Below are 72,089 nucleotides of genomic sequence, written 5' to 3'. Positions count from 1 at the left end.
TTGAATTTGGAGAATGTGAAGAGACATTAAATAATAGTTTTTTAATTACATTTTTTCTCTCTATTTTTTTTTATTACAAATTTTATCTTTTTTTTAACTATTCACAACCGTTTTACTATTAACAACCGGTATTATTCACCCAACAACTATTCACTTGGCTGACACTATTCATCAGCCATTATTAACTAACCGACACTATTCATCGGATGACACTATCCATCGCCCACTATTCACTAGCCAAAACTATTCATCAGTCACTATTCACCAGCTGACACTATTCACACAAGCACTATTCATTCGGCTAGTGACACTATTCACCAGTTGTTTTCCCTATTCACCTGACTATTTTTGTCGAACCGGCCATTAGGTTAGTTGTTTCACCCGTTAAAGTTTCCTTATCGACCATTGTGGCCGTAATGTTTTTGTATTCGGTCATAAGAACTTTCTTATATTTAGCCAAGGTGGTCTTAATGATTCTTCATTCAACCATTGTGGTTTGCTTGGATATGTTCATATGTTTGTTGCATAGATCTTGTAATAGTGTCGTTGATATAGCACATGCTTAAATGGCTCGTCTCTTGGTAGGTTATCTTCTTGAGGAAACAGTTTTAGATGCAGACGATGCAACCGTGTCGGATCATCACTTGGCTTGTTTGGATAACTATGTTGGTCAGTCGCATAAACTTTTTGTTAGCATCGTTCATATGTTATATGACTTGGCAGTATATCTTTTAGTGTATCTTCTTCACAAGGGATCAGTTTCCATCTTTAGCTCTTAGGTGTCTCTGGACTTGGCCGTTTTCTTCGTTCGTTTCTTTGGAATGCCATTCTTAAGATGTTGAGCGACTATTTGTTATCTTCGGCCATTCTAATTTTTCTGGGGCGGCCACGTTTGTTGAAGATCTAGTAACATTTAGTCATGAGATTAACAAGTCACCTTTTCTGTCTGTCATGGTTATGTTATGAGTGGCGGACTTGGAGCCATTGTCTTCATGACTGGTGGGTGTGAGGCATGAAAGGTTGGCCCTCGGGTGGATCGACCCTTACATATTTTTGTTGGCATGAAAGGTTGAGGATCTAGAAATATACAACCTTGCTGTGTCCCATAGGACATAGCCAAAATATTGTTGTGTTAATTCAATCAAACATGAGGCCACACATGTGATCGAGGGCTAGTATTTGAATTCCATGTGAATGTGTGTGTGTGTGTGTGTGTGTGTGTGTGTGTGTGTGTGTATGATGCACAGGCATGCCAGAGTCTACTCGACTTAATGTTTGATTGAACCACTAATGTACCCCATGTTAAGTCAGACTTATTAGAGACTAGACGCAGTGATCCAGTTATCCTCTCAACCACCGGTTGTGATAGTGATCAAGCGATTTGTGAAATGGTAGGGGTTAACCCTTCCAAATGGATTTTCTTTTACCTTGTGTCAATGGACTTAAGGACTTGTTCTTTTACTAATACTTTAACTTAATATTTTTTAAAGGAATAGAGATAAGCTAGTAAATAAAAGAAGGCTAATCAATGCTAATTTTATTATTATTTTAATTAATGTTTGGCCCATTATAATTGATAAAGTATCGAACAACCAGTGAAATAAAATAAATGAGAGATAAATATCTGATTCATCTATTGAAATAAACGATCGAGGCAGATGGTCAGCAGGATGTGATTGGATTGGTATGACCATGTAAATTGGAACTCAGTGGATCATAATCCAATAACTTAAGTTGCAGATATTTAATCTACTCCTATGGTACTGTAGTGAAAGCTGCTAAGCAATAGCGACCTATGCTAGAACCAAGCTGGGCTATGCTAAGATAGGTAAATTGAAAAGTAAATAAATGTATTTGGCATAGGGCCTTAAGCTCTTCATCGTTTGCTCTTTTTATAAGCCAATAGGAGGTGGTGGCCTTACATAGTCTTCAACATCGTGAAGGATTTGAATGATCAGCTGTGAAAATCTCCTTCATTCTCTTAGATCAGTGTAGCCAATCACATACAGGCACGTGTACAAGAGAGACTTTCACTCCTTTGGATCATGCATTGACTGGAGACTTCCATCATTGGACTCCTACATATGAAAGTTTTTAAAGTTCTTATGTCACTTGACTTTGGCATCCGTAGAGAGCACTTTTGGCATGACTCTAGCATTTAATTCTAGATAAAGATATGCTTTGATAAGATTTTGGAGAATGTTGAGAGAGAAATAGACTTACTTTAATGAGACTCTTACTTTTGCATAGAGTACGTTTGATAGAACTCTAGCATTTAATATTCTTTCATGTGCATGTCTCTAACTCATCTTAAAGTCATCTACACCACATATGGCATACTTACCAAATGACGTCTTTTGGATTGTTTGATCAAGGCGCCTTGGGTTAGATGTATATAATATTCTCGGTACATGAGTAGTACTTTACCTATCATGTAGCGAATAGTGCCAACACGTGGCGTCATCTTATTAGTCCATGTAAGTGAGCCAAAATGGGTATAAACAATGCCACCACATATCTTTGCATTCTACGAATATATTTAGAGAATGTGAAGAGACATTGAATAATAATTTTTTGTCATTTTCTTCTCCTTCTTTAAACTATTTACAGCCATTTTACTATTAACAGTCAATACTATTCACTCGGCTAACACTATTCATCAATCAGTATTAACTGGTTAACACTATTCATTGGCTGGCACAATACATTAGTACTATTCACCAGCCGACACTATTTACCTATACACTATTCATCCAGCCAGTGACACTATTCACTCGGGCACTATTCATCTGTCCAATGACACTATTCACCCGCCCATTTTCACTATTAACCTAGCCGTTTTCATCAAATTGGCCATTAGGTTAGTCATTTCACTTGCTGAAGTTTTCTTATCGGCCATTATGGTCATGATGTTTTTATATTCGGTAGTGAGAAATTTCTTGTATTTAGCCAGGGTGGCCTTGATGATTCTCTATGCAACCATTGTGGTTTTCTTGGAGATGTGTGTATGTCTACTGCATAAATCTTATAACAGCATCATCGATATATCACATACTTAGGTAGAACGTCTCTTGGCAGGTTATCTTCATGAGGAACCAGCTTTAGATGCGGCCATGGTGATTCATCCCTTGGCTTGTCTAAAGCACTATGTCCACCAGTCGCATAAACTTTTTGGCAACATCAATCACATGTTATATGCCTTGGCAGCATATCTTTTGGCGAATCTTCTTCACTAGGGATCAATTTTCGTCTTTGGCCCTTGGGTGTCCTTGGACTCGATTTGTCTGTTTTCTTCGATCATTTCTTGGAATACCGTTCTTGAGATTTCGAGCGACTACTTGTTGTCTTTAGCCATTCCCGTTGAAGATTTATTAAACACTCTATTATGAGATTGACGAGTCATCTTTTTCATCTGTCATGATTGTGTTGTGAGTGGTGAACTTCAAGTCGTTGTCTTCACAATTACTGGGGTACGAGGCATTGGATGCTACCCTTAGGTGGATCAACCCTCATATATTTTTGTGGTTTTGTTAACAATGTTGGTAGTTGCCCCATGGGCTAATTAGTGCACACGTGGAGTTCCCCCAAGCATATGGATGCTTTGGGAGTCTTCATCTTATTAGTTGTAGGAACAACCATTTATTCTCACAACTACTTATTCTCACGACTACCTAAGGTGGTGGATGACGACCTTGTGGTTTAATTGTAGAAGTGTCATATTTTTCATAGAGAATTGTGAACTCTGGGAACCTTAATCATTTGGGAAACTTGTAGTTTTGGCCGACCCACTCAAGGTACTATTTTGTGTACATCGGCCAAGTAACCTGTCGGCCATTTGGTTGTACTCCGTACTCTTGGATGAGCCCAATAATATCATCCCAACCGAGCAACTATTGCGGGCTCGGCAGATTTTCTTCGTCGGAGTATTTATACAGTTGCTCAGGGTTTGAATCTTATGCCGCACAAGGAACTGTCGTGAGAAAGGTGCGGCCAAAGGTTGGCCTCCGGATGCCTTTACCCTTTGGTAGCAGTTTTGGACGAGAGGTGTGGCCGACAGTTGTCCCCTGAGCATCTCAATCATGTGGCGTCCCTGGTAGAATGGAGGCACTGTTGTTAGTGGTCTTCCGAGCGCTTCTATACAGTGGTGTCCCTGATAGATGGTTGATATTGCTTGGGGTTGCCCCCTAGGTACTCGGTCCTCTAGGTTCCATTATGGCTGACCGAGACGTTTAGAGGTTGCCCTCCAATCAATTTAGCTATGTGGCAATAAGATAATTGCTACCCCCGAGTTAGTCACACTAGTCGGGGATTAACTCTCGAAAGGGTAATAATTTTGTCAGTCGGGGTATTCCTATTGATTATAAAACTGACTGTCTCGATTGTTCCTTGTCGATAGTGTATACAGTGAAGGCCAACTTACAGTTTGATCTAATTGGCTCTGGTTGGAAGCTCAGTACTGTAACACCCTGGTTTTCGTAACTCGAGTTTGGTACTCATTTTTCGAAAACCTAAGTGTTAACCTTTAAAGATAGCCCAATTTCTCACACACACACACACACACACACACATCTTTTTCAGAGTAAGCAGTTCTGTGAAATTGAAACAAATCAAATATAAAGAAAAATTTGCATACACATTCTAGATATACGAGTGGCTGCCCGTAGGGCTTATATGAACTAATGTCTTAATGATTCAAGAAATAAACAATTTATCATATAAAGAGAATAAAATGAAGTCAAACTTGAGCTGCAAGATCACACAGCTTCTCTTGGACAGATATAGCCACACATTCCTAATATGTGTACTATGTTCCTCATCAATCTGAAAATGAGTATCATTCAAAGAACCTAAACCAACTGAACGGTTATATATTCACTAGGCAGACACTATTTCAATGTGTCAACCGTAGACAATATATTAATTACAAAGAATTGAACGTGAAAATGGATATTGTTTACTTATACAATGCATCTGGTAAAGGAGCATCACCGCAAAAATGCAAAAAACAAACTTGATTTTGATAAATGCGCCACTCATTAATTTTTATTTCCCAAGCCATATTTTGGTAAATCCTATCTCCTCAAGTTGAACTCTAATATAACTTATAAGTGCATATATACACTCATCTTTATTCGTTTTCATTAATATATATATATATATATATATATATATATATATATATATATATATATATAATATCAATTGTCGTTCTTACCATTTCATTGTCTGTTCCGTTGCAACGCATAGGCATACCGTGAACTTCCACCCCGGCGTTTTCTCCTGTGGAGTCGCATCTATTCGACATGTGGGACAACAAGCATTGCAATCTGTACCGTCCAAGATGTCGACCACTGTAGATGGATAATAGCACAAAATTCACACTGGTTAATTAATATTAACTATCTGATTTTGCTTCTTAATATTAGAGAGTCAACCATATTTATGTTGAAGCGTCCATCTGATGATTATTTTCTGAGTATGCTCAATTTCAAAAATGTCCTACGATTTAGACGGTTTGGATGTTTTGGATCAAAGGTACATGCATGCCACAAGTAATAGAGGTTGAGACACCACAACTTAAAAGAAATGAAAAGGAGGCGGTGAACTAACAGGGCGAGAGTATCTGGGATGAAATATAGAAATAAACGGCTTATGAAACGTGTTTCACCCTCTTTATTAAAAATAAATTAAAAAAAGCAAGAAATGTCTAAAGATGGGAGTCAATTCCGAGAGAGAGAGATTTCTTGTCTAAAGATGGGAGTCAATTCCGAGAGAGAGAGAGAGAGAGAGAGAGAGAGAGAGAGACCTATCTAAGCATACGGATGTCTTTTTTCATTGTTTTCTTCGCCATCTTTTAAAAGTTACGCGGCGGTGAATAGACCACAATAGATGGGTTGGATGCATCGATGATAGCCAATCCAAACCTATATGAAATCCAGACCATTTGATGGTAGGCATGGAACGGAATCGCCTAAGCCTGCCTACATGGTGGCCCACTCGGACATTAGTTCCAGTTGATATGCCACGTGTAAGGTGGAGGAGAGAGGAAGTAGCAGCATTGGCAGGGTCATCCATGTTGTTGAGGTGAAAAACTGGGTCGACCTCTTCGTGTAATTCGACCTGCAACACAATGAGGAAGAAAGAGAGAACCTGGCTTGAGCCAGGGATCCTCCGATGCTTAAGTTAGTAAGGGCTCAGGAAGAGGAGTCTCTTAGGGTTTTCTTGCGTACCTTTAATCCTGGAGAGCCCTCTTTTTATAGGAGTGGGAGGTCTCAGCGCAAGAGGATTCTCTCCTGATTTTCCAGGAGATCTGATTTAGGTGATATTTTGTTTACGGGTACTTCCCGATCCCGAGATTTCCGGGATCGGGAATCCTTTTACAAGATTCTCGGGATGGTGTTTAAGAATACACCATCTCTCCTTTGTTTGGCTCGGCCTCAATAGATTCGTAATCTCGGCTGGCTTACAGATGAGACTTTTTACCTACTGTCGGACGATACCGAGTCGGGTCAGGACTGATGTTTTTCTTCTATCCGATAGTCGATACCACAACCAACCCTACATAGGTATGTTTCATGATCGGTCAGGTGGCTTTCCGATTTAGGGCCTTCAATAGGTCATTTTAGACATTATTGCCTCGTTAACCGAGTCAACTTGATGTGTCTTATACTTACCTAAGGCTCTCGACTCTCTCAACTTCGGTCGGGATTCATTTCCTACAAATCCGAGCAAGTCTCTCCTTTAGGCTTTATCTTATCTCGGTCTGAACCATTGGCTCAGATCCCTCGGATAGTTTCAGTAGAGTTGGTCCATTCCATAACTGAGTCTCCGGACTTATCATATTTTTTCCCAATAGTAAGCCCCCTACTCCTTGTGTCAGTTATATCGGCACTAAGGAGTAATGCATTGCAGACCGAGGTTATGATGGGGCATTTATTGCTTCTTATGTCGTTCTTGACGTGCGACGGATCGTTACTCGAGGTCGCACGAGCAGACAGCCGTCAAGTCATTTCGTCCGCTTATGAGCGTCGGACACATGGCGAAGACGCTACTTGCGTCAGTCGGCGTGCGCCACGTGTCGGGCGAGGGAGTTGAAGCAGGCGTCTATTCGACTCCTCCTTAAATGTTACTGCCACGTGGCTCACTATAAAAGGAGGAGCGGGATAGACTTTCGCACTTTATTCTGCTCACTTGATTTCCTTTTCTTCCGTTCTCTCTTCTTTCTTCTTTATTGTGTTTGCGATTTGTCATTCTTCTCCGTCCTTGCTTTCTTCCTTCCTCCTCAACCATGTGTTTTTCGTCTTTCCGGTGAGTCTTCTCTTCCTCCATTTTCTTTTCGACGTTCAGTGACAATGCACCCTTCAAGTCCCCGGGAGGGGATTTCCGGTGATGAGGGCGAAATAGAGCATTTTTGAAATGTTTCGAAATCGCCTTCCTTACTGGCGGAGATGGCAATGAGCGCCAATGAGGCTTTCCAGCTCATCACTAGGATGTCTAGTGGGATTCCAGCAGGACGCCCTGCTCCCGAGGGTCCCCATGTCTTGAGACATGCCCCAGGCAGGCCTACGCCTTTTTTCCCTGGGGATGACTTAGAAGAAGAGGAAGAAGAATTAGGAACCTCTGAGTCAGTTCTTCATAAGAGACTAGTGAGGACCAAGTTTGGGGGAACCACTGAGTTGGTTCCCCTACAGAGATCGGCTTGGTTTGCTTAGTCGGCAGCTAAAAAAGGAGAGGCTGCCGAGAGTGAGGAGGTTGGAGACGAGCAGAAGGGGTCGGTTCCCTCAGTTCTAACTGAGACGGATTTGGATAGGATCCGAGTAGGGTATCATTTTCTCGACTCAGTAATTCTTCAACTTCCTCTTCCGAATAAATTGTCCGACCATCCTAGGATGGTTGTAAGTTTTCAAGTTGCCATGTAATGTGGCTTGCATCTGCCCTTACAACCCATTGTTCGGAATTTTCTTTCCCGGCTCAGAATTACTCCTGGGCAGATAGTCCCGAATGGGTGGAGGAACTTGTTTCGATGTGCAGTGTTGTGGGCTGAGGCAGAGCAACCCCCACTGACCACGGACGAGTTCCTCTATCTATACCAAGTTCGGCCGAACACTTCGTAGCCCGACTGGTATTTTTTGAGCGCTTGGCGGAACAAGGGTGGCTCTTTGATAACCGATCCTTCTACCTCTAACAAGCACTGGAGAGAGAGGTGGTTCTGGGTATGCGACCGCTGGGAAACTACATAGCTTAAGCTGTTCGAACCTCTCGTTCCCCGGGTGTTCTCTAAAGCAGGTGACTCGGCACGCCTTTTCCCTTGTTTTGTCTTGATAAAACCTCTTGAGTCTGACTGAATGTATTCTGCAGTTATTTTCAAGAAAAAACCGAAGCTAGGAGCCAACGTTTTATCTCGGATTAGAGACCTATGGACATTGAGCTCGGAAGATAGGTCTTGGAAGTCTCTTTTACAACCGGAGCGTCTTCTTCTTTCGGGCCTGGATTCATCCGTGACAGGTATCCTTGAATTATTCAAGCACATCATTTCTTGAATTTTTCTGACTCTGCGTTTTATCAGACACAGAAATGGCTGAAGCTCGACCCCTTCTGAGGCCATAGTCGAAGTTGAAGGCTCCTCCTAGGTCAATGCTTCTGTCGGAACCTCGACCTCCAAAGAAGGTGAAAACTGCTCCCTCGATCGCGGAGCCTTCCGCCCCAGTCGCCACTACTTCGGCCGTCCCGACCGTCGTCGATCTTTCTAACCCCGAAGAGAGGGCGGAGGACGTTCCGGTCGAGTCTCAGGCAACTCTTGAGCCAGGACCTGTTGCAGAACGGGTCTCAGGGCGAAGAGAAGAGCAGAGAGGAGAGAGTTCAAGGGAGGAGTCGGCTCCACAGGAGCAATCATCCTTCTGTCAGGCCGTGGTAGACATAGTTCCTTGGGTTGTTTCTGCCGGGAGTGAAAAGGAATTCACTTCCATCTTCGAAGCTTCCGGAAGTCGGATACTCTCCCATGCTGCGAAAGTCTTGCTTCAGGTAGGATTTCGAATTTATCCTTTAGCTCCTTGCCTCTTTCGGTTTTAATCGGACTTCATTTTTTTTTATGTGCAGCTCGCTCCTTGCCTGCTGAAAGCCAGCGTAGATTTGACCGAGGTTGAGAAGGCCCAGAAACATGTGGCGGACGTCGAAGCGGCTCGAAAACGGGCAGCAGAGGCAGAAGCTCAACTTGAATGACCTCAACTCGGGTCGGCCATTTGACTGGCGAGTTGAGCTTGGCTCAGAAGGCGACTGAAGATGCTAGAGCTGAATGTGCTTGGATGGCTCAGCTGTTGAAGGGAGCCCTTGATGAGAGTCGGCAACTCCGCCTGGCTCGTGACGCCTCTGAGGAGAAGCTGGCTCGGCTGAAGGCCAATACAAAAGCAGCGCTCGAGGTGTCCAAGAAAGAGGCAAGAGAGAAGGCCGTAAAAGACTTCCTTGAATCTCTGGAGTTTGAAGATGAGAGGGATCGCTTATACACGAGCGGGTACAAAGCTTGCATCCAAGTGGTGAAGTAGTTTTTTCCCGACCTTGATCTCTCGAGATTTGAGGAAGGGCCTCCCAAGGATCCGGCAACTGAAGCGGCTGAGTCTAATGATGCTGCGGGTGGTACCGAGGCCGAGTCTGAAGCGGCTCAGGCTCCAAAATTCATTCCAAATGACCCTTGATAGTCTCGGAGCTTGGTTTTTGGTACCATCATCGGCTCCATTTTTGGCACTCACACCAGCCCCGGGCAAGCTCGAGAATAGTATTAACCGAAGAAGAGATTTGCACGTTGTGGCCGATCTTTCTTTTGCCCTTAACCCTTTTTAGTCTAACAATGTAATGCTGAAGTAAGATATAACTCGATGTAACATACTGATAAATGAATATGCTCAGTTTCATTTTATTCATTTTTGACTTAGTTTACATGCCTATTATTTTCAAGCCTTTTTCATTGCTTTATCATGCCGACTTTAGGGGTAATAGATTTTTAGATGCTCGGCATTCCACGGATGAGGTAGTAGTCGCTCGGTTACGTCTTCCAACCGATACGTCCCCAGTCGAATGGTGGCTGAGATGATATAAGGTCCTTCCCAGTTGGGTCCCAGTGTACCTGATCCAACTTCCTTTGTATTGAGGAACTTCTTTCGAAGAACCATGTCTCCAACTTGAAAACATCTGATCTTGACTCAGGCGTTATAGAACCGAGTTACCTGCTGTTGCCGAGCTCTTTCTCTTTGTTCGTCCACAAGATCGAGTCCAAGTGCTAAGAGCTGTTCATTATCCTCTTCGTAAAACGAACTGACTCGAGCTGAAAGCAACCCGATCTCGACCGGAGTGATGGCTTCCGAGCCATAAGCAAGGGAGAAAGGAGTTTCTCATGTGGCGGTTCAAGCTGTAGTTTGATATGCCCATAATATTTTCAGGAGTTCTTCAGCCCATGCTCCTTTGGCTCATTCGAGCTTGGTCCGGAGATGTTATTTGATGATCTTGTTGACTGCCTCAACCTATCCATTCTTCTGAGGATGGTGGGGCGATGAGTACACATTTCTGATCTCGAGGTTGTCACACATTTCACGAAAGCTCTTATTGTCGAACTGCTTTCCATTGTCGGTAACAATGGTCCGGGGTACTCCAAACCGATAGATAATGTTCTTCCACACAAAATCAGTGATCTTCTGTTCGGTTATTTTTGCCAGTGGCTCAGTCTTGACCCATTTCGTGAAGTAATCCACAGCTACGACAACGAACTTGGTCTGACGTCTTCCCATAGGGAGTGGCCCTATGCTGTCGATTCCCCATTGTGCGAAGGGCCAAGGACCAGTTATAGGTGTCAGCACTTCGGGAGGTTGTCTCGGGATAACCGTGAATCTTTGACATCTGTCGCATCTCTGAGCGAGCTTACGAGCATCGTGTTGGATAGTCGACCAGTAGTATCCCTGACATAATATTTTATGCGCGAGTGACCGTCCTCCTGAATAGTTTCCACAGATCCCTTCGTGGATTTATCGTAACACATAGTCTGCTTCACTGGGGTTTAGGCATCGCAGCAGTGGAGCATAATAACCTTTCTTATATAAAGTCCCGTTGAGTATGGTATAACGGGAGGCTCGGATCTTTAATCGTCGGGCCTCGGCACGGTCTTCAGGCAACTCACCCTTGTCGAGATATCAGACGATCGGATCAATTCAAGAAGGTTCCGAGTCAATCATGTGTATGGCCAAGCTAAGTGGTTCATCAATACTCGGTTTAGCAACGTACTCGACTAAAACAGACCTGGGTATATCGTCTTCGTCGGCAGAGGCGAGTTTTGCTAATAGGTCGGCTTTGGCATTCTCTGTCCGAGGGATCCGAGTGACGACATAACACTGAAAGCCGCTGATCAGTTCTTTAGCTTTCTCCATGTACGCTTTTAATTGCTCTTTTCGTCTTTGATATACACCGGTAACTTGGTTAACAACCAGCTGAGAATCACTGAAAGCATTTAGATGCGTAACACCCAAGCTGACCGTGAGTCGAAGGCCGAGCAACAACGCTTTATATTCTCTTGTATTGTTCGAAGCTTGAAATCCAAGTCAAGGCATACTGCATGTAGGTTTGATCTGAAATTTTCAGAACTACTCCTGCCCTACTTGCCTTAGAGTTGGAGGAACCGTCGACATATACCTTCTAGGGTATTGGGTCGAGCGATGACGCGGGAGAAGCAGTATTCGATTCTTCAACAGGCTCGGTCGTATGCTCAATCATCGGGTTGGTTTGTGGTGTTACTTTAGCAATAAAGTCGGCCACAGCTTGCCCTTTGATTGCTACTCTCGGCTTATATTAAATGTCGAATTCGCTGAGTTCGATCGCCTATTTCATAAGTCGGCTGGATGCATCCGGTTTCTGTGGTTTCTGCAGTGGGAGATCGGTCAAAATGACAATGGTATGAGCTTGGAAATATGGCCGAAGTCGGTATGAGGAGACTACTAGAACTATGGCCACTTTTTCCAAGAGTGGGTATCTCGTCTCTGCCGGTAATAGTTCTTTGCTGACATAGAAAACCGGCAGCTGCTTTTCTTCGTGCTCACATATCAGGGCCGAGCTAACTGTTGCCTTGGACACCGCTAGGTACAGCAGCAGAGCTTCTCCTGGTTCAGGTTCGATAAGAGTGGTGGAGATCCGAGATAAGACTTTAATTGCTGGAACGTTGCTTCGTGCTCTTCCGTCCAATCCATCGTTTGTCGCCCCTTCAATTGTTTGAAGAACGAGAGACATTTATCCGTGGCTTTGGATAGGAAACGATTAAGTGCCGCTACTCGTCCAGTCAGTCTTTGTATATCTTTAATCATTTTTGGAGATTCCATGTCAAGCAAGGCTTTTATCTTTTCCGGGTTTGCTTCTATTCCTTGCTGACTGACCAAGAAACCAAGGAACTTTCTCGAGCTTACTCCAAAGGCACACTTACTCGGGTTCAGTTTCATTCGGAACTTGCGTAAGATAAGGAACATTTCTTCTAGGTTGACTATATGGTTGGCCGCATGTACACTTTTGACGAGCGTGTCGTCAATGTACACTTCCATGGTTCGGCCGATCAGCCGAGTAAAGATTTTGTTCACCAATCTTTAATAAGTCGCACCAGCATTTTTCAAACCAAATGACATCACATGGTAATAATAAAGGCCTTTGTCAGTGACAAAGGTAGTTTTAAATTTATCAGACTGATCCATTACAATTTGATTATACCCTGAATACGCATCCATAAAGCTAAGAAGTTCATGCCCCATAGTACTATCTACCAACCGGTCTATCTTTAGAAGAGGAAAGCTATCCTTTGGGCAGGCTTTATTTAGGTCGGTATAGTCAATACAGACTCGCCACTTCCCATTGGCTTTCTTCACAAATACGACATTAGCTACCCATTCTGGGTAGTATATCTCTTCTATGAATTTTGCCTTAAGGAGCTTGCTAATCTCTTCTTCAATGTCAACATACCTTTTGGGGCCGAGTGGTCATTGCTTCTGTCGGATTGGTTAGTAGGTTGGATCAATATTGAGTCGGCGAGTGATCACTGACGAGTCGATTCCCTGCATATCTTCATGGTTCCACACAAATACGTCAGCATATCGTCGGAGCAGGGCTATCAAATTATCTTTCAAGGGTGATCGCAGAGACGATTCAATTTGCACTGTTTTAGATCCGTCTGTCTCGACCAAAGGCACCGAGATAAGATCTTCAACTGGTTGCCCTCGTTCATGCGTTTCGACCCGAGGGTCCAGCGACTCAATCATCGATACTTCAGTTGGAGCTTTCTAGGTGGAATTTTTACAGCTGTCACGTAGCAATGTCTCGCGTCCTACTGATTTCCTTTGATGACTCCTACTCCCGACTCAGTCGGGAATTTCATGGAGAGGTGGTATGTAGATACCACGGCCTGAAGGAGACTCAGAGAGGATTGAGCGAGTATAGCGTTGTACACGGACAATTGGTCGACTATCAGAAAATCAACTAATGTCATCGCTTGGTGCGAAGGGTTCCCGATTGTGAGTGGCAGTGAGATGATCCCTTCTGGGAGTATCTGTCCCCCCGAGAATCCGACCAATGAGGTATGAACCGGTCGTAATATCGATCGTTCAACACCCATCTTGTCGAACGCCTGAGTGAACAATACGTCAGCCGATGACCCTGTGTCGACAAGTATGTGGAACACCCTTCGGTTTGTGCTGGTGAGAGTAACGACCAATGCGTTGTCATGTGGATGATGGATGCCTCGGGCATCTTTATCAGTGAACGAGATATAGTATTTTTCTTTCTTCTTTTCTTTTGAAGGCCGAGCTATAATCAGAATTTCAAACTTAGGTCGGCTGAGGCTTCTAGCGTGGTTTTTCTGGGCATTATTTGAGTCGCCTCCGCACGGGAGTCCTCTGACTATCGTCCGGATTTCTTTCGTAGATCGGTTGTCGCTCGATCGTTCTTCCGTTGCTCTTATTTTCTCGACATGTTCTTTGAGCCGACCTTCTCGGATAAGCCTTTCGATCTCCTCCTTCAAGTGATAGCAATCACTTATACTATGGCCATGATCGCGATGGTAGTGACAGTACTTATCCTTATTTCATCTGCTCGGATTACTTCGAAGCTTATTCGGCCGACTTACGAATCCTTCACTTTTGATTTTCATCAACACCTGTTCTCGAGATTTGTTAAGCGGGGTGTATGTAGAAAATATTCGGTCAGGTCACTTGCCTAACTTGTGTTCGTCGAGCGCTCGGTCGTCCTTATGCTTTTTTCCTCCGGCCGAGTCAACTTCCTTTTTGGCTAACTCTTTGGCCGTGGTTTTTGCGTTCTGGACAGCCTCACGTAAGTTACGCATTTCTTCGGCGTTTGCGTACTCGTCTGACCGAGTTATGAACTCCGCCAAAGTTTTGGGCGGATTCTTGTCCAGGGACGCCAGAAACGAGTTATCCCTCACACCTTACATGATGGAGTTGAGTGCTGTCTCCTTCGAATATTTTCGAACTTGGAGCGATTCGAAGTTGAATCGTTTGATGTAATCTTTCAGCAACTCTCCCTCCTTCTGAAATATGTTGTTCAGATGCGCTGGGGGCTTCAACTTCTTCTTCCCGCCAATAAAATTGGTAAGGAAGGCATCACTAAGTTTTGCGAAGGTTCGGATGGATTTCGGTTTCAACTGTTTGAACCAAAGTCGGGCTATGTCAGCTAAGGTGAGGGAGAAAGCCCGGCACATCACGGCGTCTAAGGCATCATGTAGTTCCATATATGTCTGGAAGCATTCGATGTGCTCAGTCAGGTCAGTTTTACCAGTGAAAGGTGCAATTTGCGGAAGACGGAACCGTTCCGGTAGCCGAGCCTGCATTACTTCCTCCACAAACGGGGACGCTTTTGTTTTCGGGTCGATTCTGAAGCAAATCCTGACCCTGTTTCATGTCCTCGATCTCTTCCCGCACTTCCCTCCTGAAATCTTAAAGGTTGGCTTTCCAAGATTCGTCACTTTCGGCCATTCCCTCGACCAGAGGCCGACTGCGCCTTCGCCGATTGATTTCATGTCAGAGATCAGTGGGGGGCAGTACGACAATAGTGGAATGAGCGGGCGCTGGCTCGGACGGACCTTGGGGCTGACTTCGCTGAGGGAATGTTGGTTGTGGGGCGATAAGCTTGGGATCAGCAACTTGTTGCGGGACGTTAGTCGTCTGAACACCCGATGGAACTTGCTGCCAGTGTATTTGTTCTAACAGCCGTTTCACGACATTTATGTCGGATCTGAGTTCCTGGACTTCTTTATCCAGTCGCCCATTACATCAGTTCCGCTGGGTGTTTCTCGTCGGAGTGGAGGTCGCTGGACGAGCAGCGGAATTCTGACCTTGATTCTCTCGGACAGCATTCACATCCGATGGTTTAACGGCAGAGGCCTCATTCGGATCTTCTTGGACCGTTTTTCTAGTAATCACCATTAAAGCACATTTTACGGCCTCTGGATAGAGCGTAGGAAACGAATTTTCGTATCGTTCCCACAGACGGCGCCAAACTGTTGAGGCAAAAAACTAGGTCGACCTCTTCCTGTACTTCGACCTGCAACACAATGAGGAAGAAAGAGAGACCCTGGCTTGAGCCGGGGATCCTCCGATGCTTAAGTTAGTAAGGGCTTAGGAAGAGGAGTCTCTTAGGGTTTCTCTTGCTTACCTTTAATCCTGGAGAGCCCACTTTTTATAGGAGTGAGAGGTCCCAGTGTAAGGGGATTCTCTCCTGATTTTCCGGGAGATTTGATTTAGGTAATATTTTGTTTACAGATACTTCCCGATCCCAAGATTTTCGGGATCGGGAATCCTTTTACAAGATTCTCGGGACGGTGTTTAAGATTACACCGTCTCTCCTTTGTTTGGCTCGGTCTCAATAGATTTGTAATCTCGGCTGGCTTACAGAGAAGGCTTTTTGCCTACTGTCGGATGAAATCGAGTCGGTTCAGGACCGATGTTTTTCTTCTATCCGATAGTCGATACTACAACCAACCCTAAATAGGTCAGTTTCATGATCGATCAGGTGACTTTCTGATTTAGGGCCTTTAATAAGTCCCTTTAGACATTGCTGCCTCGTTAACCGAGTCAACTTGATGTGTCTTATACTTGCCTAAGGCTCTCGACTCTCTCAGCTTCGGTTGGGATCCATTTCCTACAAATCCGAGCAAGTCTCTCCTTTAGGCTTTATCTTATCTCGGTCCGAACTATTGGTTCGGATCCCTCGGACAATTTCAGTAGAGTTGGTCCAGTCCATAACCGAGTCTCCGGACTTGTCATATTTTTCCCCAACACATGTCATAGCCAATAATCTGTCCAGATTGTCTATCTTCGATAGGTATAGCATTTGTTGTTTCTAACTAAATAAATTAATAATAACACATTCTGCATATGGAATATCCAATCCATGAGCTGTATATTATTTTATTATTATTATTATTTTAAAAAAAAAAAAAAAAAAAAACTTTTCATGTTTCATTCGAATTTTGGGTACGAGGCTGATCGGGTCTGTTCCATTTTCCATTGGATACTTGCGAGTACAAGAAATGGAATTGGATTTCAGATCCAGACCCGACTGGGGAAAAACATTAGCATGATAGGATTCGGTAGTGAGGGATCGATCATATGACATAAAAATCAATAATGGGTGAGAATCAGAAAACACAACTGCTACGTTACGTCTCTAACATTCTACCACACTAAAAATAGACGCCTTACCCAAAATAGACGCCTTACCCACTCTCTCTCTCTCTCTCTCTCATCTCTTTATGCTGTTGCTAATAATAATAACAATAGATATTCCTTCCAACCTACACATCCATGGACGCGGATTGCGTCCTACCCCGGAGCAGGGCTCTGTGGGGCCCACCGTCTTGTATGTGTTTTATCCACGCCGTTCAACGCTTTTCTCATATCATTTTAAGATATGAAACTAAAAACGAGGGGATTGAACGTCCACCATTAAAAACTTTTTGGGATCTGGAGAAGTTTCAGATCAAGCTGATATTTGTGTTTTCACTTCATCCACGTCTACATGACCTTACGAGTAGGTTGGATGGTAAACAAAACATCACGTTAGCCCTCATAAAGGTTTCAACGGTGAGTGTCATCATCAGTGCATATTCCTTTGGTGTGGTCCACTGGAGCTGTAGAACTGCCTCATTTTTATGACCATACCTTAAAATAATATGAGAAATGCGGTGAGCGGCGTAGATAAAAACACTTACATCACGGTGGGCTCCACAGAGCCCTGCCCGGACGGATTACAGTCCGGGCGGGGGTAGGACGCAATCCGCGTCCGACATCCATCCATTTTACAGGTTGTGTACAACGTCTGCGCATCTACAACCGACGATCTCATTCTATCTTCAACCTACTACTCGGATTCTTAAGTGGGGCCATGCTCAATGTTCCACGACTATTCATCTCTCATCAAGGACCATCCCAGTTGAATGTAGATGGCTCGGTATCCAACCTTCGCCCTTTCAATTTTGGGACAGATGACCAAACTGCCCCTGATTAACTCTGAAAACTATGATAGCGCTATTGATGATCTGATTCTATAATCCCATCTAATGGTTCCTACCATACATGGAACGGGCCTCAAGTGGGTCAATCCAAACCTTTGATCAGTGTGTGGCCTTTAATTATATACCTTACAATAAATTTAAAAGGCAATGGCCTACATTTGATTGGATGATATATATATATATATATATATATATATATATATATATATATATATATATATATCAGTCAGAATCTTGCGACAAGTTGACCTATCAAATGAACTGGATCACTACCCATATTAATCCTCTTTCTTCATTTTGATGGATACGACGGAAGGACATGACAAATAATCACTCTTATTGGACCGTTAATCCCTAAACCAGCAAGTGAAGGACTATTGGGATATTATAACGTGTAAGTAAGATTTTTTATTTATTTATCATCAACATCATCATGATCATGCGGTGGACCGTCCTGATCATCAAACATGTGGTCCATATACCTGCATATGTACAATTGAGATTAGGCCCAAATAACACAATCGCAGTGGGTCGACGGGAGCCGCTTTAAAATAAAAAAATAATAAATAAAATAAATAAAAAACGGAAGAAAATTGCGATTGATTGTGAGAGTACCATATCTGAGTTTGACACGTTTTAAATAGATAAACTCTCTCAACCCTTGAGGAAGCGTTATTAACTATGTAACAAAGCACACAAAAAGTCGCAAGGAGATATCCGCTCCACCCATCAACGGTACTCTCCTCTTTCAGTTTGTGTAAGTACAGAACATTATTGAGTGATCCAAGCCATTGGTCTATTATAGTTGAATCTTGTTAACTTCTTTTTACTCATTTTCCTTGACATCATTCTAACCGTCCAATTGGGAATACTTTTGGGGGCAGGAACCTGAGATGTCAAATGGTCTGGATATCTAAAGCCATGGTTCCCACTTATGTAAACATCCTCACCTTCTTAAAATTACCCCAAAAGCTAACAAGTCGGATTTTTGCAGTGAGTAGGGACCCCTCCACTAACAAAGCTGTGTGGAGCCAACCATGATGTATGTGTTTTATCCACATTATCCATCTATTTTGCCATCTCATTTTAGGGTATAAGCAAATCCAAAACTCAAGTGAACCACACACCACAGTAAACAGTGGGGATTGAACGCCTACCGTTGAGAAAACTTGTTGGATCAAGATGATATTTGTGTTTGTTGGATCAAGATGATATTTGTGTTTCCCCTTCCATCCCCATTGTTTCCTGTGGTGTTGTTGTCCACTCTAGCTTTCCATCTTCCTCATTTTTTGCTCATGAGCTGGGATAAATGGATAAAACACATAAATCATGGTGGACCCCACAGCTTTTCCACCACCGCCTTCAGGTAGTGGAGGGGGTCACTGCCCAATCCGAGCTCGCCTTAAATCTTTTTCTCCTTACCTTAGATATTTTTCTTTATATATATAATAAAATCATTTTCATACAAGCTACGTACCACCTAATGCAGATGGGTTATACCACCTACCATAGATAGAGAGAGCTGACCGGGGAATGGGATCCGACGATAACATCGTTCTCCTATTTATTTATTTTTAGCTCCTTTCCTTTTCTTGGTTAGTACATACAAACGGCATTAAAGCTTGGGAAGTAGTGTATATTGACAAAGCCATTTTTCACCCCCTCCACGGTAAACGAAAAGAAAGAGAAGCCGAACACGAGTCCAATTTGATTCCCATATATATAATAAGAGGCTATAATGATGTTATGTGATACTTCACCCACCTCTAAATACATGCCATACACACATATAGAATCATCCAGGCCATCCAAATCATGTGCATGGGAGTTGAACATCACACTGATTTGATGGGCTCAACCTTCAGTCATTATCATTGAATTTGGGCCGTAGATCTTTTCTTTTTTTCTTCACCTTCCATGAAAAGATAAGAAAAGATAAGAAAAAGAAAAAGGATTTTTGGGATAGCCCCCATCGATGGTGAGGCCCACAATTTGGACAGACCATCGTGAATGCAACAAATATGGGACCGTGGATGAGTGAAAAATCAGCATCTTGAAAATGGTGGAAAAAAGCCACAACAGTAGTCATTTTGACATTTTGACATTGTATACATGCGTGTACTGAAAGAATGATATGGGGTGTAGGGGGTTCTTTCCATGTTGGTTTAACAAATAGGGAGAGTCAAAAGACAAGAAGGAAAAAGACTACAACAACCATCCATACATCCATTGATAAGACCAATGCTCAAACAACTCCGCTCTTTTAACTTGTTTGTTTCGTAGGTGACCCATCATCAATCATTCTTCTAAACCACCACAACCCACATAATAGAAGAAGTAAATGCTAGTTACAACCAGAACAAATAATAATAATAATAATATAAATAAATAAATTGCTTTCTCTCTCCTCCTCCCCTTCCATAATCCATATAACCACCCTCTCTCACTACTCCACCCCATTTCCCACACGCCCCCAAATCCCTCATCAATCAAAGAAGCCCAATGGAGAAACCAACCAAGATCATCAGAAAGTCCATCCACACCTTCCTCAGAAACTACCACCATTTCACTTCAATAGCCACCTTCCTCGTATTCCCCGTCTCTGCTTCTATCCTCCTCTCCCAAGCCCTCCCTTCCTCTTTACCTCTCCTCCAATCCACACATTCCCGCCTCCAATCTCTCTTTGACACTGCTGGTTTCCCACCTTCTTCCCAATTCTTCTCCCTACTCAACATCAAGCTCTCACAAACCATATTTTCCTCCATCTTCACACTACCCTTCACCCTCTCCTTCCTCCTCTTAGCCAAAGCATCCATCATTCAAGTTCTGTGTTGTGGCCCATCATCTCCGTGTCGTCACCTTTCCTTTTATTCTCTCTTACATGTGTACCACCCTCTCCTCATTACCCATGTCTGCAACTGCCTCGTAATTCTCTCTGCCAATGCATCCGCCTTCTCTCTTCTGTTCCTCACCTTCAATTCCCTTGACGTCATCGGCCTCTCCTCCCCCAATATCCTCCTCTTCCTCTCCACAGCCAGCGCAGTCCTGTACTCGGTCGTCCTCGCCAACACCCTCGTTATCTGCAACTTGGCCATTGTTGTGGCTGGTATGGAGAACTGCAGTGGGTACATGGCAATCCTCAAGGCCTGTGTATTGATGAGGGGCAGGGCCGCAACTGCCCTCTCACTGGCTCTCTCCACCAATCTGGGATTCGCCGCAGTTGAAGCATTGTTTATGTACCGGGTGGTGAGGGCTTATCGGCAATTTCATAAATTCAGTGCATCTGTTGCTTGGGAGGCAGTGTTGATTACTTACATATACTCCATCTTCATCGTCCTCGACACTGTCGTGGGTTGCATATTTTACAGGAGCTGCAAATCAGGTTGCCCATTGGACCAGGAGAGTAGATTTGAGAGCCAAATCAAGCTCGTCGAAGAGGATGATTTCACAAACTCAAAGATTATACAACTTCCATGACCCACCCACTTCATGGCTGCCAAAAATCCCAACATATGCATCACCTCTGCCAATTCACCATTATCAGTCGGGTGGCCAACCCTGATGCCACTCTGGTACATTATGGAAATGACTCTCAATGTGTATCGTCCATGACTCTGTAACAGGAGCCAAACTATTTACGCACAGCCCAATTGATATTCGTTCCCTTCTCTTTCTACATCTGGTAATTAAATAGTACCAAGTTGTACAAAGAATAGAAAGGAAAGGGTGCCACTATCAATCAGGGTGGGTGCAGATATCAATTTCCCATGGTAAGTCAGCCTCTGATGCAGATGCAAGGAAACAAAAAGTTCTTCAAGTCATACCAAGGTCCTCGGCAAAGTAAGCTCAAGGGGTGAAAGAATTCAGACATCTTCCTTCAATGTAGCTTTTTATACACCATTTCTAGTTTGAGTGTAGAGTTACAGTTCATGTGGTGGTGTGTTATTGTATAGAACAAAGTCGTCAAGGTTTTTCTTTCTCCAAAACTGTTTGAAAAGAAAATGAAGAACTTAAAATAAAAAAAATTAAAAAAAAATAAAAAAAGGGTGGTTATGGATGATATCAGACATGTTATATCTATTGCAAATATAGCAATATCTGTCAGTAAGATTGCCTCTAAAAAAATAATCTATTGCAAGATAAATCAGACCCCACTCACCTTGTCAAATACCCACTCTGGTTGAGCATGATGTTGTGATGTAGTAAAACAGTGCAGCATGGGAACTTTAATGTCAGCAATTGAAGCACCTACTGTTGCAATTGCAGGATGCAGAACCAACCTGAAATTAATCAATAATACCAAATAGCATACAATAGACATGAGACTCTTGAGAGTTGAAGGCAACCAAAGGAAATCCAAAATACCCATCTCAACTAACATACAAGTAACCTGGAAGATAAAATGAAATTTTTAGAGAAAACCATGTATGAGCAAATTCCATTTCTAACAGAAACCAACAAATAGGCAATGAAGTTTGTGAACAATGCAATGCAGCAGTAGAGACAAAACGTGAGAGAGAGAGAGAGAGAGAGAGAGAGAGAATCAAAGGTACAAAGGCAATTTCTTTCTGGTCAGTTCAGTCTTGGAACAAAGAAGCAGGCCCTGAAACCTGTCACAAGCTGAAGCAATATAACACGTCCTCTCAGAGAAACCCACAGTCGACTTTCATGTACAATCTCCATCGTCTTCCCATCAAGAGGAGGAAGCAATCTCCCAATAACCGTTTTTAGCAGTACATTTTAGATTGATTTACGTGGAGCAATGTGAGGTTGATTGAATCCTTGGCATGAAGAATCATCTGAATCTGCAACCTACTCTAAGAACCAAATATCTAACCATCCAAGTCCCAGCAATAGGCAGATCAAAGCTTCCTGTTGTTAGTGTGGCCAGAAGATGACGAATGCTTTGATTTAGCAGCTTTTTCAACATGACCAGAGCTGAAGTGTGAGCTACTCCAGTTTGATGACCTATTCACAGTTCTAGATGGAACTGTGTCAGTGTCTTCACCTCCAGATGCTTCATACCCATCACTGGTGGACCTTGAGAGCTGAATACCCTTCTGGGCACCAGCAGGTGCAAGACCTGTGGACCCTAGTGCCTCCAAGGCATGACATGGATGGAGATCAGGTGAGTCCAGACTGCTGTCAGGAGAAGATGCAAGATTCCCAGTTGAAGACATGGCTCTGCTCGTGCGGAAAGCACTCCTTGCTTCAAGCTGCAGGGGAGCCAAACTGGTTGATGTTTCTGCACCAACATCACTTCTATTGGTGGCTTTTGTTGATATCTTTGCAACTGGTTCATGAGGGAGGTCTCCCATGAGCCTACCTCGCTTGTTAGCAGCTCTCCTACGGTTCTCAGGCCTTGGAATCATTTCACCTCTACTGCTGCCGAAGCTGCTGTCTCCTTCCCCCAATGGAACCTCCTGTCTCACCACTGGCTGCAAGATTCTGGATTTCTTCCTTGCCTCTGCAGCCACTTTCGAGACATCTTCTGCATTCAACCGTGACAAGGTCCAAGGACTTATCTTTACAGTTCCTGTGCTTCTTTTCCTCGTTGGTTCCTCTACCACCATCCGCTTAACTGATGAATTTACAGAAATGCCAGTATCTGGAGGAACCACATCGAACTGGAATAAACAAAAACATTGGTATCAGGGCTCTGACCCAATAGCAGCTCTAATGCAACAACAGAATTAAAGCAACTTACTTCAATAATCTATGGAAACAGGTACCAGTGAGTTGCCTAAGGCTACATTTGGATGCGCACTGCTAATCGATTTGCAATAATTACATCAATAAAAGAAAATTTGTAGTTGACCTTCTTTTGTGTATTAGCACTCAAACGGCAGTTGGATTGCTTTAAAGTCCAACTTAAAGTAACACAACAGGAATTTGGTATGCAACCATGTTATCGCTACTGCAATTAGGTCATTTCCACTTTATTCAATTATTTATTGTCATTTATTAAATAGTGCATCCTAACATGTCGAGGCAAATACTAGTTAAGACAGCTAAGAAACACCTGCAGAATTTCTTGAAGAAGCTAGCTTATTTTCTTCACGAGGCAGATTTTGATATTAATTGGGCAATTTTTAATAGTATAGAGGACACTTTCAAGACCAATAACTTGAATTTTTTAGAGAGAGAGAGAGAGAGTGTGTGTAACGTCTCCGAAAAATCCGTACAAAGACCCAAGTTTCACCTCAGGCAGAAATCACTCAGGACCAAATCCTTTAGAAATTAGGCGAGAATTAGCTAGTGCTAAACTAGAGTACCTGTGAAATTAGCACTAATCACTTTAAATATGATCTGCAAGACCCAAAATGTGTAGAATTATTACCGCTACATTACCATAAAACTTAGGATCAATCTCTAATCCCAATTGCTCTTGGGAGCACACCGAAACTCCATATTGGACCTAGACCGCGCGTCGAAAGTCCGATTACGACGAAACCATACGGTTATAACTGCATTGCTGGACCTGACTGCCACCTCAGAAATCAAGTCCTAATAGTATCCAAAAACATACAACTTAAGCTTGGAGCAAAGTGTGTGAGAAACGCGAATACCTTTAGAAAGAGAACTGAAACTTAAGTGAATTGAGTCGTCTCACTTGCGGGCCAAATCTAAGGATTCAAACCGTCAGAATCTGACCCAATTACACTCTCGGATCAGGAAAAATTTCCAACTCATGTAAGTGCACTTGTAGCCCTGATCGAGTACCGGTGACCGTTGAATTGAAACTGGTCCGCCGCGATCGATCTGTAAATCCGATCGGACCGAAAACTTAGCCTAACCTAGATCCAATGTCAGGGAGCTTAAGTCCGACCGCATGCAGAAAAGGGGCGTCCAGAAGTGCTCCGTTGAGCCGAAACATATGGGTTTTGGCTATAACATAAGTATACCATGGCCTTGGGGCCATTGAGCTCACGTTTGAGCCTATATAAGGGCCTTAAACCCTCTCTCTCCCTTCACATACGAATTTGCAAACCCTAGACAGAGAAGAGAGAGAAAAGAGAAGGAAAGAGAGAGAAAGAGAGAGAGTGTGTGGGAGATTGTTCTCGAGACTCAATCTCGCCGTTCCACGTGCTTAGCTACCACTACCGTATCGCTATTCCAGCGATTCTAATTCCGTCTTCGGGTAAGATATCCTAACCCTAATCTGTTTTAGGGATTCAGATAGGGTGTGTGATGAAATAGCTAACTTATTTCATACTATAGGTTGCCATTGTGCCGTAGACGAAGGCGGAGTGTTCAAACTGAATCCATTACGAGTTTACCGGCGAAAGGTGCGGACTATAAACGTATAGGTTATGGTTTTCAAGGCTTTCAATGTCGGTTAATGATTTATAACCGACTGGGTTGCCGTTTCACATGTTAGATACGCTATTTTCCTCGCTTTACGATTATATATGAACTATGTTGAATATAGGCTATTCCATGTGTAGGTTGAAATGACGGGATATGTCGGGAATTTGGTTTTGTGCTTGCTATGATTATTCACTGTGAACATGTGATTGTTGAATACGTGACAACTCTTTATGAAAGGATCTGCCCTAATATAGCTTATAACTGAGTTGTACCGTGTAGGTTGAAGTGTGTAGTCTAAGTGTTTGTGGAAATGATTGAATGAGTATGGAATTTGAATCCCTGCTTGCCATGATTATCCGTCGTGGATATATGCGTGTTGTATTCATGACAACTCCTTAATGAAAGGATTTGCCCTAATACATGTTGTGATCAACATACGTCATATATGTTGATGTGTGTAGTTTGAGTGTTTGTGAAAATGTCTGGATGAGTAAATATTTAGTAAAGTGTATGTTATATAGGTGTTGAGGTGAGATTCTCAACTACCTTAGCTATGTGTATGTATCCCTTCATGTAACTTAGATTAAATTTGTGTGATTTAGCATGAAATGCATTTGTGCAAAGTATGTTTACCTTGTATTTTGTGAAATGTTCAATTGGTTACGTTACTTGAATTAATTGTTTAACTTTAATATGCCTACCACATGTGTTATCCTATTATATTTACATCAGGTTGTCGGTAACGGCTCCTGAACGAGTGGCTGAGTTAGCTTCGCCACAATAGATGTGTTCGAGGAATTCGAGTCATACGGAGTTTGTCGACAGTGGTTAGGCCACACAGAGTGCTTACGCACTTCATGTCAATCATCTCGACGTACGCTCGTACCAGTCGAGCTCGTCAAGTAACCTGATTGACCCGATGTATGTTCACCATATATGGACGTTATTGCTTGAACCTAAGGTACGAAACTCACCAGTGGAAACCCCCGTTAACCTTGGTACCTCGATCCGCTAAGACTCATGAGCCGGACATGGTGGTATGAGACACCGTGGTCGAGCTGTCGGCCTACGCTAGGGCGACAAGCCTCCCCGTAGTGACCAGTGAGCAACACCGCCTCGTGAGCCGAATACGGTGGTATGGGACACTGTATTCGAGCTGTCGGCCTACACTGATCAGGTGACGAGCCCTTTGTAGTGACCTCGAGCATACTCTGAGACTGCGTTGAAGCGACGAGCCTTTCCATAGCAACTAGAGTATAAACTAGGCCTACACTGATCAGGTGACGAGCCATTTGTAGCGACCTAGAACCGCAACATCGTATGAGACTAGCTAAGACTGACGACCCTAGAATGGATCATTGTTTGGGAAATGATACAAGAGAGGTACCTTAGCTTCCCAAAACTGTTGTATGAATAAATCTAATTAAGTATTGGCTAACATGAGCATGCACCGCATTGCATGGGCTTTGGCGAGGAAGAGCACTTTCGGGTGGTTGCCATGCGCGCCGTAAGATAAAGATGCTGAGGGAGTGCAGGTGAGGGCATGCATCATTATCGCATATCATTCTTGCATTAACAAGAGTATCTAGGACATGTTTGTTGTACTGCTTTATCATTACTGCTTGATTGAATTGATAACATGTTAACCTTTGTATTATAGTTCCACTGAGTTGATCATTCACTCCCACGTTCCGGGACGGTGTTTTAAACACCAACCAGACTCTGTCTTAGTTGCAGGTGATGGCGATGCCTACGAGGCGGAGCCAGACTTCGAGGATGACGAGGAGGCGTTCTCCTACATGCAGTTATCGGGCGGGTTCATGTGAGTTGTGTCCTGATCGCCGAGGCTATAGGGACACTGACTAGATGCCCTTGCACTGTTGTTTTGTATTTTGGGACACACTTGTATATTCATTTTGATCACTTTGGGAGTATACATGTATATGGTTAACCTGGTGACATTTTCACACTCTGGAGATCTACAATAACTTATACGTTATATTTATCAATCACAGTCTTCCGCTTGTGTAAATTTATTCATCTCTGGAGTGTGATATGTTGTTTTGGCTTAATCTCATTCATCTTTAATGCACTAACACGGACAACATTAAATCATCATTATCTATGTTGCATAAGTGATGCATTGGAACTCGGGAGTTGAGTCTATGCTCGACCCCCGATTTTCAGGGCGTTACAGAGAGAGAGAGAGAGAATCTCCCAGTTGTTATCATCCTGAAGGGCAATTGATTAAGCACTGTCAAATGTACTCAATGCACGATAATTAGGGACCCACTGTTAATAAATGGGTAGTCCAACTCAACCACCTTCCACACACATTTTGCGGTCCACAGAAATGGATGTACACCCGATGTGCAAGGGAACACCTATGGAGACCCAGGTACATGTAAAACCAGCTTTATGATCTGGCTCAGACAGCCCTCTTACTAAAATGATGATGGTGTCAAACTCCAAGAGGCACGCAAACACGACACCACTCCTAGGGAAGACTTCTCCTTTCAAAGTCTTACAATTTACAAATTACAGTGTAAGAAGTCTAAGTGAGAAAGTGTCTACTAACTTAAAGTTCTATAATTCACTTTCAGTTTCAAATTTCAATGCTAAATTGCTAATTCACATTCTAAATGTTATACAGATTCATACAGAAAAAAATAAAAAATAAAAATAAAATCGTCTCGAACAAAAGAAACTCAATGACTTGGTCTTCGTCCAGTTAACCAGAAGCTGCATGAAAGGTTCCAGGCTAGGTGAAAAAAGCCTTGATTCTATGATCCTATCAACCTAGATGATTTGGAGGCAAATAATGAGTGGCTTGTGGAGACAAGTTCAATCTTTATCGGCAAGTCCCTTACATGGGCCCAAGTCGAAGACGCCGCTTATGGATCGACACCTGGCGGAGAAGAGGAACAAGCAGAGTAGCACGAGGCCTACTAATAGTCAAGGAGAAGAAGATATTGAGATTGAAGAAGTACAAGAAGAAGATGTTGAACCATTAGATGTAGATGAGCAACTTGTACGAACAAATAATGAAGAAACAGAAGAAGATGAAGTGTGCATTGAAGGAGATGACTCTGACGATAATGATGACGATGATAGTGGTGGTAATGTGCCACAATAGGAGAGGGAACAATGTATATAGTAGATTAGTAGTTTGCATATTTTGTTTATCAATAAAAGTAATAAATTTTTATTAGTAAGTTGTTGAATTGTTAATTTTTAACTTTTTACGTCTGTATGGTTAATGGCTTATTAACTTATTAGTTATTATAGCTTAGATAAACAAATTAGTTATTAGTTATTAGTAATAGTACACAAATTAGTTTGAAAATTGAAATAGATAAACAAAACAAAATTAGAGTAGTTAAGTCATTATGGCGAAAAAAACATATTTTTTCTCCTCTTTTTTTTTTTTTTTCTTTTCGAGAAAAAAAAAATGTTGTGCGATTGCATAAATAATCAGGCATAATCGATCGCTCAGGATCACTTATGCCATTTGAAAACATTGGATACCACTCTCACAAACCCTTTCTTCACTTCACTTGTTTTCTTCTCCTCCTCTCTTTGCCATGCTATAGATTTGAACATGATATTAGAGCCAGCAATGGCTTAGATCCAAAGCTTCCGCCTCTCATTTCTTCCCCTCTTCTCTTCCTCCTTTTCCTTTCTTTTTCCCTTTTCTTGAAAGCCAACGGCCCATTCAGGGCCCACAATCCACACCAGAAGCCTATATAAGGCAATCGGGAGCCCCTCTAGGGTCCTCAACAACCTCTAATGGGCCCCCTATGGCCCTAACAACTACCGTTGGCCTTCTCTAGATTAATTTGAAGCCACATTCACCTCCAGGACCTTCTCATGGCCTAGATTTGGATTTTTGTTGAGTTTTGGCATGTATAAGGGTGCATCTTCTTTATTCAAATATTTTGATGCTTATAACAACTCCAGAAGAATGCCTAATAGCTTTACATGTAGTGGTAAAAATGTCCGGGGATTATTCAAAACCAATCAACATGATCATCATGGATTAATGATCACCAATCACCACAATTAAACTGGATAGGAAATTTAACCTATAGTGACCCCAATCAACAAATATGTCATGTCTCCACTTTGATCAAATAGGAAAATTTATCTGGAATGATCCCAATCATTGATCTATTTCCAACAAAGGGAAGGCCATAGAGTCTGCTCTCAATCACATTGTAAGTTGTAATTAGAGTAAAGGGAGTCATCTAACAGGTGGACCGCATGGATGAAGAGGAGATCCCTCCTTTATTTTCCTCTCTTTTCTTCCTTATGTTCTAGACATCCTTTGTGTGTGTGAGGGGAACCACTTTTAGTAGTCCCTACTCCTACGAACTTCGTTATACCCTATATCATCAAAAGCCCGTAAACCAGCCTATACCATGAACCCAAATCCTTCCACTATCAATGATGTCCACTGTTAGGTAAAATCCCAAGCACATGTGGTGGACCACTAAAAGATATGATCATCAAACTTTAATCAAGCTAATTAAAATATTTTAATGGTGAAATTTAAAAAAATAAATAAATCCAATGGTTAAAAACATTCAAAAACCCTTTTTAAAATAATTCAAGGCATCAGCTAGCTATATAAGGCTTGATGGAAAGTCTGATAAATAAGATCTACCCACAAACTAACTCTCAGAAAAAACTAGTGGATCCCATGTTGGTCAAAGTTAGGCTTCTACCAAATCCTAACACGTGTGCCTGATCACACACATATGCCAACCACTAAGGTGGCTTCAAAAGGAGTGTCAAAGCAAATACACCATGAAGTCCTTCCATAACATTGAGTCAAAGTTGATGCATGATCAAGTCAATCCAATCCGAGCATGATGGGCCTCCCGGTTAGGACAATGTGATCCTCCAATTCAAATATTCAATCGAGTCTATGACCAGTACCCATAACCAGTGAACATCTGCACACATAATGATCGGTATAGACAACAAGATACTCGATAGTGGAAACTAATCCATCCCAACTCGTCCTTGTTTCTCTTCACATAGAATAACTGCAAAACTAATTCTAGTTCACCCAAATGTACAAGGGTGGTATGGAATTTAGGGTACTCAAGAACTATGAGATATCAAATCAACATTAATTTTATTAGCCACCATCTCCACCTCACTCTTTTCCCATGGGCTTACTAAAGATATTCCATAATGGAATCCTCGTACCCACTACCAAACATATAATCCCAAGTTCCAAAAAAAAAAAAAAATTAATAATAAATGGAACCATAAAATTCTCTCTCAAAAAAAGAAAGGAAGCAGACAATTAACAAGTCACTAGTCTCTCAATTTCAATCATTCAAGGTGTTCAATAATGGTCACGGTGACTGTAACGGCCACCACCGTTACCATTACGATACAAGCCATAATGGCCCCCGTAATGGCTATTACGGCCCTTTTTATTTATTTATTTTCTTTTTTAAGAAAACATGTGTCTTCCCCGTAACGGCCGTTATTGGCAATTTTGTCCATGACATCTGTTGCGGCCCATAACGCCCAATAGTTGCCACCATTACCATTAGATAACGGCCGTAACAGCACACCATGGTCACAAGTGATCAAGATTTAATAATCCAGGCCCGATTGGCTTTCCAGGGCACATACATCCCACAAAAGGGATGGACAATCATAAAACTTCAACCCTAAAAATATATAAACGGAGATACAAGTCTTACCCTTAAAGAGAAGGATTTCATAAAACTTCAATATTCAAGACAGATATCCCAAAGACTTCCACACGTCCAAGATAGGCCCTTTTAAAGGCTTCAAATAACTGGCTCAAGGGCCTATTTATGAGCTTGGAAACTATTTGGCTGGAAAATCCTTTCCAAGAAAATGACATTTTCTGTAAGACCCGAGGCCCTGAAATCTAGTTTGTACACTAGATAACCGTTGACTGTAGGTCCATTGGCCTCGAGAATGTTTTGACTTGATCATAATGTTTTTCTGTTATCGAGCCGCAAGCCGTATTCAACCCGATGTCGATACGGACTTGAAATTAAACAATCTGAGAAATGACAACTATGTCCTTATTTTATCTGGCGGAGCCCCACCATCAAGTTTTCAAGATCCGTTAGGTCCGAGAGACTAACCATTGTGACCGTAGTTGAGTTACTGAATTATTGGCGAAAATGGCATGTCAATAGGACACCCAGATTGTAAGTTATGAATCAATTTAGGCATGTATATTTTAATAAAATAACTCAAATGACCTCGAATTTTTTTTAAATCTTTGGAATGTTTTCTTTCAAATAACTTAAATATTTGTTTATTGCTACCATAAGTTTAAACTTCTCAAAATCATCACAAAACATCCCATAACCCTCCTTTTTAGACAAAAACCAATTTAAAACCATTTACAAGTCCATAAATATGAAAAACCTCTTTCAACATTCCATTTCCAGCACTCTAGTTGAGAAGAAGAAGAAGAAGAAGAAGAAAAGGAAATACAAGTTGAGGTCGAGATCCAATCCTCTGCTAGTTACAGGTGAGTGCATAGATTAGGAGCACGCATATGTGTACGTTGGGGTTTCCTTGAAAACCCTATTACTGGATGTTCATTTAGGGTGAGGTGATTGCTGGAATTTCTGTTGTAAGGTTCGATTATTGCTGGAATTTCTGTTTTAGGGTTAGGTTCATGCTGGATTTTCATTTAGGGTTAGGCGATTGCTGGAATTTCTGTTTTAAGGTTCGATTATTGCTGGATTTTCTGTTTTAGGGTTAGATTCATGCTGGATTTTCATTTAGGGTTAGGCGATTGCTGGAATTTCTATTTTAAGGTTCGATTATTGCTGGATTTTCTGTTTTAGGGTTAGGACCTTGCTGAATTTTCATTTAGGGCTCGATTATGGCTGGAATTTCTGTTTTAAGGTTAGATTAATGCTGGATTTTCTGTTTGGGTTAGGTTCTCGCTAGATTTTTATTTAGGGTTAGGTGATTGCTGAGTTTACTAATCTAGGGTTCAGTTATTGCCGGATTTTCTGAAGGTTATTGCTAGATTTTTCTGCTTTAGTTAGTGAGATTAATAAGGGAAGGTTGGATGATAGAGATGAGTTAGTTTTGTTTAAATTCATACGAATTGCTATCGGTTTCTTGTTGTCCCTTACAAAGTCCACCCACTACCTGTTTGACAAAACATTTAAAAGAATTATCCTTCCTCCTTTTGATGTAGTTACTTCCTGAGAAAAAGCATGCTTGTGGCATGGAGTCTTATAGCGGAATGAATTCCGGATTGGAGTTAGATTGGCTAAGTCATGTGCATATCATATGCATGGTTCATAGTTGATATATCATTGTATGATTGAGAATGAATGATTCATATCATGGTATGGTGATCATAGTGGGTTGTGTTGCGATAGACGATGTGTCTATGAATAGTATATGAACCGTCTAGATACAGGATGCATTACATGAGACCCCTAGAAGAAACTTACAATTCATGAGGAGACCACATGAGGAAGGTCATCCTTTGCTTGTCTTGAAAAACATAATCTATTGAGCTTGTGTGTGGACTCATGCATACATGCATACGGTGATTGTAAATGCGATGAAACATACTTTGTTATGACACGAGTTGGGCACCACACCGAAGATGTGGACTCACGCATACATGCATACGGTGATTGTAAATGCAATGAAACATACTTTGTTATGACACGAGTTTGACACCACACCGAAAATGTGTAATTCAACAGGACATGATTAGAGGGTCCGTGGGTGAAAGTCCCTAAACCCCGATTAGTACCATTGGGAGCAACCAGTGCCTAGATCGGGTGGAAGAACAGAGCGCTGGAATGTCGAAATACCAAAGTAAGCAACGACTCCCACTGACGCGTGTCGATTGGTTGAGAGGTTTGACCTGACCTGCTTATAGGCAAGCAAAGATAGGTCGTGTGTGAAGAGCTCGTAAATTGTCCGCTATCGTTTTGCCAGGCGACTTATGACTTCTCACTGTTAGGCAGATAGTGAGGTTCAACACAAGTGGGTTAGACTAGTTCGGCCCGTGAACTATGTAGTGCCACCTCTGTAGTTAACCACGGTGGAAAAGTCTATACAAGTGGGTAACAATCATATACGAGTCCCACCTCTGTTTTAGACTTTGGTGATCCAATTGGGAAATATGGAAAGTTGTGGAAACGTTACAAGTGGGTAGAAGTCCCACCTCTGTATATAGGAACATAAAAAGTGGCATAATGCGTTGTATCGTTAGTTTATTGTTATCGATCCAGAAAGCCTATGCATTCCTGTGCATTATATGAGCAGGACATGAAACATGCATTTTCACTGCACACACGCACTCACTGGGCTTAGTAGCTCAAGCTTTCCTTTCTTTTCTTTTTTTTTACAGGTGAGAATAGGGAGCTACAGGAATAGAGGCTACAGACTCCAGTTGTCCTTTTTGTTTTGTACATATCAGTGTATATATATTTTTATAATACCCTGAATATGTACATCAAGTATAGTAAATATGACATGGTTTATGTTTTGGTTTTGCCTTGATGTGCTCAGTTGTACACGGTAATATATGATGAACTTTTGAGAAATGATACGTGTTTGTCGTCCTTACTTTCAGAAATCCTCCTTATGGAGCCCCGCTTATGAGACTTAGTATGTGATAGTTGGAAGTCCCAAAATCGGAGTTCTATGGAAGCTGTCAACCAAAATTTGGTGTATAGTAATCATGGATTACCAACACTAGATTTAGGGTCGTGACATTTTCCTTGATAGGAAGTTTGATTTCTAGTGGAAAACATTTCCAAGAATGAGGTTCAAAAAACTTTCCATGCCTTGTAGAGAAAATGTCACACTTTTCCTTTATTTTCCAAGCTCTCAATAAATGCTTTCTTGGAAAATAACTTAAAGAGAAAATGTCACACTTTCCTTTTATTTTCTACGCTCTCAAACAAGTCATAAGGGAAAATAACTCAAAATTACAAAAATACCCATACTTCTAAAGCAAACGAAACTAAGGCAATAATAGTCTTTTCAACCTATTTGGAAAGCATCCATCAACATGAAATTGAGGCATTTTGTACACATGGCTGCCCACCATCCTTGATGCATCTCTCTACCAATGGTGGTCTTCAGAAAGAAATTGCTCTTTACCAATTCATTATGTCCATAGTCAGTCCCAACACCAATGAATACGAGATCCAATCTGTTCATCATCTGAAAGTTAAATCTAAATGATACAAAGAAAACTCAAATATGACATCTAAAAAGGTCCATCTACGGCCAGCAAGGTCTAAAGTCGCATCAAAATCCAAGAAAAAATTAGCCCACTGGTATACATCTTCAATGGATTCTTTGTCCACATCAGTAGTACCCACAAGAAGAATGAACAAAGAATGAGCAGGGGCAAGGAGGGCGTTCTGTCAAATAGGCCTCTGATTTGTTTAAACAAGCTTTCCTTCATTTAATTGTTTCTATTTTTTATCAGCGACCATTCACCAAAGGGCTCCTTGCTCCTGGGTATCTTTCCAACCAAAATCTCCAAGGAGCAGGAGCACAGCACATGGTTGTTTAAAGTAATGCAGGGGCATTTTCACACCGGGCTCGAGTGGGGTAGCCCGTGGGATGCGGGGACACACTCGGGGTGGGTGACCCATGTGATTTGGGGCCCACGGGGGAGGTCTCATGTTCGGGATTCCTCACCGGGGGTGATTAATGCATGGGCATTTTCACACCGGGCTCGAGTGGGGTAGCCTGTGAGATGCAGGGGCACACTCAAGGTGGGTGGGGCCCACAGGGGAGGTCTTGTATTCGAGACTCCACACCGGGGGTGATTAATGCACATTTCACAGGGGGCTCGAGTGGGCTAGCCTGTGGGATGTGGGGACACACTAGAGGTGGGCGGCCCATGTGATTTGGGGCCCACGAGGGGGGTTCGGCCGAGGTCCTAACCCATGAGATGTGGGGCCTAGGCTATGAGATAAAGGGATTAATTCACCATGCTCTAATAGTTCGAGCTTTTAAAGCAAGTGGTTAATTGTCCTGCATCAAATTGGTATCAGAGGGGGGTTCGGCCGAGGTCCTAACCCATGAGATGTGGGGCCTGGGTTATGAGATAAAGGGATTAATTCGCCATGCTCTAATAGTTCGAGCTTTTAAAGCAAGTGGTTAATTGTCCTGCATCAAATTGGTATCAGAGCGAGAGATCTCGTGTTCGACACTCCTCACCGGGGGTGATTAATGCAGGGGTATTTTCACACCGAGCTCGAGTGGGGTAGCCCATGGGAGGCAGGGACACACGAGGGGGGTTCGGCCGAAATCCTAACCCATGAGATGTGGGGCCTGGGCTATGAGATAAAGAGATTAATTCGCCATACTCTAACAATTCGAGCTTTTAGAGCAAGTGGTTAATTGTCCTGCATCATAAAGCCCTCATCGAGAACACAAGCACTTGACCTTCTAATGATTAGCCACACATTCAAATAATTAAATATGCACATTCAAAATAAATAATTATATATGTGTGTGTGTGATATAGCTGTACTTCAATTCAAATGATTAAAATTTATAACCCTCACTGAAAAGCTAGCAAAAGAAGTGCAGAAAATCAACAAGGGAGGAGCAAAAGGACAGGAAGAGAATTAAGGTTTGTTAATGTTTGTTCTCTAAAAAAAGCCCAAAATATAGAGAAACTAGGAACTCTTGAATTATTCTCTACATTGACTTGCATATGATCATTGGATTGGACCAATTAGTCTCCCTAAAATGCATGGCAGATGCAAATTGATGTTTTAAAGAAGTGCTTTCATACATGCCATGCACATGCATAGGCATGGGCTTGGAATTCATTTCACCAAGTCCAAAAGGATGCAGCTCAGCTCAGGTTGGTATTTGTGGCCAGGTATTGCAAAAAGAAACTCCTGGACAACACGCAGATGTGTATGCATGTGTTCTCCAGTTTGGATCAAAGACACTTGTAATCACCCTCTTCCAATAAATGTAAGACCTAAGAGACTCCAAACCCCACAATTTGGAACTCAACAAAATGCTTACAAACAACTTTTTTAACTAAATGATTTGAATTTCCGTACAAAGCATGCAAGATAGTTTAAGATAATGTTTTATGGAAAATTTGCAATCAATAAAACCTGCCAAAAAATGTTTTCTTGTGAACCATTTTTTAATAGTTACATTGAATATTCCTGATACTAATATTTGAACAATATCTGATCCTGAAGAAACAATCTACCAAACAAACAAACAAAACCAATACCTGATCCTCAAGAAACAACCGTGGAGGAGTGCACCATGCACCTCGATTAAAAGTATTAAAGGAGCTTGCGCTGCTCATTCCAGTAAGGGAGCTGGCAAGAGACATTTGAGGACTCTGCTGACCTCCAGTGCCCTGTTGATCCTGCTCCCTCAAGGCTATGATGTAGTCATATGTGCTGATTCCCTGTCATATACACATTCAAATCTTCAATGAGCTTGTATCTTCTCATTCATATCGTTAGCTTAGGTTGTAATAGAAAAAGAAGGAACAAAAAGAAGAAAAGAAAATTCCTAAGCTTCAAAATATGAGCAAACCAACATAGCCTACATGCACACATAGGAAGGCTAGGAAAACCCAGACCAATGTGTGGGAACACTATGAATGATAGAATGAGGTCATCTGATGCAGTCCAGAAGTTAACCCAATAAGTGATAAAATGAAGATAAGTCTTCTAATGAAGACTGGGATTAGTACATCATTATCACCATCTAAGCCTTATGCCGGCTAATTGGGTCAGCTACATGAATCCTATGTTGCCATTCCACATCTCCTCAGTTAAACCTTAGGTCATCAGATCGTTTCTCACTATCTCCATCCATGTCGGTCTTCCCCTTGCCCTTTTAGAACCTTCAACTTGAACAAACTCCTAATCGATGCAATTCTTGGTCTCCATTGCACATGGCCAAACCATTTAAAGGCTATGACTAGAACCAATACAAGATAAGATGATTGAGAGTTATTGGCAACAAAGACTGTAGACGGCTCCTTTAAACAGTGTTCTTGGTGTTACCGATATTATTGATCACATCAGTCGATATTATCTGTATCCCAGGTAAGTGATACAGATACGGGGTGTAATATGAAAAACGCATTGGATTGATCGATGTTATCAGCCATATTGATGATATAGCGCGATAGTTTTTTATTGGCAACAACTCGTTCAAATAAACAATTTGTATTGTTGATACATGAGATGATATCAGTGATATTGTCGATGATACCAGTTTTAATGACTGCAAAATTCAAGAAAATAATAATAATAATAATAATAATAATAATAATAATAAAATAAATGAAATCTTTTGTGGGGATGCTTTCTAAGGGATGTTTTAAATTAGTGCATTATGTGCTAAATTATTATATGAATTCCTAAAAATTGGTGCATTAAAATCAAACTTATTGATTAAATATTTTTTTCCAAGTGTGCATAGCCTAGGCCCCTACATAATGGAACCTATTATATATAGTTGTTTTTTGTAATAATTTGAGTTCAAAGCAGTGTTTTAAATATCGACGATATCGGCCGATATATCCCACATGTGCGATACGAAACGCACAGGTAGTGAGCATTTTTGAATTTCAATCATTTTATTTTCTGCAAATCATGTTAAATTAGTGTCAAATTGTTACAAATCCATGATTTTTCATGTTTTGCATGAAAAATCATAGATTGGGAGCTTCGATTTTGAGATTTGGAGGAGATGGGCCAAGTTGTGGAAAATTGAAAAAAAAAATCAAAATTTCCCAATTTCTCGCAAATCATTTGCAATCTTTGTGTCCAAACATAAAATCAAACATGTATGTAACCTAATCTAGTGATTCGTCTTTTGCTTTTGAATGTATTTCTTGTGTTTCCACACATCTTCTTACGTTTATAAATTATATTAATAGACATTGAATATACTTGCATCAAGTCAGTTAGACAACGCATAGATTAGGACCCCATACAAAGAAAACCTATTATGTGTACTTGTTTTTTGTAATATTTTGGTTTACAAGTGTGTATTGATGTCTTTTTTAACAATCACTAAAGTTTCATTGAAAAATTCGACTAATTTCCCAATGTTTCCCCATTTTTTTCAACAATAGCGATACATTACACGATACAACCAATATATCCCATGCGATAATCGATACATATCCGTATCCCAGGAATGCAATACATAACGCGATACCGATATCTCAAACACTGGTTCTAAGTACATAATCATGCATCTTATAACCTCTCTTGAAGTTCCACTGAAAAATCCCCCCTATTTCCTGACCTTTCCCCAATGTTTCCCCAAATAATACAATATCAAGAAACACAACTAGTAGAACCTCAATATCTACGGGCTTATTAGCAAAATAGATTTTCATAACCCTGCTGTGCAAAAATAGGAGATGCATTTGAAATAGATGTCCAAGTAACTACATATATCATGATCGATACGGAAATGAATCGAGCAATATGTTCCTTTTCCCAAAAAAGGCATTTCTACTTTGCATCGTCCAATTATTGATCCCGAAATTTCTACAATAAATTAGGTAGGTTGCTAGTATAGTTCCCCATGCACGATTATGCCATTATCCTGGGGGAGGAATCCCCTATATGGGTAGAAGTACAAAGAGTGAGATTAAAAATGGTTTGCTTATTTACGAATTAATATTCAAATTTGATTGATATTGGCATATCAAATGAGTTCTACATTCATTCATTGAATGATAAACTGCTTCAAATGAAGGAGACACGAATTAAATAATGAAAGATCCAATATTTCAAAATCGTGTCTAGAATGACTGGAAAAGTGGTAACATATATAGTTTGATCGTTATGAGCAAATCCTAAATCTTTGTAGACTGAAACCATCATTAGTTCCCAACCAGGGGGCGAGGGGAATCTCCAATACATAAATCAGTCAACAAAAGAATAGAAAAGGCATTTATTGTCTCTCTTAAGTTATAGAGGAATTCCTAAACCCAAGAATTAAGTATGACAAGTTCTCCCCTAGTACTCGTGATATTTTCTTATTATTCTTATTCTTCTTCTTCTTCTTCTTCTTCTTCTTCATCTGCTTCTTTTTTCTTTTCTTTTTTTTTTTTTTTCTTTTTGAAAGGTGGTATCTACGATATTATCAACGATATTAATACATGCTTCCTTGTCCAAGTTTGGTACATGCAACAATGATGATATTTTGAACACTGCTTGTAAGGCAGGGAACATTGGTAAGGTTAAAGGGCCTGAAAAGAGGATAGGGAGAAGACCCTTACGGACTAAGATTGAAGTGGCAGAAAAGCGTAGATTGAGATATGGTGGAAAGGTATATGAAGGCATATTCGCTTACAAAAAATTGATCCACTGATACGATCCATTGGAAAATAGGATTCGTAAACATTGCCCAAATAGTTAGGGCAAGGCTACGATATGATCACTATGTATAAACACACACACACACACACACACACACACACACACACACACACACATAGAGATGTGGGACATTGTTTGCTAGTCCAGACCATTGAGCTTTTTGTCTCCAAAATCACATTGTGGATGGACGGTGCCCCAAAAAATTCCCTCAATTAGGCAACTCTAGCATTTTGGTTGTTAGCATGAAAAATGCATTGCTAAGAATACCTAAAACACTTTCAACGAGCTACCACAATCTTCTTCATCTTCCTCTCCGTCTTCCTCTTCCTCTTATCTTCTTAAGACAAGGCTACAATGATGATCACTATGTATAAACACACACACACACACACACACACACACACACACACACACAGGTGTGGGACATTGTTTGTTGGTCCAAACCATTGAACTTTTGTCTCCAAAATTGCATTGTGGATGGATGGTGCCCCAAAAAATCCCCTCAATTAGGCAGTCTTCTTCTTCTTCTTCTTCTTATTTGAGTTGAATCTTAAGCAAAACGATTTGAATCCCTTTTTATATGAATCCTACGATTTACAATTCAAGTCCCGATTTACAATTCAAATTACACTTGTTTTCTTCTATTTTAAGCTTCACTTGACTTTCATTTTATGTTTTTAAATTGGTGGGGGTGAAAAAACCCTTTCAAAAAAAAAAAAAAAAGGAATCACTTAGAAAAGGTAAATTATTTTATTTTGTTAAGAGATCAAATGATATATAGTCTCTTTAATGTTAATCAAATGATATATATTCTCTTCAATGTAAAATCTTAGAGCTTTTAAATAAAAAAAAAAAAAAAAAAAACAATTTCTTACCTCTTAACTGGCCGAACCACCGAATTGATGTATGACTTATCTGGAATGTTTTTATGGATGGTTACAATCATGTTGACTTATGTGTATTGTGGAATGATGGTTAGAAATCAAAATATCTTCATTCGTCGGTCTATAGAATCAAATGTTGCTTTTCCAATGTGATTCTACATTCAAGGAAGATCACAAGAACATAAATTATTAAAGGATCCGTGTATGTTTTTAAAGGAAAATTACTTGAAAGAAAATAAGAATCCTTTAACATTATCATGACATGGTGCATATTGATGGCATAAGGATGATTGCTATTCAGGATGTTTTGAAAGACAAAAAAATGCCACACCACATGCTTTAGATTTTTTGTGCATAATTTTACATTATTCTTGTTGGTATAGCCCACTGAGTTTTGGTTCTAAATGATTGTTTTGGTGTCCATTTTCTATTCGGGGCACCTCTGATGCATGGTTTGGAACAAACATCAAACCTGCTGAGCCTCACGTTGATGAACGGATAGCCCAATAATTATGCAATGCCAAAACTCAAGTGAGCATGCCAAGTGATTTAGAGGTTTTTATGCATGATTTTACATTGTTCTTGTTGGAGTAGCCCACTTGAATATTGGATCTAGCTCATTTTTGGGGCGTCCCATTTTCTAGACAGAGCATCTGATGCATGGTTTGTAACAACATCAAGGAAGTCCCCACACCAAGTCAACCATGCAATATACTCGGCACTTGACACTACTATATCATTCTCCACGTATGTCTGTGTATACATAGATGTATGTATATGTACATATGCATCTATTTGTGTGCACACATATACATAATAAATACATATATATACGGGAAAGGTACTATGATGTAGATACTAAGATGTGCTTCAAGGCCTATTTGGACCGCAGGATTAAATGGTATAGAATTGCATTAGATGGAATTAACACCATTATTGAACAATGATTACATGTCTCTGGAAATACCATAGTATTTTCACCGTCCAATCCCACGTTTGAGATCAAGTTCTTCCCTTGGGAAATACATTGTATTAACTGAAGCCTGCATTTGGTGGACCATGGAATTGTAATCAACGGACCACATTTCACAACTAATGTCAATCACCTGTACACAACTACACTATGCAACTTGAATGTCACATGTAAAGGGCACATATGGATGGACTATAGAGAATGTTAGTGTATACTAGTGGCCCTTGACCCTTCCCTTTTAATGTAAGTGCATTTGCGCACTTTCCTCTTCTCCTGCGATGCACTATATGCTCCATGATAATAAAATATTGTGGGTTAGGGCAAGCCCAACACAACATCTTTCCCAAACTCTCCTCCTCCTCCTCTCTCAATCTTCTCCTTTTTTCTTCACATTATAATCATCAAACCATTCTCTACTTGGTATCAGAGAATAGATCCAGGCATTCTGAGGCGACACGTCACCTTGCTGACGTCAGCGTTGTACGGACGCATGAACTCCGTTTGAGCTCAAAGTTTAGAGGTTTGATAGATTTTGATTTTAGAAGATTTGTCATAATTTTTTCAGAATTTTTTGGACCTCCTTCCATGGTATTTTGGGCAAAACATAGAAATTCAAAAATCGGGCCCATCTTCCGTTTTTCTTCGATCTACCTCAAATCGGTAAGCTTTTCTTTGGTTTCTTTGCTGAAGATGGACCGAAATCTTCTTCCCAAGCTACCCATGGAGGATTTTTCACCTAAGATCCATGTTTGAACCTCAAATGGACGTGCGGTTGGGCGGTTTTTTACTGAGTGTCGTGTTATTTTGGATGATTGCTATTTGCTTGAGGTATATCTCTTATTACCTTGAAGGATTAAGTGAGATAAGAGTTGTTTGAATCAATCCTTCTTAGCATAGGGTCTCTCTTGGCATAGGTTTATCTCTCTTGGACTCTCCTATGGTTGACAAAGGGCCCTTATCTCTTGGCATAGGGTCTCTTGAATCCAACCCCTTGCAGATTACCTCCACTTAGTTGAATGGTGATAACTATCTTCAATGAGCACAATCAATAAAAGTGTTCTTGGGAGCCCGTGAGAAGTATATTTTGGATGATCCCCCAAGCTCTACAGATGTTATCTACAAGTCTTGGACAAAGGAGAATGATCAAGTTATTGCATGGTTGTTGAATAGCGAGGATTCCTCGATTAGCCACTCAGTGATGTTTTTATCCTCGACTAAAAGCATTTGGGAGATGCTTCATGATATGTTCTCGGAATCTCAAAATTTTTCACGGGTATTCCAATTTATTCAAGAAATTGGTCAGTTTCAACAAAACTCAAGATCATTAAAATATTACTATTCGACGCTTCAGGGTATGTGGGATGAGTTGAACCTGTATCAGCATCTTCCTTCCAAATGTAAAGAGTATCATGAACATGCCCATTAAGCAGTGAGATGATACTCGTATCATGCAGTTCCTAGTTGGGTTGAATTCCGATTATCTTCACGTTCAAGATCAAGTTGTTATGCAGGATCCTCTTCCCCCATTAATGACAGTCTATGCCATGTGTCAACGCATTATTGTCTCTACTATTCCTTCTCATTCATTTGTGCCACCAGAGCGTTCGGCACATCTTGCTGGTGATCAGTCCTCTCTTGGCCTTCAGGTACCATCCTTGAGTTCAGGGCGCATTTATGGTTTTGGTAGTCGTGGTAGAGGCCACGAGGGTGATTGCAGTCGTGGCGGTCGTAGTCTTCGTGGTCGTAGTGGACGTGGACGTGGACGAGGACGTGATGGTTCCCTCATTTGTTCACATTGCGGTGAAACTAACCACACCATTGATTATTGCTAGCAGCTCCATGGTCGTCTTATGCATGCCACTGCTTTTGTTGCATCCACAGTTGCTCCTGAGACAGTCTTCCACCCTGACAGCTGAGTAGTCTACTTCAAGGGAGTCTCTCATCATTTCTCGGGCTACATATGATGCCCTTATGCAACTTCATGTTCATGATATTCCTGAGTCATCTCATGCAACTTCGGCACAGTCAGGTACTGTTCTTCTTGCTTCATCCTCTCCTACCTCTTGGGTCATAGACTTTGGAGCTTCCTCCCATGACTAGTAAGTCTCACTTCTTTTCCTCTTATTCCCATTCTCTTCACACTCAGTATATCACAGTCGCAGATGGAACCCAAACTCTCATATCTGGGATTGGTTTCATCCCCCTTTCTTCTTCCTTATCTCTGTCATCAGTCTTGCATGTGCCTCGTTTTCCATTAAACTTATTGTCTATTAGCTCTCTTACTAAATCATTAAATTATTCCATTACCTTCCTCCCTTTTTATTGTTCGTTTCAGGACCTACAGACGAAGAGAGTGATTGGTGGGGGGCATGAGCGAGGAGGCGTTTATCTTATCGATGATACACCCGTTGCCGCTTCTAGTACCATTTCTCTGGATCAAGAGTCCATGACTCGGTGGCACTGCCACTTAGGCCACCCATCAATAGCTACATTGAGAATTTTGTTTCCCTCCTTATCTGTCAGTAAACCGTTATATTGTGATATTTGTGAATTGTCTAAACATCATCGTGCTACGTTTCCTCCTAGCTCTTCTAGGAGGAAATCTCAACCTTTTGTTCTGGTTCACTCGAATGTTTGGGGACCAGCTCCGGTTACCTCCACTTTTGGATTTAGATATTTTGTTACCTTTATTGATGATTATTCACGCATAACTTGGATTTATCTTTTGAAATCTAAAAATGAAGTGTTTGATGCGTTTAAAGTGTTTTATCATGAAGTATGCACTCAATTTCAATGTTCCATCAAAACCCTCCATTCTGATAATGGGAGGAAATACATGTCTACTGCCTTTCTGTCCTTGCAGGAATATAGTATTTTGTCTAGGACATCGTGCGCTCGCACACCTCAACAAAATGGTATTGCAGAACGAAAGAATCGTCGTCTTCTTGAAGTTGCTCGCACCCTTTTGTTTGGTATGCACCTCCCTAAACATTTTTGAGATGATGCTCTCTAACTACTACTTTTCTTATTAATCGTATACCTCCCGTATCCTGTCTTACAAATCTTCATTTACTATATTTATCCTCATGATAATCCATTTCCTCTACCACCTAAAGTTTTTGGTTGCATATACTTTGTTCAAATTTTGGATAGAAGTAATGATAAACTTAGCCCCAGGGCAATTAAATGTGTCTTTTTAGGGTATACTTGGAGTAAAAAATGATATAAATGTTTTGACCCATTGACTCGCAAGAAATATGTCTCTGCCGATGTAACCTTCTCTGAAGATATTTATTTTTTCTCAGCTCCAGGCCGATCCCTCTGTGATCCTCTTGCAAGTCAGGGGGAGTATGACTCATATCCTCTTCCTCTTTCTACTAGTGATCATGGGGAAACTCCTCTCCCCTCCGTTCAGCATCATGTTGGTGATTTGGGTGACCCTAAGCCTCTGCGGATGTATTATCGTCGAAATAAATCTTCACACACTCAGCCATTCACCTTTCAGCTCTGGATGTTTGCATAGGTGACTCTCCTACCTCGAGTTTAGATCTCATCATTACCTTGCACAAAGGGTCACGATCTTGTACTCAACACCCAATTAGTAATTTCGTTTCATATGATCATCTTTCACCGTCTTTTCAGTCGTTTGCAGCTTCCCTTTCATCACGGACTATTCATCGGTTTCTTTCACATGCTCTTTGAAGTCCTAACTAGATGAAGGCGATGATAGAAGAAATGTCTACTCTTGAGAAGAATCATACTTAGGACCTTGTGCCACTTCCTTTAGGGCATAAACCTATTGGGTGTCGATGGGTTTATACAATCAAGTTTCTTCCAGACGGCTCCATTGATCGCTATAAAGCCCGTCGTCTGGAAGAAACTTGATTGTATAAACCCATCAACTCATGGTGTGGATTACTTCGAGACATTCTCTCTGGTGGCTAAGCTTAATTCGATTCGCGTTGTGATCTCCTTGGCCGTTAATTTATCATGGCCCTTGTTTCAACTTGATGTTAAGAATGCATTTCTCCATGGGGACCTTGTAAAGGAAGTCTACATGCATCAACCTCCTAGCTTTGTTGCTTCTCACAATCCTGCACTTGTTTGTCGGTTGAAGAAGGCTCTTTATGGACTCAAACAATCCCCACATGCATGGTTCAAAAAATTCAGTCAGGCTCTCTTGGAGTTCGGCTTTGTTCGTAGTCATGCTGATCATTCTCTTTATATGTCGTCGATCGACGGGCATCATGATTCTCATTGTCTATGTGGATGATATTGTTTTGTCTAGTAGTGATTCTGTTGGAATGAGGGAGGTCAAAGTATTTTTGAAGACCAAGTTTGAGATCAAGGATCTTGGTCCTCTTCGCTACTTCCTCGGAATTGAAGTTCGTCGCTCATCATCTGGATTGATCTTGTTACAACAAAAATATGCGCTCGATCTTCTCATGGAGACTGGCATGTTAGGGTGCAAGCCCGCTACCACTCTTATGGATACTTTGCAAAAGCTTCGACCAGATGATGGTGCTCTCCTTATTGATCCCGGGATGTATCGACAACTTATAGGCCGGCTTATTTACCTGACTATCACTCGCCCAGATCTCTCATTTGCGGTGGGCATTGTTAGCCAATTCATTCAAGCTCCCCGTACTTCCCATCTCACGGCTGTCTACCGCATACTTCAGTATCTAAAATCAACCCCGAGTCTTGGCCTCCGCTTTTAGTTGCATGGTCATCTTTATCTTTCTGGATATTCCGATGTTGATTGTGCAGGTAATACTTATGATCGCCGCACTACATCTGACTTTTGTAGCTTCCTAGGTGACAATCTTATAACATGGAAGAGCAAAAAGGAACCGGTTGTTGCTCAATCCTCGGCTGAAGCAAAATATCGTGCTATGGCTCATGTGACGTGTGAGCTCGTGTGGCTTCGCAACCTTCTTGAAGAACTTAGCTACACTCCTTCAGATCTTGTTCCTCTTCACTATGACAACCAAGCGGCCATCCATATTGTCGTAACTCGGTTTTCCACGAGCGAACCAAGCATATTGAGGTCGACTGTCACTTTATTCGGGAGAAAGTAGCTTCTAAGGAAATCGTCACCCCTTTTGTTCAATTTGCGTATCAACTTGCTAATGTTCTTACAAAGTCTTAGGTCGAGATGCTCTTCATCGTGTTCATGACAAGTTGGGCATGATTAACATCTATGCTCCAACTTGAGGAGTATGGAGAATGTTAGTGTATAGTATGGGCTCTTGGCCCTTCCCTTTTAGTGTAAGTGCATTTGCACACTTTCCTCTTCTCCTACGGTGTACTATATGCTCTATTATAATAAAATATTGTGTGTTAGGGCAAGCAAACCCAACACAACATCTTTCCCAAACTCTCCCCCTCTCTCAATCTTCTCTTCTTTTCTTCACAATATAATCATCAAACCATTCTCTACTTAGACAGCATGGATAAAATACATGCATCAACGTGGGGCCCATAGATGTAGTGGATTTCAAAATCTGCCAGAAATCCTGCAATATTTACCATCGGCTCTAGATGATACAATATTGGGATTAATCTTAATTGTTCCTGTCATTTCCAAACATAGGATGGAATTTGCACGGGACTAAATGCAATTCCATACCACGAAATTATGCCTAATACCACGCACCAAACAGACCCTTAAACATCTAACCTGCCCATTGCATGTGTCCCAACTGGATGAGATTTCAAGTCATTCCAAAACTCACTTTGGCCTCACTAAATGATTTTAGAAGTTTTATGCATGATTTCACATGGTTCCAAATGGCGTGGCCTACCTGAGTTTCAAATATGGTTGTTTTTTGGGTCATCCAACGACATGGAGGTGACCCACCAAATGCATGGTTCAAATGTCTGACACATCACGGTGGACCCACAGATCTCAGCCTTATGGGAAGCTCTCATAAGGTCAACCTAATAGTTTTTCCATATATACGTGTATATGCATGTATCTACATATGTATTAATGTATGTATGTATGTATTTATGTATGAATGCATGAGCACGAACAAAGGCATGCAAACATGGATATATGGGTTTTGTTAACATCCCACCTTTATGGGGACATTAGCAATGTCCCCGAAGTTTTTAAATGACACATGAGTTGACCTACCATTGATTTGAACCATTCATCCATTAATCGTATAAACATGGATATATGGACTATGAACAATCAAGATCAATCGTATAAACAAAATTGGCCCAATCATCATCTTGAAACATCTACTAGATAGATCCAATGTTTTAGGTATTAGTATCGCTACAAGTTTTGCTAGCTGGAGATACGGAAACAATATTGATATTGCCCATAATATCGCCGATAACCGGAAATGCGGGAAACATTGGGGAAATTTACGGAATTTTCCAGTGAAACTTCAAGAGATGTTAAAATACACATATTTGCATATTTAGGAATTAAAAAATTATAAAAAGAATGCATACATAATAAGTTCCCATTTAATGGAGGCATAAAAGCATGTGTTGATGTAAGAAATCAATCCGACCATCCCATCCATCCCACCATCCCATCTATTATCCATCCCACCATCCATCCAACCATCCAAACATCTATCAATATTTCAGAATATCGACAACACACGATATTCAACTGAAAAATCGTCGACAACTTGAAAGGAAACGAAAGATTGTAGTCTCGATATCGCCCATGTTGCGATAACGATGATATCACAATATTATCGGTATTATCATCAACAAATTGAACACCGCATACAACCATGTGCCCGTTAAAAAAATTGAAATGAAAATTTTTTTAATAGACAAATTTTCAGCAATATTGATACATTAGTGATAATATCGAAATATCGCTAATACAAGCGACACCTGGAATTTACATAGTCGAAAATATTAGCACTACATTGGTGATATCAATACATTGGCAACGTAAGCGACACCTTGATGCGGACATCAGTGGTGCACCCTTTAGAGTGCACCAGAGGACAAGACATCGCCGACCGAATACCAGAGCGGAGGAGTTGATGTGAATGGACGTTAGGTCCATCAGACCCAATTTCTAACGCGCTATAAGTGCAGGAGTGGCATGACCGCACCCTGACCATAGATCCATGGGTCGGATTTCACACCCTACCACACGAGTGTTTTAGTTCTAGCTGTTTTTGTTCTTTTTTCTTGTTTCAGGGGCTTTATTGCACTTTCTTTATTTTTTCGTCTTTTTTGTTATTTTTCTTGTTTTCAGGGACTTTAGTGTACTTTTATTTTTTCCATGGCTTATATATACGTTGTGAGAAACCCTATTTTCATTATTATTGAATAAATAGAAAATTCGTCTCTTTTCTTCTTCTTTATTCAAAAGATTAGGGTTTCAGGATTGGCCCTTGAGTGTTGAGGATTCCACCCCGATTTCAAGTTTCTTTCTTTCTAGATCTTCGAGGTACAGGAAAAGGTAAGAATCATCCTCCTTTTCTTTTGACGACAAAAGGACCTGTACTTTCTTCATCCCGAACCCTTCATTCCTCACCCCTTTCGTTCCTCTCTGGATATCCCCTTTCTAGTTTGAACGGAAAAGATGGATGGTTAGTCAATAGAATCATATCCAAACTTGACTGTGGACTGACTTATGCTAGATCTAGGTTATCCTCATATCCCTAGGTCCTCCCTTTTTATTGTTTATGCGATTTTATGCTAAGGAGCATGATCCTAACGGAATGACCTCATCTTTATGTTGAAATTTACATAATCCCTTTAATTGGAAAGGGTTAGTTGATTCTTGTATTTATTTGAACATTCTTTAACTTGATTATACATGCATCTAGGATTAGGTCATCACATGTCCCTGCATCACACTTGGAATTTATACAGTCGAAAATATCAACGATACATTGGTGATACATCGCCGACACCTAGAATTTCTGATACTACCAGTTTTATAGGTATTGCTACCAGTGTTATCGGGATCATCAAGCTGGAGATAGAGATAATATCAGGGATATTTTGATAATATCGGAGATACTTCGAACAATGGATAGATCCCACTTTGAATTGCATATGATTCCAAAGTAGCACTTTGCTTTGATGATTCCAGCCATGTGATTTATGGCTTATAAAAAATGGCTAGTTCTAACAAATGGACACTATTCAAAGGGTTACGATCATCCGGTCAGCATGATTTTTGCATGATGACTTGCTTCCAATGGCAGTATTGAATGAACAGTCTTGATCAATGATTGGACATCCCACACGTAATTCAAAAGCCATGGGGACATTGCTAACACCCCCATGAAGGTGGGATGTCAACAAAACCATATATATAGCAATGTCAACACAACCATAACTTAATAGTAATGTTGGCCTCTGTGGACCCCACCATGATGTGTCAAAAATCCACTCCATTCATCATGTGCTCCACCACAAGTCCACTGTGGAGCCTAAAAATTAGGTGGGTCACTCCATCGGGAACAATGTAAAATCATGCCAAAAACCTCAACCCATTGGCTATGGCCTACTTGAGCCTTGGAATGACCTGAATTTTCGTGTTCCTTCGTCCTGTTGGTGCGCATGAGATGAATGGATTTGATAGCATATAAACATCAATGGTTTGTATCATGGAGCCATGGGACCCATTTGTACAAACTAAAATACAGAATTGTACCATACAAACATTCCTCCTGAGAAGTCTAAAATTAAAATCACTCTTAAATATAAGAGGATGAACTTCCTTGTTAGGTATACGCAACATATCTTAAGCCTCAATTCGCACCTCAAGGCCATTTTCATTTGCCTCACCTTGAGGTGTAAGACAATTTAAAACAATGATCATTAGTAAACATACCTTCTTTATGAGAAGAACGTGGAAGAAGAAGAGCTGAGCAAGTGGTAAAGTAGCAACCATGGCCAAGAGGGTGCAAGAAGCCTGTGAAAGTAAAGTTCCATCCTGTTATTGAAAGAACAAGACATTGCTTCAGCGAAAAGTGCAAAAGAAATGAGGCTCACCACAACAACAACAAAAGGCACCAAAGAAAAACTGCTCCCCAACTTGGAGATGATCTCCACAGAGAATCGTTCCCTCCGAAGGAAACAGCAAATCAATACAAGGATTCCTATCGACCACTGTAGAATAAGCTGCAATTTCAAGCCCAAGGTGCACAAACCACAGAAACCAATCAATAATCAACCAAAATGAAAAGACCCAAAATTAAAAGCTTACTGCATGTCTTGGTTGCTGGATTTGGGGATGTTGGATGAAGTTGGTTACTCAAGTAGGCAGAAGGGACATGGTTGTCTGAGGTCAACAAGATGGGGTATATACACCACATGGGTGAGAGTGGTGTTTTTGGACACTGCAGATCTTGAAAGTCCAGAGACTTAGTGAGGCAAACAGGAGGCTTGTTCTTACCAAGAGAAGCGCAGACACCATGAGGGTGAAAAACCGACTGTAGTTTTTTCTGCCTATACAGTTGTTGAGCCACTACAAAAATCAAGGATGAAATATGCATTAGGGAGTCACTGAAGTGCAATGCAGATTCCTAGCATATCAAGTGTTCATACCCTGCAGTGATGATCAAAGCCATCAACACATTTGTCGCAAACTCTACAATGCTTGCTGTACTTGAAAACCTGCATCACATTCATCGACAGTTAGAAAGCATCAAAGTTGCATCTCATATGGAGGCAATGGACAATGATAGGCAAAAATCCATAAAAAGGTACTTTAATACAACTGATCAGTTGTTATTTAACCTTCGGAGCACTACAATAACATTGATGTTCAAAATATCAGGAGCATCAGGATGAGCAAGAGGAAGAGGGAGCTGGAGTGGCATGAAGCTATTTTATGAATAAAGCGTCTAGAAATAGAAAGGTCTCACTCTCAAAGAAAGAGTAGCATTCGAAGTAGAAGATTCATGCAACACATGAGGATGTGCATGCAAGAACATAATGCAATTAGAACAAGATGTCCATGAGTGACTTAGTTTTATGTAATTCTTGGAGAACTTGGCACAAACATTTTCCAACTCTGCTTTGATAGATCTAATTTTCGACTCAGATCTTTTGCTTTTTGTTTCTAGGCACTGCTACAGATACGAGCAACTGGGAAACCACGAGGTTGACAAACTAGATGAGATAAACAGACACTTCATTTTCCTCAATTATTTAGTGCTAAGTACTAATAACGCTGTGTTTGCCAGATGGCACTTGGTGGCATTATGTTCCAAATAACCAAAAAAAAAAGAGGGAGAGAGAGAGAGAGAGAGAGAGAGAGAGAGAGAGAATTATTGAGCAAGAACATATAGTTAACAGGGGTACACAAGTTCATCCACTTATAATCATCTGATGTTGCAGTTATAAAGAGAAAGCAAATTGGGGTGAGAAACCTTCTCTTATGGCAAAAAATTAAAAGATAAGAAAGAAATAAAGTTCCAGACATCAATGACTAATGTGTAAATAAGTGTGTTTGTGTGTGTGTGTGTGTGTGTGTATAAAGCCTCATCAGTACGGAGAATGAGGCAATCCATTAAGCCGTATTGACACAACCAGCATGTCATGGGAACAATGTGGGTAAGTGCACCAAAAAGACAAGCACATTGGCAAGTGATTTTATTAGTACATATTGAAGCTACATTCTCATGAAGAACTATGAACAATGTGGGTAAGTGCACCAAAAAGACAAGCACATTGGCAAGTGATTTTATTAGTACATATTGAAGCTACATTCTCATGAAAAACTATGAGCAAAGTTACATACTCCTCATGCAAAACATGGAATGAAGGGCTTTCAGTTGCAAAGCCAATGACATTGACCAATAAAATCCCCTGTTTGTTTATGAGCTTTTCCTCATGTATTCCAACTAGAATAAGCTTCTCTAAGATTCAGCACGTGCGCCCACTCACACGCACGCACACCAACCCTTCGAACTAAATAACTAACAAGAACAATTTTCATAAAGAAATGCAAATAAAGTAAAAGAAACTCTCAGAACATCTGCAAATATTAAATTAGGTAGATTGCAACTCAAAAGGATGCCATGCAAAAAAGTGAAAGCATCGCAACAATGTATTGACTCTAGAATGGTCTGACACATACCTCCACCTCACAAAGGCTGCAGTAAAACATGCCATCCTCACTCACTTCTTGCCCTGAAGACTGATCATGTGAACGACATTGATTCCCTATGAAAGCAGAAGGGCACCATCCAAACAAAACCATGCAAAAAGAGGAATCATGAGAGGAAATGTTCTTTTGAATTTCCTTTGTGGTTATTGTGCCCACATCATGTGACTTTTCTTGAATTGTTGAAGCATTGGCATCATTTATTGAGGAAGCAGATCCAACACCCTGTTTAGGTTCCTTGGGGTGAATATTTTTTCCGTTGTCCACAATGTTAAGATATTTCTTGGACATGAAAACACCAGGATCGCCAGGATCAGTAGCCGCACACCAAATGTATAGGAAGAACACGCACGTAATCTGACAAGAGTGGCAGCCAATGCGTCAATCTTTTCTGAAATACAGAACATGCACCTATCTTACAGTAAAGATGAATGTCCGTGCTTTGTGATAATTAAACACGGCCATTCTAGACATCGTGCAGCATTCTAGATATCTCAATATGAAACATACCGAATACCAGTGTCCTCATGCCATTACCCAAAAAAAGAGAACTGAAGGACTTCTAACATGTAAAATGAATCACCTATTTGTGCTTGCTAGCAATTTTGAATGCTCTCATAAGATTATTTAGGGCCTGTTTGGTTTTCAAATTTCCTATGAAATGCAAAGTAAATGAGCCATCATTATCATTTCCAAGTGTTTGTTTAGACATGAATTGTGGCTCATAAATCGAGAGTCGAATACACTTGAAGAGGAAGAAGGCAAAGTAAACTGTAATCATTACATTTTAACATTATAAAACTACCACTTTCACAATGATTTGTGGGTGAAACAAACAATTTAACAAAATCATCATTGCAGTCAAATGTAAGTGATGTCAACATACAATTGCAAGAGTAAATAATCATTACCGATTTACAGCCATATACCGTTGTAATTGGAAAACCAAATGGGCCCATAATAGGCTTCCTCATCAACTCAACTGATCAAAGGAACTAGATAGTCTAGTACCTTGTATCGATACCAAGGCTAACAAGGACCTCACTTTTTTTTCAATGTTGTTTGCTGCGAAGATATCGACAAGGCTATTATGGTAAAAACTTCTCCTTCTCTTCTTTTTTTTTTAATTATTTATAGGAGAAATGTGGTTATGCAGATTGCATCTTATAAGTTAAATGTAGGCCATATCCCAAGAGGTGTGAGGATAGGACCATCGTGAATCAGTGGCCATAAAAGGGAAAAGTTTGCTCAAAAGGTCCACATTCAACCAGCAAAACTCACAATTGGATGGCCAGCATTGTCCAATAGTGCATCCTTTGGCCCATATTTCATCAAAGTAGTCGTCAACTAGATCAACAAACCCAATCATAGGTTTGCCACATTTGCCACAAGGTGTTGATGACCATGTGTAGATGGTGATGATAACATGTGGCCCACTGTCGTTGGTGGACAGTGATTAGATGATGATGAGGGGTCCACATATGTTCTCTTCTCTTTAGTCTTTAGGGTTTGTGTTATTGTTGATATTAGTTGCAAGGTATCCCATATCGGTATCGGTTGGTGTAATAGTGCCCTCCGATACCGATACCGATACGGGGGTGTAACGGCCCGTAACGGTGCAATTTTTATTTTTTTTTGCCAAAAAAATATAAAAAAATATGGGTTAAATCCGGAATATTCTAAGCATTCCAAATATGCATTCATTTATAAATTGGAACATGTTTATGGTGGTGTAACGGTCTACTCTTTGGTGAGAAGTTGTATCGGACTGTCCGATGAATTTATGAACCAGATAACCTGAATTTGACTACAAAATTCATATATTTAATTTTCTAAATATATAATTTATATACTTAACAATTTGATATCATTTCTCCCAATAGTTCTTTAAAAAAATGAAATTAAATTCAGGTAGATGGCGTTGCCAATTTGGGGCTGACTTGGAGGACCAATACATGCCCCAAATCAGCCTCAAATTCATGCAATTTATTGGCATTATCCCACTTATGAATTGGTGGACATTTTGGATAGTGAATCATGAAAAAAATCAAAAGGCCCTATTTTAAAAAATAAGCGTCCACAAATTAACAATTAAAACTATTCAAACAATTTGATTTTGGCATTGTGAGTTAGCAACTACAGTTCATAATTTAATAGGTAAATTTTAAGTTAATACATATCTCGTGTACAATTTTTTAAGGGCCCAAATTAGGTGGGACTCGGATTGTGAAGTGTAGCACACGAGTGTCAAAGTTTTTTGGGCCCCACCGTGATGAATGTGTTATATCCACAACGTCCATCCATTTTGCCAAATAATTTTAGGGCATGAGCCCAAAAATGAGGCAGATCCAAAGCTCAGGTGGACCACACCATAAAAAACAACAATAATTAAACGTCCACCATTAAAAATTTATTGGGGGCTACAAAAGTTTTAGATCAAGTTGACATGTGTGTTTTCCCTTCATCCACATCAGTGTGACCCAATTAACAGGTTAGATGGAAAATAAACATTACAGCGGACCCGTGTAACAAAACAGTGCACATGCACTGTTCAGCGTGTGCCGCAAAACACAAATAATAATAATAATAATAATAATAATAATAATAATAAGCAGTCCATTCAATTCTTGTTGCCGGAAATGAAAAAGAAGAGAGAGGGAAACCGAAAAGAAAAGAGGGAAAGAAGAGAGAGAGAGAGAGAGAGAGGAGAAGAAGAAGAAGAAGAAGAAGAAGAATTCGCTGCTGGGCCACAGCCACAACAGTCCGAGAAGAAGAAGAAGAGGAAGAAGGAGAAGGAGAAGAAGAAGAAGAAGAAAAGAAAGGAAAAAAAAAAAAGGTATATATATTTTTTTCCTTTTTTCATTTTTTTTTTCTTTTTTTCCTATTTTCTTTAGGCTGTAACAGCCGTTACAGGGCCGTAACGGCCCGTAACGGCCGTTACGGTCACAGAATCGGGGGGGTGTCCATTTCGACCCCGTATCACGTAACGGTGTCGGCCGTTACCGTTACGAATCGGCCGATACGGCCGTATCGTAACGGATACGGGACACCCTGATTAGTTGTAATACAAGGTTTATATGCTCACTTAAACCTAATGGAAGATTTATAATTTCCCATGTTATTAGTGTAGCCCAAAAATAATTGTAAGCTAGTGGAAAGAGAGATGGAATAGAGGAGAGAACGGAGAGATAAGAGAAAGGGCCCAATTTAGGGCTCATACAACCATGACATGGACATCAGTGGTGCACCCTTTAGAGCGTACCAGATGAAGAGACGTCGCCGACCGAGTACCGGAGCGGAGGAGTTGATGTGGATGGACGTTAGGTCCATTGGACCCATTTTCTAATGCGCTACGAGTGTAGGAGCAGCATGACCGCACCCTGACCATAGATCCATGGGTCAGATTTCACACCCTACCACATGGGTGTTTTAGTTTTAGGCGTTTTTGTTCTGTTTTCTTTTTTCAAGGGCTTTATTACACTTTCTTTATTTTTCATCTTTTTTGTTATTTTTCATGTTTTCAGGGGCTTTAGTGTACTTTTACTTTTTCTATAGCTTATATATACGTTGTGAGAAACCATATTTTCATTATTATTGAATGACTAGAAATTCGTCTCTATTCTTCCTGTTTATTCAAGAGATTAGGGTTTAAGGATTGGCCCTTGGGTGTTGAGGATTCCACCCCGATTTCAGGTTTCCTTCTTTCTAAATCTTCAAGGTGCAAGAAAAGGTAAGAATCATCCTCATTTTCTTTTGACGACAAAAGGACCTGTACTTTCTCCATCTCGAACCCTTCATTCTTCACCCCTTTCGTTCACCTCTGCATATCCCATTTCTAGTTTCAATGGAAAAGATGGATGGTTAGTCAGTAGAATCAGATCCAAACTTGACTGTGTACTGACTTATGCTAGATCTGAGATATCCTCATATCCCTAGGTCCTCCATTTTTACTGTTTACGCGATTTTATGCTAAGAGGCATGATCCTGGCGAAATAACCTCATCTTTGTTTTGAAATTTACCTAATCCCTTTTACTGGAAACGGTTTTTTTTTTTTTTTTTTTTTTGAAGACACAGGGTGTCCCCACCCTCTTTTTTGAAGTGAGACTAATCCCTTTTACTAGGAATAGTTAGTTAATTGGTGTATTTATTTGAACATTTTTTAACCTGAGTATACATGCACCTAGGATTAGGTCATCACATGTCCCTGCATCAACCCTCCCCCACCAAAAAAAAAAAAAAAACTCCTTTAATATTATGAAGTTTCATAATTACAGAAATGTCATTGATAACAAAAGCAAAATGCCATCTATGTCCTAGACCAAAATAACCCATCTAAATAGGCCTCTATAGGCCCATATTACATTTATAAACACTTCCCCTCAAGTAGTGTGCGAATTATCTCCAATATTATCTTTATTTCCAGCTCAGCGATACCAATAACACTGGTAGCGATACCGATAACGCTGGTAGTATCAGAAATTCCGGGTATTAACAATGTATCGCTAAGTATCGCCAACGTATCAATATTGTTGATGTAATCGTCAGTATTTTTAACTATGTAAATTCTAGGTATCGTTGGTATTGCCAATGCATCAATATCGTCAACGTATCACCAATATTTTCTACTGTGTAAATTCTAGGTGATGCTTGTATCATAAGCACATCGATGATATTTCAATAATATCGCCGACGTATTAATATCATCAGAATTTTGTTTATTAGAAAAAAATTTATTTCAATTTTTATTCATGGGCACATGGTTGTATATAGTGTTCAATTTGTTATTGATAATATTAATAATATCTCGATATTATCGATATCGCAACATGCACAATATTGAGACCACAATCTTTCGCTTCCTTTTTAATTGTTGATGATTTCTTCATGAAATATCATGTGTTGTTGATATTTTGCAATATCGATGGATGTTTGGAAGAAAAGTTAATGGATAAATACGCTAGATGGGATGGTTGGACTGATTTCGTACAACAGCACATGCTTTTAAGGCCCCATTAAATGGAAACTTGTTATATATGCATTGTTTTTTGCAATTTTTTTAATTTCTAAATATGCAAATATTTACATTTTAACATCTCCAGAAGTTTCACTAAGAATCCCACCGTTGTTCCCATGTTTCCCCGCATTTCTGGTTATCAGTGATATTATCGACGATATCGATATTGTTTTTGTATCCTTGGCCAGCGAAACTTATAGCGATACCGATACTTCGCCTCAAGCTAAAGCATATATATTATCTATGTCAAGCTTGGAATATGTAGGTGTAAGTTATTGCTTGAGTAAAACGAAGAGCCTTAGTGAACACATCAGCAAGTGGTCTTAAGATCAAACATATGGAGTAGAGATTTCGCCACCGGAAACTCTCACATATGAAGTGACTAGTGACAATCGACTTAAATGTGTTTAGTTCTTTCGTGATAGACCGTATTGTTTGCTATGTGTGAAGCAGCCTGGTTGCCACAAAAAAAAAAAAAAACCCACAAAAACACAAAAACAAAAACAAAAACAAAAACAAAAACAAAACAAAACAAAACAAATGTTTGCTATGTGTGTAGCAGCCTGGTTGCCACAAAAAAAAAAAAGTGCATGGGTAGGTGCAATGTAAATCCCATGTCTTGCAACAATTTCTCGATCCACATAAACTCATAGGAGGTATGAGCCATTGCTTTGTACTTTACTTCAGCACTCGATCGGGACACGGCACTCTGCTTCTTGCTCTTCCATGTAACTAGATTTTCACCCACAAATGTACAATATCCAGTAGTGGATCATCTGTTTGTTAAGGAACCTACCCAGTCTACATCTAAATATCCGGTTTTTTAAAGATGACCATGTCGTTTATACAAAATTCCTTGACCCAATGCTCCTTTGAGGTAATGCAAAATTCAAATAACTGCTTCCATTTGAGGTACTCTTAGAGAACTCATGAATTGGTTTACCACACTTCTTGCCTAAGATAAGTCTAGTCAAGTAAAAGTCATGTAAATAAGCTTTCTAACCAATCTTTAGTGCCTCCCTATATCCTCCACTACATCTCTTTGATCACTTACAAGCTTGTGATTAGGATCCATTAAAGTGTCAACAAACTTGGTCCTAAGAAGACCCATCTCCATGAGTAAATCCAAAACAATTTTTTGTTGAAATAGATTTACTCACCGTTTGGATCTGGATGCTTTTATACCAAGTATTAAAGATGAATCAGATCTTTTGTGAGGAAATGTTGAATCTCTTTAGTTCTTCAACCCCTTGTCACTTCCAGTAACAACAATATCATCCGCATATACTACAAGCACAATGAGACATGAGATACCTTTCCATACAAAAACGGATTGATCGGCATGACTTCAAACAAAACCATAATTTATTATAACATTGCTAGACTTGTCAAACCATGCACGTGGAAACAAATTATCTTTCACAATTTGCACACTTTGTTAGACTCCCCCATGAGTAACAATTCCGAGAGGTTGCTCTATATAAACTTCCTCTGTAAAATCACCACGAAGGCATTTTTTACGTCGAGTTGGAAGAAGGATCGGCCATAATTAACAGTTGTAGACAATGTAACCCAAATGAAATTCAACTTGGCCACAAGAAATAATGTTTTACTGTAATCAACACCAAGTGTTTGAGTATACCCCTTGACAAGTAGGCGAGCTTTCAACCATTCAACTGTACCATCAAGATGAAACTTGAATGTGTAGAACTGTTTGCAACCCACAACACATCTACGCGCCAGAAGAGTGGAAAGTTCTCAAGTGTCATTCTGCTGAAGTGCATCCATATCTTCCTCCATAGCCTACTTCCACCCAGGGAATGTCGTAAAGGTCGTTACAGGGGTCGTAAAGGCCGTTACGTAAAGGTAGCGGTGACAACCGTTACACGTTACGTGGTCGTAACGGCCGTAACAGCCATTATAGGAAAAAATGATCCGTGATTGCCGTTAACGGCACGTTACATCTCCTATAAAGGCCATAATAGCCCCGTAATGGTCTATTAAGGGACATATATAGGTTTTTCATACATTTTAATCAACATTACGAGGCAGAGACAGGTTTTTCGGGGGTTTTTTCAATAAATAAAAAAGAGAGATCGCAATGGCCGTTATAGGGCTGTAACAGCCGTTATGCCCCGTATCGTAAAGGTAACGGTGGTGGCCGTTACAGCCACCGTTACCGTTACGGAACACCTTGGTTCCACCCCTTGTGTAACAAAGCTTCCTCATATGTCTTGGAAACACAATGAGAGGACAAGCATAGGGCAAAGTTGCAGACATTTACCTTTTCTGAGGGCAGTAGGAATATCATATGTATCTGGAGAACTCACTTGCACAAAGGGCAATCTTCCAAACACCTTTGAGTAAGAAGATGATGTTTTATTAGTCATGTTGAGTGGTGCATTTGACAGTTAACTACTATTACGAGCATGACATAAAGTTTTTTTCCTTTTATACAAATGATTGATACCTTCATTTTGGAGAAGTGCAAAGTCTCTCAAAACAATTGTAGTAAAAGTTTTCAGCAAGACAACTTCCTCTAGCTACAAGAGAAATTAAAATTGTTTTGCAATCATCCATTCGATTCGAATGAATAGGTTGTAGGTCAGGTTCATCTACAAGCACTACGACATGAAGCTAAGAATAGAGAATGTAAAGCATGTGACGAACCTAATTGGAAAAAAGCAAGTTCAGTCCAATAAACTTAGACAACGTTTGCAATGAAGAAAACCACTTCCACATTACTTGGAATAAAGGGAGAAACAGGTAGAAAGGGATGGTGAGGAAGTCAAGGTACACAATCTAGCGTTGCACGCGAGCCAGCAAGAGAGTTGTGTAACCATCTTGGAGCTGGAGAGGGTTACAGACAATTTAACCAAAGGAAAGAGTAGAAACAGCAAAATTGAGACAAATGATAATGACAATGATGATGAAGCACCTATTAGCCTTGCTTATGGTATTGCTCGACGCACAGGAGTAAGACCATTTATAGAGTTCAAGGTCGATGAGCATCGACAAAGAAGAGATTGAAGCCACCAGACTTATGAGTATACTAATTCACAACATGACCGACCAGAGGAGCATCATGGGGAGGCCAACACTGTGGCACTGGAGATGGGGCACCAAGACATCAAACGGCTTATGAATGTAGATATGGATATGAACATGGACAGTATACAAAGCCTATTGAGGCACTTTCTTGATTGACTAATCCTTAATATGATCCACATTGAGCAGGTTGATATGAGGGATATAGATATTTAGATATGAATCCGAGTCATTTGTCATCCCAGTCTCACTCTTAGTAGTATGATCAATACTAAAGGCAATACAGGTATGCCTATGACTATGGGTCTACGTACAGCACTAGTGGTTATTCTTATTCAGGTTCATCATGGTAAATGCCCAGTGGCAGCGATGATCTTTATCAGTCATCCTCAAGTTTCATTAACATGGTCTTTCCCTTGAGTTATTATAGATATACGGCACCCATTCCATAGCCACAATCGGATGATGAAAACATGAAGGTTAAGAAACCACAAGCAACATGATTTTCTTTTTGGCAAGGATAGAATTAGTGAGTAATGTTTTTTGTATTTTTATATTTATCCTTTGGGCTTTGACATCACTTTATCACTTATGTTATGACTAATAAATTCACTTTATACGTCATGGCTTCATACATTAACATCTATGGTTGTCTGTGGTAAAATGATTATGTGAATATAAATATATAATTGTCTCATCATTACATTTATGCTCATAGAATCTTATTTATATTGAATCGTTGATGTTTAGATATTTAAAAAATTAAATATAGGAGTTTTGCAATCAATCTAAGCCTGTCAGGTTAATAAAATCATCAAAAAGATCGAAACAACATTCTTATTGAAGAATGGCTCATCATACCATTATAAACATGTTCAAGACCAGAAAAGAATACATATTTGGAATCCTCTTAATTTTTTAAAAGTTTCCCATATTTTTCTAATTTTTTTGTTTAAAAAAAAAAACAACCATTATGGCTCGTAATGTAATTGGCAGCACTACTGTTATTAAATACGGTGGCTAGGATTAGAGGGCTGGATTTTTTATGGTGGTAGATTTGATGGCTTTGTATTTGAACTATCCAAATCTATGAGTTGGCGTATGGGTAACAACGATCAAGGCTAGATCCGGGGCTTTAGATGAGGGTGGTGAAGTTTGGTCTTAGAAAGGGCTTTTTGGATAAAAGGGAATGGATCTGAAAGTTGTGGTTATGAACGGCTAAAATCTAAGATGGGTCCAGGGTTTTAGAGTTTTGATATAGGAGTTTTTTAGGTGTAGAAGGAAAAGGCTAGGATGTTTTGGGTGAGGAGTTGGGACGGCTAGGGTTTTTTGAGTAAGGAGTTGGGACTGATAGGGTTTATGGGTGAGGAATGCAGGGAATAGGGTTTATAGGTAAATAATTGGGAATGACTCGAGTTTGGTTTGCATCCAAAAAGAAAACAAAAGAGAAGGAAGAAGATAGAAGAATAAAAGAAAACAGTAAAAAAGGAAGAGGAGAAACCCTCAATTCCTAGCAAAGGACTGAAGATTTTCTCAAGTAGGAGAGAGAACCAAAAAAATAAAGTTTTAAACCACCATTAGAGTAATCATATGCCCCCAAAGAGGCCTTCTAATGGACCGACCCACTTGAGGATGAGGAGAAAGTAAAAAGTGTTTTTTTTTTTTTAAATGTCATGAGGAGGAGATGAAGAAAAAAAAATTGCAAAACAGTCTTTTTATATATCATGAGAAATTACTCAGAAATAATGTTGAAGGGCATTGCAAATTCATTCATACTGATTTCCTGTCACCAATTGAAATTAGAAGGGTTGGATGTCACATGTTAGAGTAATGTAGTGAAAAAAGATAAAGGAAAAAAGAAAAGATATCCAAAAACCACTGGTCAGTCCTGTTCTACATTTAGTTATCTATATTCAGCGATAGCATAAGTGTCACCAGAGTCGTGTCCATGTATGTTTTCAGTTATGGGTAGGTAAGAGAGGGATGAAACTTTGGCTTGAAGACTGCAATATAGAAAGACTCCAATTGGATTAACAGTCCAAACCCTAAGTTGACTTGTGGGACACAGTTGGTGTTTCTAAATGGTGTTCGCAAAGACTGAAAAGAAAAAACATTAAATAATAATAATAATAATAATAATAATAATAACAAGAAGAAGAACAAAGACATATCTCTCTTCATAGCGAAAACAGTCCCACAACTCCATGGATTTAGAACAATCACTAAAAACGAAGGAAATGTGAGGGGGCGGGGGAATTAGGCCAGCCAACAGATGAATCAGATGCACAACAGATCTCGAATCATAAAAAGGGACAAAGAAAGAAAGGAAGAAATGGGTTTCTTACAAGTGGAGTGTAGAGGCCCATCACAACATACTGAAACACCTTCCTTCCAACAAATGGAACGAAGAAGACATAGAAAGCAAACCCCAATGCCAGAAATACAGCAACAGCCACCACCTGCCCACACATACCAAAATAATAATTTTTTTTTAAAAAAAAAAAAAAGATAAATATTCCAATATTTTAAATTTAAAATTTAAAAAAAAAAAAAAAAAAAAAAAAGAAGACAAAAAAGAAAAAGAAAAGAAAGAAGAGAGTACCTGAAGTGGATGGTAAGGAAGCTGCCATCCATGCTTTCTCATTTCCAACCCCCTATTTTCTCCTTCCTCTTTTTTTTTGGTCTTTTGGGTTATTACAAGACAACACAATGCAGGTCAAGAAGGGGTTTTGGCTGCAAGACCCAGATGTGGAAAAGTGAAATAGACCCGAACGACTGAACGAAAAGACTTCGATTTCTTCTTTCTTTCTTTCTTCTTCTTCTTTCCTTTTTTTTTTCTTTGTCAATGAGTGGCAAACATCATCATCATCAGGGCAGGGAAAACCAAACTAGAAATTGCATTTGCCATTTTTCATCAATACGAGCAGGAACGGAAGTAATCATACGAGTGAAAAGAACAGACAGAGAAGAAATGTGAAGAAATGTCTCTCTCTCTCTCTCTCTCTTCCTTTTTTTTCTTTTATCCACTGTTAGGCCCGTGAGGATGCACAGGTATATAGCAGTGAAGAACGTGTCTGCTTTTCTAGTGCGTGGCAAGAAGTTTTAAATCGTGCTAACCTAATACTTCGGATGCTATGCGTGAGTTTGATCGACGGACATTGTTGTTTACTGCAGGTGGACCATCCACTCTTTATCAATTTTTAACCGTCCACTAAATGTCGCTCGTTCGCTTACTTTCAACGTTTGTGAATCGCTAACAGGCCCACCATTTTGACGGCTTAGTTAGAATTGCATGTTTACAACTCTGATGGATGATTGACTGCGTGCCTCTCAGCTATTTCCCCTTCCAGTGCGGCGTGGATTAGGTAGGGTCCAGGATAACATCTCAGTGGGTGAGTCCCTGACCTTGGGGCCCACCTCAATGTATCTATGTGATGTATATCCACACGGTTCATCCATTTTTACAGTTTATTTTAGGGCATGATATAAAATCTGAAGCATACTATATCTCGGGTGAACCCCACCACAGGAAAAATAAAATCTTTATTGAATGCCTACCATTAAAAACTTCCTAAAGTCACTGTAATGTTTATTTGCCATCCAACCTATTGATAAGTTCACAAAGACATGGATGAAGGAGAAACACAGATATCAGCTTGATCCAAAATTTTTGTTGACCAGAAATAGCTTTTAATGGTCAATCACTACTGTTACCTGCGGTGTGGTCCACCTGAAATTTGGATCTGCTTCTCTTATGACCAAACACCTAAAATGAGCTGTAAAAACTGATGGACAGCATGGATATACAATACACGCATCTAGGTGGGCCCCACAGTCAAGGGCTCAGCCGCTAAGCTGTCATCCCGGACTCGCGTGATCCGCGGCCGTTCCAATCTTCATTTCCCTTTTTCCAATGGGCGGCGAATAACCTCTCAGTGTTTCCAAGGAATGCCATCACCATCTCACGTAAGTTGGGTAGAGGCTTCGAGGCACACGTATCATCATACGGCATGTCTGTGAGATCCGAACCATACGTCAGATAGGGCGGACCGAGTGTGTGCCGCAAACAAAAGGCCAGGCCTGCACATGCAAGACGTTGAGCATGGACCGTTGCTCAATTTATTCCGTCCATTTTATTACGATGAGTATCGACCCCTTGACAAGCGGAGCTCAGGTCTATGCAAGCCGGCATGGCATGTCTACCTACCAGAGTCGGAACTGGTCAACTCTGAACTCGTCAGGTCAACTCAGAACTCGTATTCAGAGGGAAAGATTCACAACGAAACTATGGTGATTGCTCGCCGCGTCTGAGGGTGTGGTGTCTCCGATACAAGCCGTAACAGGACCGTCTAAATCGCAGGCTCCCGTGAAGGATACAGCAGAGCTAATTTAGACTCCATTGGAATCTAAATCACGGCGTTGTTTTACTTTGAATGCTACAACTTCAAATAAATAAATTTACATTGAAAAATTTAAAATATATTTATAAAATTTTAAATTTGATTACTAAATCAACTTTAATACTTTGAATTAGTGTATATGTGAGATATTAAGTAAAATGATTCTAATAAAACCATTGAAATATATACTTGGCCCAAAATTAATAAAATTCTAACTCTCAAGTAGACCATAAGTATAAGGGCCTGTCTGGGAGCATGGATTTGGAACCCCTGAATTCAGAACTCCCTGGATTTGGAATCCTCCTATTATGTTTAGCACCGTAGATTGGGAATCAACTTTAGACTGTATTCATAAGGGCTTGAATTTAATTAATATTGAAGGAGTTTCGATGACATCGAAGAATTATAGAAAAATTGATTTTAGTTGTTGGACAAATTGGATACAGTCTTCGATGACATCGAAACCAGTTCAATGACATCGAAACCAATCTTAGATGACATCAAAAGCAATTCGATGTTATCGAAGGGTTTACGTAGAGCCTACGCAGAGTGAGAAAATTTGAGGTGGTATCCGGATTTTTCAAGTTGGTTTAAAGGAAAGAGTTCCTCACTTATAAATAAGGCTTCCCAGGGCATTCCTAAGTATCATTCAAAGCATTTAAGGGTAAGATCTAGGGTTTTTAGATCTTTACAAATTTTTTTTAGATCTTTATTAATTTATTTTCTTGTTTTCTTATTAATTTTCTATTTTGTAATATAGTTATGTTTTTCTAGTTCTCTCTAGCCCAAGCTAGAAGTGAAGCATATTAGTTTAATGATTTTATAAATTATGATGATTGATTGTTTTTAATGATGAGATGAATGGTGTATGCATGTTATCAATTATCTAGGGTTAGGTTTTTTATCCTCATGTGAGATCCATATGTTTCCATCATGTGAGATCCATATTGATGGATAAGTTTAACCTGAATCATTAGATTTCTTAGATAGGGGATGTTCTCTACCTGTTACATTTTTTTGATTCATTATCTTATGGATATGGATGCTTAAAATCACTGGCGCTTAAAAATATATATTAATGATGCTAACCCATGATTCTCTAATCTTTATTATCATTTATTAAAAATATCTAAACTGTCTTATTTTCCGTTTAGGCCGACCATAATGCTCGGATCCTAATCGTGCTATCAAAGTCATCATAATTTATTGATCATTAACTTTATGTGTGGAACTTTGAAGCTTGGGTGTTATTTTTAATTTAATTAAATTCCATTTAAAAGTCATACATTCAAAACTTTCACAATCGTTGCATCTGTTTAGTTTCCATTACTTAGTTTTGCATTTGATTTTCTCATTCTCATAAATTATCTCCCTGTGGGATCGATCCTATATTCATAGGATATTACTTACGAACATCTGCACTTGGAGGCAAACAAACAAGTTTTTGGCGCCGTTGACGGGGAGACGACGGGAGATTGGATCTATACAAGATAGCTAAGGTAAGTTCTTTTCTAAAACCTCCAAAATTTCTGTAGATTTTTTGTTCTAATTGCTTTATAGAATATTTGTTTTACTTTGAAAGTAAATTCAGTTAGGTCTTTCAAGCACTAACTGTGACATAAGGTTGCTTCTGCTTGGGATTTCATCACCCAAGTGTTATAGTTGTCATACAGTTGTTGTTTGATCACAAAGATCATCCGCTAAATCTATTTTCCAAATTAGTATGGTTTAATTTCTTCATTAGTGTTACTTTCTTTTTATTTATTTTGCTTTGTGGTTTGAACCTTTATGGTCGGCACTGCCACCTATGTTGTTGGATAAGTTTTTATTTTTACTCTAAGTATCATACTTGTAATTTGAAGTTGTGGTTTTTGTTGTGTGGTGTGGATGTTTTATGTCCTGTTGGAGTAGGGATCAAAACAACCGACCCTTCTCCGAAGGTGGACTAACCCAGGCCTTGATCATTCATTTAGGAAAGACAGTAAACACCACTTAGATTCCATGACAGACCTAGTTGATAATGCAAATCCAAATATGCCAGATCCATTTATTTTCAAACCTCAAAGGTAGAAACTTTTAAGGGGGGTAGACCAATATGAGCTAGGCTGATGTAGTTATTACCCTTAGGCAATTTCGGGGACGAAATTGATCTTAAGTGGGGTAGATTGTAACATCCCGAAAAAATCCATACAGAAACCCGAGCACTACCTCAAACAGAAACCATTTAGGACCAAATCCTTTAGAAATTAATGAGGATTAACTAGCGCTAAACTAAATTACCTGTGAAATTAGCACCAATCACTTTAAATACGATCTGCAAGACCCAAAACTTGTAAAATCGTTAACGTTACGTTACCCTGAAATCTAGGATCCAACTTTAAACCCAGTTGCTCACAGGAGCATTCAGAAACTCCGTATCGGATCTGGACCGCACGTCGAAAGTCCGATAACTACGAAACTGTACGAATATGACCGCCTTGTTGGACTTGACAACCATTCCGGAAATCAAGTCCTAATAGTATCCAGAAACGCACAACTTGAGCCCGGAGCGAAGTGTGTGAGAAACGCGAATATCTTTAAGAAATAAACTCAAAATTAAGTAAACTGAGTCGTTCACTTGCAGGTCCAAATATAAAGATTCAAACCATCAGAATCCGACCCAATTACACCTCGGATCAGGGAAAATTTCCAACCCATATTAGTGCACTTGTGACCCTGATCGAGTACTGGTGACCGTCGAACTAAAACTGGTCTGCCATGGTCGATCTGTAAATCCGATCGGACCGAAAACTCAGCTTGACCTAGATCCAATGTCAGGGAGCTTAAGTCCGATCGCACGTAGAAAAGGGACCTCCAGAAGTGCTCCGTTGAGCCGGAACAGCTGACTATTTGGCTATAACTTAAGTATATCATGGCCCTGAGCCCATTCCCATCAGTTCTGGGCCTATATAAGCCCCTTAAACCCCCTCTCTCTCATTCCATATGAATTTGAAAAACCCTAAGAGAGAGAGGAGAGAAAAGAGAAGGAAAGAGAGAGAAAGTGAGAGAGTGAGTTGGCGATTCTTCCTGGGATTTGATCCCGCTACTCCACGCGCTCAACCACCCCATCTGTATCACTATACCGGCATTTCCGACAACATACTTGGGTAAGGAATCCTAACCCTATCCTATTTTAAGGTTTCCAACTAATGTAATAGATGAAATAGCTAACCTATTCCCTGATATAGGTTGTTATGGTGCCGTAGACAAAGACTTAGTAGTCAAACTGAGTTCGTTACGCGTTTCCTGGCGTAAGGTGCGGACTATAAACGTTTAGGTTATGGCTTTCAAGGCCTTCAATGTCGGTTAATGATTTATAACTGACGTGGGTGCCATTTCACATGCCAAATGTAACGTTTGTTTCGCTTTTCAGATATATATGAACTATGTTGAGTTTAGTGTATTCCATGTGTTTGATGAAATGACTGGATTCGTATGGAATCTGGATTTATGCTTGCCATGATTAATTGTTGTGAATATATGATTGTTGTATATGCGACAGCTCCTTGGCGAAAGGATTTGCCCAAATACATATTACGGTCAACATACGTCGTGTATGTTGGAACGTGTAGTCTAAGTGTTTGTAAAAATGTCTGTATGAGTAAGTATTTGGTGAATTGTACTTTATGTGGGTGTTGAGATGAGATTCTCAACTACCTTAACTGGGTGTATAAATCCCTCCATGCAACTTACACTGTATTGTCTGTTTTGCTCATGGAATGCATATGTGTGAATTCATGTGTATGTTGTATTTCATAACATGCTCAAATGGTTGTAGGATTGGAATGATTTGTTCATTACTGCTTTAACTATGTCATATGAGTACTTGTTGGAATTGGGTGTGTTTAGGACTATGGTATAGTCCAGGCAATCGGTAACAGGTTCTGACCAGTTGGCTGAGGTTGTTTCGCCATGCAGGACGTGTTCGATGAATCCTAGCCGTACTTTGGTTGTCGACAGTGGTTAGGCCACACAGAGTGCTTACGCACTTTATACCGATCAACTCGAGGTGCGCTCATTCCAGTCGAGCTCATCAAGTAACCCGATTGACCCGATGTATGTTCACCATGTATGGACGCTACTGCTTGAACCTAAGGTACCAAACTCACTAATGAAAATTCCGTTAACCTTGGTACCTCATCCACTAAGACTCATGAGCCGGGCATGGTGGTATGGGACACCGTGGTCGTGTTGTCGGCCTACGTTAAGTGACGAGCCTCCCCGTAGTGACCAGTGAGCAACCTAGACTCGTGAGCCGAATACGGTGGTATGGGATACTGTATTCGAGCTGTCGAACTACGACTAGGTGACGAGCCATTCGTAGTGACCTCAAGCATACTCTAAGATTGCACTGAGGTGACGAGCCTTGTCGTAGTAAATAAAAGTATAAATCAGGCATGCATCGAGGTGACGAGCCCTTTGTAGCGACCTGTAACCGCAACATCGTATGAGATTAGCTAGGACTGATGACCCTAGAATGGATCATTGTTTGGGAAATGATATAAAGGAGGTACCTTAGTTTTCCAATCCTACTGTATGAAAAGGCCTAATAAGAACTTGGTAATCACTCTCATGCACCGCATTGCATGTGCCATTTGGCGTTGGGTAGAGCACTGAGGAAGTGACTGACATGCCGCGATTGTGAGGTGAAGATGGCAGAGGGAGTGCAGGCGAGGGCACGCATCATTATTACATACTATTCTTGCATTAATCACAGTACTTAGGGATGTTTGATTGTATTGCTTTATCATTACTGTTTGATTGAATTGACAATATGTTAACCTTTGCTTTATGGCTCCATTGAATTGATCACTCACTCCCATGTTCTGGGACGGTGTTTTAAACACCAACCAGACCCTGTCATAACTGCAGGTGATGGTGATGCCTACGAGGTGGAGCCGGACTTCGAGGACGATGAGGAGTCGTTCTCCTATGTGCAGCTGTCAGGCGAGTTTATGTAGACCTGGTGTTGTGTTGACGGGGCTACAGGGTTTTGGATAGAGAACATTACACTATCTTATTTTATACATTTTGGAACTAAACTTGTAATTATTTAACCTAGTGACATTCATACTCTGAGGGCTTGCTATTACTTTTATACAGTTTATATACATATCGCAGCCTTCCGCTAGCGTAGTTTAATTGCCTCTGGAGTATGATATGCTGATTTGGTATAATCTCATTCATGTTTAAAGCACTAGTACGGACAACATTTAATCATCATTATTGGTGTTGCATAAGTGATGCGTTGGAACTTGGGAGCTGAGTATCTGCTCGACTCCCGATTTTCAGGGCGTTACATCCCTGCTCACAAAGGGAACATTGATTTTAAACCAGGTGTGATTTAAGTGATTCCTAAATTTCATGGCTCGAATTCTTAAAGCCCCTACTTGCACCTCAAGGACTTTGAGGAAGTGATTACAACATTACAAGTAAACAATGGCAATATGGATGCACTCAAACTTAGTTTATTCTCATTTTTTCTAAAGGATCAAGCCAAAGCATGGCTTAACTCTCTAAGACCTCATATCATTACTACATGGTAAGCCTTAAGTAGAGAGTTTTTGAAAAAATTCTTTCCCTGGTACAAAACAAATGCACTAAACAGGAAAGCATGTCGTTCTCCCAAAAGGGGAATGAACTGTTTTTTGAAATGGCCAAGCTATATGTCCTAGAGGGGAGGTGAATAGGACTATGCCAAATTAAATTTAAATACTACAAAATATGAAACAAAGAATAGATAGCACTATACACCAATCACAGAATAGGAATGGAAAGCAACCTAAAATACAGAAATAGAAACAAAAATTGTTTTAATGACAACCTTACACCAAAAACCAAAGTTTATGGTAGGACAACCTTATTTCTAGAATAAATAGAGAAACTGAAGCTCAACGTAATAAAGAGATAGCAAAAATATAATGTTGAAATGTAAATCAAAATTATTACAACATTCCCCACTGAGCTTGAAATGTAAATTTTACAACATTCACATCCACACAAACATTTCACAATTCTGAATGTAAAAGATAGAAAATATAAATCACACATCCACAACACAAAGAATTATAGTGGTTCGCCTGTGTGTTCATCAACTGTTAAACAACAGCCACATAAAATGCTACTCCACTCCTAATATCCTCACATAGGGGATATTAGCGTTCACTATCAAATAGGTTTTCACAGGTTCACGGTAATGCCCTGAAATTCGGGGGTCGAGCATAACTCAGCTCTCGAGTTCCAAAACATCACTTATGCAACATATTTAATGATGGATGTATGCTGTCTGTATTAGTGCATAAAACATGGAATAGATTAAGCCAAAGTGCAGATATAAATCAGGGATAAGTGAAGAAAGCAAGCGGAAGACTTAAAGAAATATATGTGTGTACATGTGCGAATCCCTGAAATACATACACATACCAGGTCGTAAAGTAAGTGTTACTATCAAAATTACAAGTATCAAATTACATTATTTAATTCCCAAAAGAAATCCTAGCATCCCGCGCATCAGAACAAGGCTCACTAGAACCCGTCTGAAAACTGCATAAAAGAGAAAGCAGCCTCATCATCATCAATCTCCCGCTCTGCCTTAGAAGTCGCGTCAACATCTGCAACATCAGCAACTAAGACAGAGTCTGGTGGGTGTTTAACACTGCCCCAGAATGTGGGAGTGAGTGATCAACTCAGTGGAACAATAAAGCACAGGTTAACATGTTATCAGTTCAATCAAACAGTAATGATAAAGCAGAACAATTAAACATGTCCTAAGTACTCTTGTTAATGCAAGGATGCATGCAGAATGATGCGTGCCCTCACGCGTACACCCTCAGCGTCTTCATCTTACGTTACACATGACACCACCTCAAAGTGTGCCACGTCTACAAAGCACATGCAAATACGGTGCATGAACATGATTACCAAGTTGTTATTAGTCCTTTTCATACAGTAGGATTGGGAAGCTAAGGTACCTTCCTCATATCACCATCCAAACAGTGATCCATTCTAGGGTCGTCAGTCCTAGATCATCTCATACGATCATATGGTTTTAGGTCATTGCAAAGGGCTCGTCACCAATCAATGCACGCCCATCATACCATCATTACTACACTAAGGCTCGTCACCTCAATGCAGTATCAAGGCATGCTCGAAGTCACTACAAAGGGCTCGTCACCAATCAATGTAGGCCGATAGCACGAATATAGTGTCCCATACCACCATGTCCGGCTCATGAGTCTTAGCGGATCAAGGTACCATAGTTATTAGGATTTCATTGGTAAGTTCGGTACCCTAGATTCAAGCAGTAGCGTCCATACATGGTGAACATACATTGGATAATCGGGTTACTTGACGAAC

At 40.3% G+C, this 72,089-nt stretch overlaps 2 protein-coding genes across 2 annotated transcripts; one reads left to right on the top strand and one right to left on the bottom strand.

Annotated features, from left to right (window-relative positions):
* The first annotated feature begins 19,933 nt into the window (after positions 1–19,933).
* Positions 19,934–21,557, top strand: LOC131229875 (uncharacterized). The gene has a single exon (XM_058225921.1). The coding sequence runs from the start codon at positions 20,045–20,047 to the stop codon at positions 21,017–21,019; it is 975 nt and encodes a 324-aa protein (XP_058081904.1). The 5' UTR covers positions 19,934–20,044; the 3' UTR covers positions 21,020–21,557.
* Positions 21,558–21,970: 413 nt separating this feature from the next.
* On the bottom strand, positions 21,971–63,309 carry LOC131229874 (probable protein S-acyltransferase 22). The gene is made up of 9 exons (XM_058225920.1): positions 62,897–63,309; positions 62,640–62,753; positions 52,205–52,588; positions 50,668–50,736; positions 50,516–50,587; positions 50,113–50,241; positions 49,952–50,032; positions 36,129–36,311; positions 21,971–23,169 (listed from the first exon to the last, which is right to left on the bottom strand). The coding sequence occupies exons 1-9, from the start codon at positions 62,936–62,938 to the stop codon at positions 22,405–22,407; spliced, it is 1,839 nt and encodes a 612-aa protein (XP_058081903.1). The 5' UTR covers positions 62,939–63,309; the 3' UTR covers positions 21,971–22,404.
* Positions 63,310–72,089: the final 8,780 nt, after the last annotated feature.

Source organism: Magnolia sinica, chromosome 16 (genome assembly GCF_029962835.1).
Source record: "Magnolia sinica isolate HGM2019 chromosome 16, MsV1, whole genome shotgun sequence".
Classification (NCBI taxonomy): Eukaryota; Viridiplantae; Streptophyta; class Magnoliopsida; order Magnoliales; family Magnoliaceae; genus Magnolia; species Magnolia sinica.
This window is presented reverse-complemented; position numbering and strand designations above follow the sequence as displayed.

What these genes read in the sequence shown, in the direction of transcription:
- LOC131229875 (XM_058225921.1), top strand. Translation starts at nt 20,045, where the DNA reads ATGGAGAAACCAACCAAGATCATCAGAAAGTCCATCCACACCTTCCTC.
- LOC131229874 (XM_058225920.1), bottom strand. Translation starts at nt 62,938, where the DNA reads ATGAGAAAGCATGGATGGCAGCTTCCTTACCATCCACTTCAG. An exon ending in TGGGCCTCTACACTCCACTT is followed by an intron (nt 52,589 to 62,639) that starts GTAAGAAACCCA and finishes CACTCTTGTCAG; the next exon opens with ATTACGTGCGTGTTCTTCCT. An exon ending in GCTTTGATCATCACTGCAGG is followed by an intron (nt 50,588 to 50,667) that starts GTATGAACACTT and finishes TGATTTTTGTAG; the next exon opens with TGGCTCAACAACTGTATAGG.